General features: G+C 37.0%; 1 protein-coding gene across 8 annotated transcripts; it reads left to right on the top strand.

Annotated features, from left to right (window-relative positions):
- The first annotated feature begins 26746 nt into the window (after positions 1 to 26746).
- LOC131075973 (protein VAPYRIN) lies at positions 26747 to 31566 on the top strand. 8 transcript variants are annotated; one of them, XM_059210971.1, is made up of 3 exons: positions 26747 to 27954; positions 28096 to 30031; positions 31084 to 31566. In XM_059210971.1, exons 2-3 carry the CDS (start codon positions 28663 to 28665, stop codon positions 31302 to 31304), a joined length of 1590 nt encoding a protein of 529 aa, XP_059066954.1. In that variant the 5' UTR covers positions 26747 to 27954; positions 28096 to 28662; the 3' UTR covers positions 31305 to 31566. The 8 variants fall into 8 exon arrangements, 4 of the variants coding, with proteins under 4 accessions (XP_059066954.1, XP_059066953.1, XP_057868966.2 ...); XR_009113292.2 differs by adding an exon at positions 30859 to 30955 and having other exon boundaries at positions 26756 to 29989; positions 31045 to 31226; XR_009113291.2 differs by adding an exon at positions 30859 to 30955 and having other exon boundaries at positions 26756 to 30031; positions 31045 to 31226.
- Positions 31567 to 72089: the final 40523 nt, after the last annotated feature.

Below are 72089 nucleotides of genomic sequence, written 5' to 3'. Positions count from 1 at the left end.
TCAAGCAAGTCTCCACAATCCCTGAGGTCTTTAGGGAGATTGGTCTCAATTTTGAAATCTCTTATCTATGGCATAGATAACCTATTATATTTTTTCTCTCTGACCTCAAAACTATCCTGGAGGTTGGCCCAAAAATCCTCTAGTCTCGACCTATGTCCCTCATATGCCTTGGGCATAGCTTGTTTGAGCTTCCCGTAGGGATCATAAAATTCCCTAGCATAATCATACTCTTTTAAGCTCAAATCTTGAAGCTCTGGCTCTACTAGCTTTGTAACCTGTATCTTCGAACATGAGAAGTATCCAATAGATACTAAAAAATCAATGTCTATTTTATGTTTTGAAGATAAGAGAGATTGGAGGCCCAATAGCTACCTTACATATTCCAACAAAATTACTCTATCATTGCAGTATCCTGGGAAGCAACATTGGGTTCCTTGTGAATCCACTGACCCTAATGTAAGTAGAGTGTGGGTTTTGGATAAACCAACATGCCCACTCTCGGATAATAGCCATGGCCTCTAGGCTAATTCAACATCCTGTGTCTCCTATTAATTTAATTATTACCAGAAAAATGAAGGCATGATTAATTCTTTTGAAATGATCCTTTGCATTGACTAGGGGGAGTTGGGAATAATATTCCCATACCTTCTTTTGTCCTTCCTCATCCCCTAACTGACCCTCTACTTGTAGTCCCAGAAACTTTCCAGCTCTGGCAGCCACCCAGATGACATAAGATGTGAAAAATAATTTTTGGGTCTGGTGAGCTTTCTTCATTTGTTTGCAAATGTTGTCAGAGAGGATCTACGGCCAATCAAATTATTATTTTCCAATTAGGGTAGTGATCATAAACTGGAACATCCATGGATGGAAATGCTTACAATCAGGCTTGCCAAAGGCCTACTCAACATAATAATCAAGTCTCTTTGGGGCTCCTTGAAGTCTTCCCTCGGGATCTCTGTTGCCTTGAGACCTATTTTTCTCTCTTCTTCCAACCAGTTTTCATTCATGTGCCTTTTATTTGCTGCTACTTTGTCATTCCATACCTTTAAGGCCTCCTCTTCAATTGAGAGGAATATCTCTTCTCTGGTTGGGATACCAAACACGAATCCCAACATGTCAGGAGACAAGTCTATAATTGTCCTTCCATGTGCGTCAATGCACTTTCTAGTATCGAGGTTGTAGAACTAAGCAATTGTCATTATAAATTCTAGTGCTTGCACTAATTGTGGAAAAATAGTTATCTCCACTAAGCTTGATCTTTTGATTCTCTTGTGTAGGGCCTCCAGTCTGGGCTTATCTAGCTGGGTTCTGATATCTTCAATCTCGATATGTCCAATTTTTGTGTCAGTGACCCATTTGACTTGATCATCCAACTTTGGGGAGTAGACATGTCCTTGATAGTGGTATTTCATGGTAGCTAGAAGTTTGTCAATATATTTGCTTCTTTTGCTAGAAGATGAGTCCATCTAACTACCTGAACCTGTAAGAAGAAAAACGAGGATCAATTCTTTATCAAAAACATAAAAATTTTATTAACTTCGGAACTTCGCAACTTCGGGTTTTCGAAGTAGGGAGTTTTTCTTTTTAAAACAGGGTCCGTAACTCCGGGGTTCTAGGGTAGGTACTCATGGATGCAGTCCGGAAATCCGAGGTTCCGGGGTGGGTAGATAACACTTGATTCTGGAACTCCAGGGTTCCGGGCTGGGTAGATAACACTTGATTTCGGAACTCCAGGGTTTCGGGGTAGGAACTAGGACACACAAGCACACATGAGAAAACATACACACAAAAAAAATGAAAATAAGAGAAAACAAAAACAAAAACCCCGACAAAGAAGAGAAAAATAAGAAATCTAACCTACAAACGACCAAAAGGGCAAGAAAAATTACCTACCTAGTGGATCAAAATGCCCAAGAACGCAAAAGGAAGCTTGGTAGTTTGGAGGCTTGCGGTTAGGAGGCAAGGAAGAAGGAACTCTGAATGCACAAATGAACTTTAAAAGTTCATCATTCCTATTTATACCCCCTCCCAAACCTATCTGTATGAGCACTTTAAACAGGACCTTGGGACTCCGGGGTCCTGAGGTTCCAAGCTCGACAACGAGACACAAAACTAAACATCATACCTCGAGACTCTGGGGGTCCAGGGTTCCGGGCTAGGAAGGCAAGCAAGCAAGGATCCACCTTGGGACTCCGAGAATCCAGGGTTCTGAGGTGGATCAAACACACACCTCGAGACTCCGGAGTTTCGAGGTAAAGGACTCAAACACATACCTCGGGACTCCAGGACTCTGGAGTTCTGAGGTAAAGAACAAGAAAACAAAAGACACACCTCGGGACTCTGAAACACTGAAGTTCTGAGGTAAAGAGAAAGAAAACAAAAGACAAAAAGAAGGAGACCAACCTCAGGAATCTGGGGGTCCGAAGTTCCGACGTTGGTGAAAACTGTATACGGTGAAAATGGATAACAACAATGTTGAAAGACTAAATGAATTCAACCACAAAACCCTAGCCTAACAACAACAAAGATCCACCATAACATATGAAGATTACCTAAGACAATGCAGATCAAATGAAATCACAAAGATTATACCATCACATGTCCAATAGGGTTTGGATTTCCATTCTTCTTATCTCCATTGATCTTGCTTGATATATTTGCTCTCAGATTTTATGTATGCACAAGAGCTCAACAAAGAATGGAAATGTGGTTGCAAGTAGGATCGCATATGAAAGTGCAAAAGGCGTAGTGTAGTCGAGTGCGCAATTGAGTTAGGGTCTGATAATGAAGGAAGCATCTCCTTATATAGAAGACACTATATGAAATGGAGGGATAAGATTGAGAGGTGTAAAAGATAAATGGTCGGCTATGATTAGAGGGTAGGTAAAGAAAATAAGAAAATAATGAAAGGGTAGGTAGTGTAGGAATTAAGAGATGAATGACATGTGTCATGGGTGGAAAAGGTTAATGAATTAATTAAATAAATAAAGATTTATTTAATTAATAGAGGAAGTGGGATCACTTAAATAAATAAGATATTTATTTAATTTAGAAAAAAGGATAATTTAAATAAATAAAGGTATTTATTTAAATGAGAAATAAGGGTAGAAGAGGATAAATGAATTAATTAAACAAATAAAGATTTATTTAATTAATAGAAGAATTAGGCTTAGATAATTAAATAAATAAAAATATTTATTTAATTAGACATGACAATTTTAGGTGTCTACATTTTTCCCCTCTTTGAGACAATGCAGCTTGTTGCGTTGTTTCAAAGAAGATAAGATGAACTGATACAAAGTTGCCCCAAGATGGGAATGATATGCCCCCTCGAGAGATTGGATGAAAATGTCTAAGAAGATCATAGACAATCTCTCGATAAGAAAGAAAGGCTAGAATGGACTGGCTAGATAGGATAGAGTGACAGAGTCACATGATAAAGAAGACTGACTTGGGAAACGAGGGCTAGGGCTAGGGCTAGGGCAGTCTATAAAATAGACCACGAGAGGAAAACATCCTCATTGTCATCCACACATCCAAGAGATTAGAGTGCAGAGAGAGAATAGAGCAGCAGCAGTCAGTAGCAATGGCATTGGTGCATAGATTTGATTGCATTCGCTAATTTCAGAGGCCAGCAAACGCAGGAGAGCCGGTGAGTACCACAAAACCTCTTTGTACTTTGTCACATTAATTATTGTCATTAATGCATCTTAGGTAGTGCAATAAATGCGCTTTAGGATAATGTCAAAAATGTGTAGGTGTGTCTACATTGGTGCCAGGCACATCTATGCTGGGAAAAGCGTTTGTGCCAGATGCGAGCACATCTGCATTATGCAGGCGCGTTTGTGCTATGTGGGCACGTCTATGCAGAGTAGGCGCGCCTGTGTAGAACAGAGGCACATCTGCGTATTTCAGGCGCATATGTGCAGAGTAGGTGCGTTTGTGCAGTCTGTAAGTGTGTTTATGTCATGAAGGTCGAATCGGTAGTTATGTGATGAACATACGCTGTCGATTGGATAAGCTGCTGAAAGGATACACTCAAGTAGGTCCTCTAGGGAAGACTAGGATAGCAGATAGGGCTAGGATTGACAATTCTATGATAGAACATACGTTGCCAATTAGGAAACTACTCAAGAGGATACACTCAAGTATAGCCCTAGGATAGGATAGATCGAGGCACTTTGTGATGAACAGTGAGTACCAAGACATAGTACTTTGTGATGAACAGTGAGTACTAAAAGAGTAGCACTTTGTGATGAACAGGGAGTGCAAATATGAGCAACACTTTGTGATGAACAGGGAGTGCAAAAACACGTAGTACTTTGTGATGAATAGGGAGTACCACTAGGATAAATAGCAACACTTTGTGATGAATAGGGAGTGTCACTTTGACTGACATGATTGATTTGCTTGACTGCAGGAGTATTTGCCTATGCTGGAGTCACGAGAGAGATTCCCGTCGACTCAGAGATTACGACCAGAGCTGACATTTGAGGACAGAGCAGCTATTGAGGTTATGGGTCTGCGATTTATTATGTGTGCCTGAGTTTCAGGCGAACATGGGATTGCTGACTGCATTGGCTGAGAGGTGGCATTCTGAGACATGCACATTCCATTTGCTGATGGGTGAGATGACAGTCACCTTAGAGGATGTATACAGGATACTAAGGATACCGATCGATGGGGAGCTAATACCCTACAATTAAGATGGAGACAGGGAGGCTCTGAGACGAGTGTTCTGGGATCCGGGACTGGAGATGAGGGCTGGACACGTGGCATGGGACACGATGACAGCGATAGGACTGGCACTACCAGCAGTGCTAGGAGGAGTGATCAGTGGGTTCCTATGTCCAGACAGGGTGACACGAGGGTTGGCTGTGGGCTAGGGGAGCACCTTGGAGACACTGGTTACACAGCATACCAGATATGCCTAGGGACCGTGCATGCTGGCACACTTATACTATGAGCTACATCAGTTTGTTTATCATGGATCCATAGGATTGGGCTGCGGAGTTACATTGTTACAGGTATGGGCATATGAGCATCTGCTAGTCACACGACTGATACATTTCAGAGGTCGGGGTCATGGATGCAGTTTTGTTCATTTATATGATATGATTACCTCACAGCCACGGATTGGCAGGTTGGAGCACTGGCGTCGAGTGATCGATGAGATTGACACTGTGATATGGAGGTCATACCGCGAGTGCAAGCAGTGGGAGGATGATGCAGTGGAGCTACCCTATACCTTCAGGGGTAGATATCAAATTGGGCAGATGCCCTATATACTAGAGAGGCAGTTAGTGGATAGGGTATGCAGGCAGTTTGGCAGGATCCAACGGATGCCATAGGGTTCCGGTATGTATGCGCGGATAGTGCGAGACTAGGCACACTTTGGGCCACTGTTATCATATGATCAGGTCGTGATGCAGCTGGTAGAGATGGTGCCCATGCCATGGGATATGTGGCCTAAGATTGAGGATGCAGGTATGGATGCAGAGTACACTACATATTGGGCAGAGCATCCATTTCCATGCCTAACAGACCCAGGTGAGCAGATAGATGGAGATGGTAGAGGGGATGAGGATGATGATGGAGATGGTGGAGGTAGAGGTCGATGAAGGAGGTGGGGTGCAGTTGGAGAGAGGAGAGTGGCTCCACAGAGAGAGGGTGGGGAGGAGAGATAGGCTCGAGTGGTGAGGGGTCGCGGTGGATTGCCATTACAGGTGTCAGCAACACAGGGTCCTAGATAGGTGCAGGGACAGGGACAGGCACAACCACCAGTACAGGGGGAGCCACAGGCACAGGGGGCGAGGAGGAGGAGGATGAGCTATTAGAGCTGAGGGAGATTTGCTAGGGATAGGAAAATGAGATCCAGGAGCTGGAGAGGGAGAGGGACCGACTCAGGAGACAACTCAGGGACATTGAGCGGGAGCGAGATCAGGCTATTCAATGTTACACTGAGGCTGAGACAGCACTGAGGGCTAGAGGCAGGTGACAAAGGACACGGGGGCTAGATATGCCTATGTTCTGCGGGCAGGGGAGGAGATAGGCTATTGGCAAGACCTATACTACGGGGCAGTGCCACCAGAGCAGCGGGCGAGGAGCTTCCGCAGACCATCATGGACAATGACAGCTACTGGAGGGAGTCAGAGGAGACAGGCGTCCAGCGGTGGGGTTATGGGTCCACCACCACCACCAGATAGAGGGGGCAGGAGAGATGATCCTGGGGTGAGTCCTTCTAGGGCTTAGACTCTATCGAGGCCAGATAGCTCCAAGGGAGGGAGTTCATCATAGCCATAGAGGACTCCCTATATATCCGTTTTGTACCATTTTGTATTATGATGTAGACACCTTCGGGTGATTGTAGCCATATGATTTTGACATCATTGTATCATGACACTTATGATTTTTGAGATATATATATGAGATGATTCATCTTTGTGGCAGCTATATGCATGTGTACCTATGTGATGAGATGTTTCATGATGTATGTTTCTATGTGATGCTTATGTTATGGATGCAAATATGTACATGATGAAATGCAATATTTTTGTTCTTTTATGTTTTTATATGTTATGTATGATGCAAATGTGAATGTATGAAATGCAGATGAATATGAGAATGCAAATGACTATTTACATGATGAGAATGTAAGATGTGCTAACATGTGTTGTGTTCAGGATGTGATGCAATTGTGATATATATATATATATATATATGTATGTATGAACTTTTAACATGTGGTAATGCAGGTACAACTACATGAGATGCAAATGCTTTTTGGTGTGTCATTATACTCAGTCATGTGATAGCGAGCTACATGGACTCAAGAAGGATGATGGAAGTTAATCAAGAAAGAGGGATGGAAGATAGAAGATATGAAAGTGAAAGAGCTTCTTGTGCGTTATCATCATTGAGCTTTATTATGGCAAAATAGGTTATGACCATCTAGGCATATGTGCGACCCAGAAAGTCATTGTACCTGTTTGCATGGAGATAAGACAGTCACAAACAAGAAATGCCCCAGTTCATACTAGACTCACAGTGTCCTCATATCCTTGGACAAGTCATAACATTACTAAGAGACAATCCACAGACAACAAAGAAAAATAGGTGACGATACCCCATCCTTGCCTTTCTAGTCAAAGACATCCTGGAGATAGAATCTCTAGTCAGAGACATCCCAAAAAAGCTAAAAGACATGTCACTAAAAAGATAAAATCAAAAGAAAACCAAGACTCGACACCAACATCCACTGTAGTCCTCAAGTTTAGTGTCTCTTATCACTTGTATAAGTCTATTTGATTGTGGTCACAATGTTTACTTTCACAAAAAGGATAGATAGCACTGAACCATATGTTGTCTGAGTCTGTTGAAAGGTTTGTTTTGTTGAAGCCCATTGCTACTGCTGTGTCTCATCTAAAATTGATTGAATCCATGCAACTGATACTTTATTGCGGAGAAGATGGAACTTTATTACGGATTGGCAATGCAAATGTTTCTTTATTGTGGATTGTGCGCGGATAGACTGAAGAAAACTGGAAGAAAATGTACTCCTCGAAACATGTGATGTTCTCAGTTCCACACCCATCACTAGACGTAGGATTTGCCTTAGCCACAGATAGGAGCTGATTTATTATGGATAGAAAGGGTGAAAAGGGGGTTATTATGAATGGCGAACCAATCTTAGGTAGATCAATAACAAGCCATGATGGGAATGGGTAAGTTTATTATGAATGGATAGGTTGTGAGTGTGTGCAAAAGTGAAAGATGAGATGGAATCCTAAAGGAGGGAGGAGCAATGTCTCTACACATGGTGCCGGTGACCTGGTTTTCACCATGGTACTTTCCCAGGGCACCACCAAAGTGGTTTTCACCATTGGACGAAATGTTTTTTTTGTTTTCCAATTTTTTTGTGTCACAAGGCGCTTGTTTGCCAGGTTTTCACCAAGTAACGATTTTTTATGTTTTATGAATTTTTTGTATTTTTGAATTTTTTGTATTTATTTATTTTTGTATTTTGAATTAGGATACTCTGAAGAGCTATGTGTAAAACCTACGAAGGTGCATGCTATTGATAGGATCCTCCAAAGGTTCACCCTCTGTAGTTGAGAGCTGATATGCACCAGATCCATATGTTGTTGTGATGATGTAAGGACCAAGCTAGTTCGGTTCGAACTTGCCCTTCTTCTCTCTGTCTTGCTGATTTTTAGGATTTTCTTTGAGAACCAAATCGCCTACCTCAAATGTGTGAGGCTTGACTTTATGATTGTAGCTGCGACTCATTCGTTGTTGATAAGCCTTGAGATGATTAAAAGCAGTTTGTCTTCGTTCATCCAATAGTTCAAGTTCTTGTAAGCGAGAGACCCTGTAGTCTTCATCACTGATAATGTTTTGCAAATAGACTCGTAAAGAGGCTAACTTGACCTCAATAGGCAAGATAGCTTCAGTGCAGTAGAGAAGTGAATAGGGTGTAGCTCTTGTAGGTGTGTGGACGCTTTTGTGGTAGGCCCAAAGTGCAGGATTAAGTTGGATATGCCAATTACGGCCAGCGTCGTCGACTGTCTTTTTTTAGATTTTAAGGATTGTTTTATTAGATGCCTCAGCTTGACCATTACCTTGGGCGTAATATGGTGTGGAGAAACGATGGGTAATATGGAAGCTGTCACAGAGTTCACGAATATCCTGATTTTTGAAGGGATGCCCGTTATTGGTGATGATGGAAATAGGAATATCGTATCGACAAATGATATAGTTGAGAATGAATGTAGCAATTTGTTTTCCAGTAACTTGTGTGAGAGGCATGGCTTTGATCCATTTTCTAAAATACTTTGTGGCAGTGATAATGAATTTATGACCGTTTTTGGAAGGAGGGTGAATCTTGCCTATGAGATCGAGTCCCCACTGACAAAAGGGCCAAGGAATCGCAATTGGTTGAAGTTCCTACGCTGGCGCATGGATGAGGTCTCCATGAAGTTGACACTACTTACATTTCTTAACAAACTGATATGAATCTTTTTCCATATTGGGCTAGTAATATCCAGTCCTGATGAGTTTCTTGGCTAAGGTAGGACCACTAGAATGTGGACCACATATCCCTTCATGTACTTCACGTAACGCAATTTGAGCTTCGTCGCTTTCTAAACATCTAAGAAGAGTGCCATGTAGACCTTGATAGTATAGGATATCGGCTAAAATGACATATCGAGAAGATTGGCGAATGAAAGTGAGACGTTGGTTATTGGATAGGTCAAGAGGAAGGATATTGTCACGAAGGTATGTGAAAATGTAACCATATAACTGAGACTCAGGACCGACAACACATATCATCTCAGTAGGAGTGATTTCATATAAAGGAACCAAAAGGTTATCTACCAAGAACTCATATCGGGTCTCATTCGATGGTAGATCAATTAGTGAAGCAATTGTAGCCATGGCATCTGCGACTCGATTCTGCTCTCTTGGTATCTGCTCAAAGTCTATCTTCGTGAAATGTTGTTTTAGAACATCCACCATTCTTTTGTAAGGCATTAATTTCTCATCCTTTGTTTGGTAGTCATCAGTTGCTTGACGAATTACAAGTTGAGAGTCCCCATAAACATGAAGTTCCTGGATCTTCCACTGAACTGCAATCCGTAATCCAGTTGTTAATGCCTCATATTCCGCTATGTTATTAGTGCAGAGAAAGGATAATCGATATGATTTCGGTATAGAATCCCCTTGAGGAGTTATGAAGAGGATGCCAGCTCTTGCCCCATGCTGTGTGTATGAGCCGTCAAAGTATAGCTACCAAGGTTTTGCATGTGACACTGTTAAAATCGATTCATCTGGAAATTCTGAAATTAGAGGAACATCATCTATCATGGGAGCATCTGCTAACTAATCTGTGATATCTTGTCCTTTTATTGCTTTTCTATCCACATATTCAATGTCGAATTCACTCAAGAGCATCACCCATTTGGCTAATCGCCCAGTAAGCGTTGCTTTATTGAGAAGGTATTTCAATGGATCGATTCTTGCAACCAACTTAGTTTTATTAGTTAGCATGTAATGTCATAATTTTTGCGAAGCAAAGACCACAGTGAGACACACACGCTCAATTGGTGTGTAGTTTAGCTCATATCCCACCAATGTGCAACTGATATAGTATACTACCTTTTCTTTGCCCTCGACAACTTGTTGTGCTAAGAGTGCCCCCAGTGTTGTTGAAGTAGTTGATATGTAGAGTAATAAAGGTTGATCTGGAACTGGTGGCATCAATACTGGTGGATTCAGAAGATAATCTTTAAGTGCCTGGAAAGCTTGTTGACAATTATCATCCCATTTGAATTTGATGTTTTTATGTAGCAAGTGCTGAAAAGGATTACATTTATCTGCAAGTTGTGCTATGAATCTTCGTATGGACTGAAGTCTCCCTTGCAAAGATCAAAGTTGACTGATATTTCTTGGTGGTTGCATCTCTAGGATGGCCTTGACTTTTGCTGGATCGGCTTCGATTCCTCTTTTTGAGACAATGAATCCCAGGAGCTTCCCGAAGGTTACTCCAAAGACACATTTCTTGGGATTTAATCTTACTTTATACTTTTCCAACCGATCAAAGATGACTGAAAGTATGTCCAAATGTGTATCTTTGTCTATTAATTTACCCAAGAGGTTGTCAACATAATCTTCCACAGTAACGTGCATGAGATCATGAAAGATAGTAGTCATGGCTCTTTGATATGTAGCGCCTGCATTTTTTAGCCCAAAGGGCATGACATTCCAGCAGAAGGTCCCCAAGGACAAGTAAATGTCATTTTGTGTTGATCCTCGGATGCGATTTTTATTTGATTGTAACCAGAGAATCCATCCATCAAAGATAACATCGGATGACCTACTGTGAGATCGACAATCAAGTCAGTATTTGGTAATGGAAAATCATCCTTAGGACGAGCTTTGTTGATGTCTCTGAAATCTATACATATTCTAATACTACTATCTAGTTTACTGACAGGCACTAAGTTGGAGATCCATTCGGGATAATCAATTGGGCGTATGAATCTGACATCCAATAATTTCTCAAGCTCTGCTTTGACTAATAATGCCACTTGTGGATGCATCTTTCTTAATTTTTGTTTCACTGGTTTTGCCCCCGGTTTAACTGTCAAATGATGCATTACCAAATCCGGATCCAATCCAGTCATATCAGCGTATGACCATGCAAAGTTGATTTGTCGTTCTGGTGCAGAAACTTATGAACTTTGACCTTTCTGACTCTATCAAAGATTGAGCCAGGAATATGTTGTGTGGAACTTCTTCTGTGCCAATGTTTGTTTTGATAGTCTCCTCTACCAACATGGATGACTTTTCCTCATATGATGCTGGGAGAATGTCGAGCCTTCCATCTTCGAGTGCCTCAGAGAGGTTTTCACCCTCAGATACGTCCTTTCTTTTTACTTTTTTGGGGTCAGACAGCGCCACAATGTGGTTTTCGCCATAAGACCCTTGATTTGTTTTTATTTTTATATTTTTGCGACTGGAAGGCCTGACACCCTCACCAAATATGTCATGCTGTTGAGTTCTATAATGTATCCCGCTTTATGGTCCCCAGGGGGAAGATCATCTCGTATGCCAAGATAGTCAATAAAAGCTTCATCATTTTGGAATGTGTCAAACTATGCAGGTCCTTCATGGTCCTAGTCAATAAGTTGGTGGTGAACAAGGGGAAGGCCTTTGATGTCTTCAAAGTTAGTGGGGCTAAGAGTGAAGATGCAGTTATATTCAGGTATGTCGAGATAGTTATCAAGGTCATCATTGGCACTCTCCTCATCAGTCTCGATCGTGAACGAATCCAAATTATCATTACTAGTAGTGCATTCTGGGACAGGTGTTCTCATTCTATGTGATTTTGACCTAGAACCTAGAGGCAAGGACTGTATGGGATCCTCTGGGGTTGTTTCTTGACCAACTTTGAATTTTCTATAAAATTCCTCTTCTTCTATGGGTTCACCTGGTTCTCGAAATGTCTCGGTGAGCTCATAGTCACTGGCAGATTTGTCTGAACCCCATTCCCATTCATTGGAGTCTGTGGAATAGTGATTTTCTTGTTGAATTTTGGCATCTTTGATTTGTAATGCTTCTTATGTCTTTTGAGTGTGGACCTTGGAAGTCACAAAACCAAGTCCCTTTGAGCGCTCCTTTTTGAATGTCAATTCAGGTTGTAAAGGTTCAATGATGCCTTCCTTTCTTAAGCCAAAAGGGCTTTTGCCATCATACCCAAATTTTTGTAGGATCTTGAACCCTTTGCCATACTTTTCACATGGTATGCTGATGTGATCTTGTATATCATTTTCAGGGTCTTTGTAAAGCATTTTGTATAAGTCTTCCTCTTCCATCTCACCCCATTTTTGGAAGATTGTAGGATCCCATTTAAGTGTAATGATAGCTACCCGCTTAGTAGGATGTGGTCGTCCATATTCTTTTGGTGAACTCATGACTTGTTGTAAGTACATCGTTTGATTCAAAGTGTATTCACCCATGCCCTTGTCCTAGAATTTGCCTTTAAGCTCACCTTGTTTTGATGTCGAAGGTTTTAATGATTTAGGATCAACATATGCAGAAGAAGGAACAACTTCCCTATTAATTGGAATGATCGTCTCAATTTTCGATCTCAAGTTATTGCAGTATATGAATGGATTAGGATCACCATTAACTGTTATTTCAACTCCATTGTGAGGAAACTTAATGCATTGGTGATATGTAGATGGGACTGCTCTCATTTCATGAATCCAAGGATGTCCTAGTAAGATATTGTATGTAAGATCAAGGTCTAGGACTTGAAAAACCACATCCTTTGTAACTACCCCAACTCTGAGAGGCAAGGTGACTATGCCCTTGGATGAACGCTCTTCATCATCATATGCCTTGATGGTAATTTTGTTTGTAGAATTCATAGCTTTATCAGAATATCCCAATTGTTTAATAGTGCTCAATGTACAAATGTTGAGACCAGCTCCTCCATCTATCAGGAATCGTTTTATTCGATGTTTGTGTATGAAGGCTTCAATGTGTAGAGGTGCATTATGTGGCTAACTTACAGAGGCATCGTCAGCTTCTGTGAATGTAAGAGAGTGTGGAATGGAAAGGTATCCCACCATGGCTTCAAACTGGTCCACATTCAAATCAGTAGGAACAGTAGTGTCTCTCAAGATTTTATCAAGAATGGCTTTATGTGCGGGGGATATGCGTAAGAGCTCAAGGATGGAGATAAGCGTGGGTGTCTTCCCTAATTGTTCTACAAGGTCATACTCAGGCTTGGTTGATGAGGAAGCGATGTTTTTAGCTGGAGCACCTTGAAAAGTGAATTTACCTCGACGAGTAGTGACATTACATTCAAAGGTAGGTTCAGAAGAAGATCCAATGCCTTTTAGGACAATCTTGGGTCTTTGGGTAGAATTCTCAGGTGTTTTGTCCTTGATGATAATGGTAGAGACATAATTATCCATTGAAATGTGATTGATAGTTGAATCATAGTTATAAGACGCTTTGGTATAGTTGGTTTGGTCGTCTATGGCTTTAGGTTTTCCCTTGTCATGCTTTGGGAATGGTTCCTTAAACATTTCATGCTCTTGATTGGATGAGTGTCCTTCAATTTCAATTTCACCTCTATCAATGAGATCTTGTATGATGTTTTTCAGTCGATGACAATTTCCTGTTTTATGTCCTTTGCTCTTGTGAAATTCGCAATACTCATCATCATTCCACCAATTTGGTTTGACCTTTGGTTCATATGGAGGAAAATCTGAAACTGTGATTACCTTGTTTGCCACTAGCTTCTTGAAAACTGACTCAAGTGGTTCTCCCAATGGAGTGTACTTCCTTCGTGACTTTGAAGTTGTTTGAGTATTCACTTGATTGTTTGTAGAGCTTGATCTAGAAAAAATGATTTTAGGTCACACTGTATCGACATCCACAACACCATCATTGACTGTGTTCTTGTTTTTATTCCAAAATCTTGGCTTATCTTTTCCTTTATAGTCATCTTTGTTTTCCTTGAATATCTTAATGACTCCTTGTTCAGTTAGGACCTTCTCTATTGCTAAGCCTTTTTCAATGACGTCCTTAAAAGTGGACAAACAAGCTTTTCTTAGGTCATAACCAATGTCTTTGTTAACATTTTGGGTGAACATCTCTACCATTTGTTTTTGTGGAATTTCACAAGAGCATCTGCTGGCTAGATTCCTCCATCTTTGTAAAAATGATGAAAAAGACTTTCCATCCCTTTGCTTGGTGTTGCACAAAGTAGTGACTGATATGTCTGTCTCTATGTTGTATGAGAAATGTTGGATAAATTCCTCTGCTAAGTCACCCCATGACTTAATTCCAGGTGGAACTTGGGAGAACCATTCCATAGCTTGATCACCTAAGCTTTGTGGGAATAATCTCATCAAATATGTCTCTTCTGCTGCTACTTCAATGCAAGCTACGAAAAACTGTCTTATGTGTGCCTTAGGATCCCCTTTTCCTCTGTACTTATCAAACTTAGGTGTCACAAAGTGTGTAGGAAATGGAGGCATTGGAATGCCTTTGTCAAACGGATAGGGACATATGTCTCTCATTGTGTACATTGGCTTCGGTGTATTTATGTCCTCCATTTTCTTTTGTAAATCCTTGATTTGCTATTCCAAATTGCTCTTAGGTGGAGATCGACTTCTTGGACCATACCCCATGCCTGAACCACCTAGTGGAGGAGCATGTTGCATATACGGATGATATTGATCATACACATGTTCATATGGAGGAGGTCTATACTAATGCTGCATATATGGACCACTTGGTATAGAGTCATGTTAAGGAATGGAATATCTGCTTTGTCCATGTATACCATACTCTATAGGAATGTCATGAGTTTGTTCTAGTGTGTCACCCCCAAATTTGACGTGGGGTTTCCTTGTGTCCAAATTTGGAGCATGCCTATGGATATCCAATTGCTTTGGTAGTTGATCCTTAGAATTGGCATGTGATTGAGTGTATTTTTCTGTATAAGACTTCCATGATGGTCTGCGAAGATGAGTATCATATGCTTGACCATGTGTGTATGGGACCTCTGGTTTTTGAAACAAAGATGATGGTGATTCAGGCATCATATGTGGTCCTTTATTGCCTCCACTATTAGGCCTCCTTTGATCCATGTTGGAGTGAGATTGTTGCAAAGGTCGATTTTCCATTATTTGTGACATGTCAAAATCATGAGGGATGTTGGCTCCACTATGTGCCATCACTTGTAAGAAATATTGTCTATCTCTCTTCATTATTTCCTCAACCAATCTATTGAAACGAGGATCCATAATGGTGTCTTCCACTTCTGCTTAATGTATGAAAAAGTTGTCCATACTGTCATTGTGTGTATCATTTTTGTTTATAGTGTCCATGTTCTCAACATTTGGAATGTTTCTATAGGCATCCATGTCAAGTAATGTAGTATGATCAGAATTGAAAAAGATATCATTGTCATATTCATAGGAACTCATGTTTGCGGACTATTGAGCCTCTTTAGTTTCTCTCCTAGATTTTTGGGAAGGGGTTTCAACCATGAACTAGGTATTGACCAAGAGGTGTGAGACTAGATGGAAAATGGAAAGAGTATGGAAGACCAAGAGTTGGATGGAATGTAAATGAATCTGAGGTTTACTTGCAATGTCCAAAGTGTAAGACCAAGTATGTATGTAGTAGAGTAGGCGTGACTTCCAAAGAGATGATAGTTTCTCTTGATGAGGTAAGTTGACCTTGACTCTAAGTAAGACCAAATGAGACCCAAAGGTGATAGACCTTGATGAGGGACCACTTAGCAAAATGTTGTTGTATGTAGTGTGTTGACAAAATATGATGAGGACAAGCAAGTGACCTTTTGACTCAATTTAGACAAATGTGAATGTAATGTAAGGTGTAAAGCAATGATGGACTTTGTGAGACCCAAAGACAGGTTGAATGCTAGATGAAAAACCCCAGAGAGATAACCTAAGAAGCTCAATAAGTCTGAAACTGACTGTTCTTGTTTGCTGAATTATGAAAGTATTCAATCTTGAACACAGACGTGCCTGTATACTTCACAGACATGCTTAAAGGACATAGCTGCTATTCTGTCAGACACAGACACGCTTAAATGATACAGACGTGGTTCTGTCAGACACAGATGCATTTTTGAGATGTTGTAAATGCAATGCTGCTCAAAAGACACAGACACGTTTTTGCCCTTCACAGACGCGGTTATATGACACAGACGCGTTTCTGCAAACTTTGTGCAATTTTTCCAATCTGTGAAGTTGCTTGTTGTGACCAAATCTGAATGTTTGACTATTTTTCATGACAAGAGGATACAGTGTTGATGAGGACTTAATGTTTGCAAGTGTTTAGACTCCAAAATGACTCCAAAAAAGTGTGTTGTTTGATGTAAAATTGTTTCGCATACACTTGAAGACACAAAAGATACAATGTTTTGATGTTTGGTCTTGAATGTTTGATTGTTCAAAATAAGTCAAACACAATTCTTATGGCTGGCCAAGACAATAGTTGTTGATCCCACATGGAGTTTCCCCCGAGACTACGTTATTCAGAGTGGATACTTAGATGCTTGACCCCACTGGCTCCACCCTCGACACTCACTTCTTAGGGAAGCCAAGCATCAGTCCCCACGAAAACTCCTCGTGGTGAACTTTGTATCTCTACTAAGAACCGTATGTGTGTGGGCCGCTACTAGAGGTCCGACCTCCTGCCCCAACAACTAGAAGGATTTTGGCTTCTAAAACAAAAAGGTTCTAGTAAGGGCATCTGCTCGTGTGGCCATACATGCGGCACTTTCAGCTCTGTAAATACAGAAGACTCCCAGCCGGTAGGGGTTACACCCTACAACTGATCAAATAAATTTGATCAAACGGGTTTATGGGGAGACATAGTGTCGGTATGAACTAATCAACACACGTTATCCATAGTTTTCACCATGAATACAGTTATTTATAGTGGTTTGGAAGAAGATGGCTTTTCTTTTGCTACCACTTGGGTCGTTCTCTCCTCACTAGTAGTCCTAATGACCACACCGGGAGACAAGCCCTCTAAAGATTAAACAAAAAGAGCCTATTGCTCAAGACACAAAAGACAATGGTTCAATTTTAGTGCACCAATTGAAGTGTTTGCTAATCTATGAAAACAAGGCACACAATGAAAGATCAAAAACCTTTGCCAAGGTCCTGCAACAAAGATCTATTAGTAGTTTGGATTGTTTGAAATAATCACCCCTTCCTGCAAGCACACAAGTTAGGTAAATTTTAGATCCAAAAGACTTTGTGAAATAGGGGCCTTCAACAAAATGATTTTACTTTCAAGACAAGCTGCACCAATTTTGTTAGCTAGATTAAAAGATGTTAGCTCAAAATAAACCAAATCTGAAATCTGAATGACGCAAAACCAAATCAAAGAAACCCAAAATGTAACAAATTGACACAGACGCTATTATCAGAAACACAAACGCTATACAATTTCGCAGACGCGCTTAAAGCCGACACAGACGTGGTTCCAGAACATAGACGCGGCTCCTGGACGCAGACGCGCCTGAAAACTCCACAGACGCGACTAGGGAACACAGACGCGACTTTCAGAATTTGCAGAAAAATAAAATACTATCGAAGACGCAGACGCAATTCCAAATGTCACAGACGCAACAAAAAATAAAAAATGTGATCCAAAAGTACGCAGACGCGAAAATATCAAAATGTTCTCGGAAATGTCAAATCTGCAACTTCAAAACACAAAATCTACAACAAAAGATGTTAAATGCAAAAGGGACAAGAGTCCCACCGGGCGTGCCAAAATGTATACGGTGAAAATGGATAACAACAATTTTGAAAGACTAAATGAATTCAACCACAAAACCCTAGCCTAACAACAACAAAGATCCACCATAACATATGAAGATTACCTAAGACAATGCAGATCAAATGAAATCACAAAGATTATACCATCACATGTCCAATAGGGTTTGGATTTCCATTCTTCTTATCTCCATTGATCTTGCTTGATATATTTGCTCTCAGATTTTATGTATGCACAAGAGCTCAACAAAGAATGGAAATGTGGTTGCAAGTAGGATCGCATATGAAAGTGCAAAAGGCGTAGTGTAGTCGAGTGCGCAATTGAGTTAGGGTCTGATAATGAAGGAAGCATCTCCTTATATAGAAGACACTATATGAAATGGAGGGATAAGATTGAGAGGTGTAAAAGATAAATGGTCGGCTATGATTAGAGGGTAGGTAAAGAAAATAAGAAAATAATGAAAGGGTAGGTAGTGTAGGAATTAAGAGATGAATGACATGTGTCATGGGTGGAAAAGGTTAATGAATTAATTAAATAAATAAAGATTTATTTAATTAATAGAGGAAGTGGGATCACTTAAATAAATAAGATATTTATTTAATTTAGAAAAAAGGATAATTTAAATAAATAAAGGTATTTATTTAAATGAGAAATAAGGGTAGAAGAGGATAAATGAATTAATTAAATAAATAAAGATTTATTTAATTAATATAAGAATTAGGCTTAGATAATTAAATAAATAAAAATATTTATTTAATTAGACATGACAATTTTAGGTGTCTACAAAAACAAAAGGACAAAAAGAGACCTCGGGACTCCGGAGTTCCGAGGTAAAGGAACAAAAAAAAGAAAAAGGACAAAGCAAAAGCGAGCAAAAATAGGGGACCCATATTGTAACACAAGGAAACTAATGGGGAATGGATATGCAAGGCATAACAATACCTTCAACTTGAGATGTGAAAGATAAAATGCCTCCAACTTCAATACTTGCTTGTCTCATTGCAGAAATTTTATGCATTTGTTACCTTTGTGCCACCAAATCCTTCTCTCTTACCTTGAGTGGATGTTTCATGTTCATTTTCAATTGGAAACAATGATGTCTTCTTCTATGGTGTTCGATTTCCTACTTTCATGGAGTAGCCTCGTTCCTTCTCTTTTCTTCATATTCTTATCTTCAAAATCATCAAATGTTTAATTCTTTGGTCATTTCCTTATAGTAATGATGAATTCTATATGTATCATGAATAAGACAGATATTAGTTTTTTCATGTTACAATAGAGGAAAGTAATCTTATACACAAATCCAAGACTAATCCTAAAACTGTCATTATAGCCTTCAAAACTACTTTTGACACCTTTTTAAAATCATTAAAATTACTTATACTTTGACTATCATATGTTAAAACATGTTTAATAGCCATGGGACAATCATAATAACCAATGATTGAAGTGACTAAATGATTATGAAACTAATTTTTTTTAGTTTTTTATGGTAGTCCAACCTAAATATAGAGAGGTGGTGTCATTAGGACATAAAAAATGAGAAAAATGAAGCAAAAAGGACTACCATAGGTCTCTTAGGACTATCATAAGCCTCTTAGGACTATCTAAATATGTCTTGTAGAAATGTCATAGGTCTCTTAGGATTGCCATACATTTCTTAGGAATATCATAGGTCTCTTAAGACTATCATAGGTCTCTTTGGATAGCCATAGGTCTCTTAAGATCGTCATAGGTCTCTTAGAATTGCCACAAGTCTCTTAGGACTATCAGAGGTCTCTTAGGACTGGTATAAGTCTCCTAGGCTATCATAAGATGCAAGAAATTATAGGAGACACTTTTTAATCTAAGCATGCAAGAATAGAATCATGTAACAATATTACTATAAAGAATGCATTGTGTAACAATCATGTGAATATAGCAAAAGATAAACATGATATGCACGTGAACTTCATATAGCATCAATGGTTGCAATATCATCCCCGACATGGGAAAATAATGGTTATGTGGCCTTCAATACTCATGAACACTCATGTTAGTATAATTGCATAGCAATGTATGACAATGTGTAAAAGTAAACATGATACTATTGGCAGCAGGGCAACAACAATGCAAGAAAACTGAGGGGCGGGGGGGGGGGGGTTGAATCAATTTTCACCAAACTCAAACAAATTAACCTCAACTTTAGATCTAATCAAGAACAAAAATAGTAAAGATAAGCACCACATCAACAACACACAACACATGGATTTTTGAAGTGGAAAACCCGATCAAGGGAAAAACCACGATGGGAACCTACCCACAATATGATGATACTCTACGAATGCACATGCATTCAGACACACTTCTTAGAGCTCACTACTCAAAAATAAGAAGGGCTACAACCTTGGGAAGACTCATTTCCTTACAAAGATCGGACAACAATCCAGATTACATGACTAAAAGAATAGCATATCCAAATGCCTGATTACAGTTCTGGATAAGCACACTGTCTGCACAACAACACTTCTATGCTCTTCTCCACTATCAAAAGATAAATTCTCTTGTTCGCACATACAATACCCTTACATATCATAGATCCAGCCTCAGACACTCGCATACACTCAACTAACATGATTACAATACTTATTTATACAAATCATCAACCTTAACCTTAAGGTCGGCTCAACAAATAAGACCTAATTACAAAATTACATCATACAATACATATATCCATAACTAGACCAATAAAATGCTGGCAAGGACATAGCATGGATCCAAATAAAATCCCCGAACATGCAACACCATCGAATAATTCACCAAGATCATCCACAACATGCTAAACCATCAAATATGTCGCATAACACAAAGAATACCACCAAACCAATAAAATATTCAATAATGTGCACTGCGATCAACACAGACCACCAAAACTTGTAGAACATGATCAGATAACATCAACAAGCAACATAAATTCCATCGCAATAACCGCAACAACTCAGATAACAAGATTCATCATTATTCCATCACCGAAGCTCAAGAACACTGACTTACAAACTAAAAGATACGCTTGTGAAGTTACAAATTATCATGAACCATCCGATCAAAGGACACACATGAACATCTCAAACACTCTCCAAAATCCAAAAGTCAAGATATAATCATTTTGGATAAATACAATCCAAAAATCACAACTCTGCAACACTGAACCAACAGAAAAACCAACCATCACACCAGATCACATAACTCAGCCAAATTATCACATAGCATCATGAAACTCATACTGAGTCAACTAGAGATAAGTATCTCAAAACCCATTACTCTGCATTAGCACGTCTGCAACAAATCACCCAAACAACTCTCTGCAACAAACCAATTCTCTGCAACATAGGAATATGTTGACATCAATGACAACAACACATTCCAACAACTCTAATATCCAACAGATACTTAAAAAATAGAATAACATGTCTATGAAGCTGCAATTAGTAAAGAGGATGCATGATTATTTTGAATGGTAAGTATTGATGCCCCCCATTGTGATAAAGAGAGAATACATTATGCCCCCATTTTGATAAAAGGGAAGGCATGATCTCCCTAATGCGATAAAATGAAATATGTGACATCCCAATGTGATAAAATAGATGGTGTGATGCTTCCCAATATGTTAACGTGGTCACTTAGGACATGAATGAATTGGGTGAATGCAACAATATAAGAAGTAATTATGAAAGATTAGATCAAATAAGAGACCTTATTTGGGTAAAGATAATCTAGTAAGTTTCAAACGTGTGTAAAAATCAAGTATTCATGATGCCCCTAATGTGAAGATATGGAAATGTTGTCTCAAATGTAAAAAGTGGAATGCATGATGCCCCATAATGCAACTCAAAATATGTGTTGATGTAATTTCATATTCAATGTGTAATGATGTCCATATAGATAAGAAAGAATTTAGACAGAAGTAATATGAGTCGATTTGATACCAAAGCAAATGTATAGTTGAATATTGCTAGGGGGAATAATAGTACAATGAAGAGCTCATGAGTGGCAGGGAAGGCATGATGCACCAAATATAAAGATATAGCATTAAAGGCCTAGGTTGTGACTAGAAATAAAATATGACACCCTTGATACATATATGAGCATAATATGTGAGAAGGTAAGGAATACTATCTCCAACCTAATGTGGGAGCTTTTGAAGTGTGATTTATCAATGCGGGCTTGATATGTAAGATTTAAAATCATGGTATGGCAATATAGGATCATATGCACACTAAAAAGAACAAAGTAAGATTAATAAGTGACTTTAGGAATATGAGATAGCAATGTGACATATTTTCACTTGTGTCAACATGGACCAATTAAGGTGTCTTCGTATCATTCACATATTAGCTAGTAACATGGCTACATAAACACAAAGGCAAGAAAAAGAATGCAAAAAGAATTAAAAACTGAAAAGGACTACAATTAAACAATGGTTATGTGTTTTAGCTTAACAATTGGGTTGCAATGAAGTGGATTAATACTATGATATGTAGCATATGAACTATGTTGACAATGTGGTATGCAAAAAAGGTAGAAAGATAAAAAGAACATACCTTAAACTTTAATATTTGATTTCACTAATTGCACAATTATGTCTAGTTTATTTTTGACTTCACAACACTCCAAAATTTGAGATTTTGTGAACTTCCTATGTATTCAATGTTTAGTTCTATATCGATCTAATACAATTAGTAAAACTTATAAAAACTACAATTTTATATTATCAAATTCAAACAAAAAACATGATAATTAACATTATAATGCTAGGAACATGAAAATATGGTTCATAAAATCAAATTCGGCCTAAAAACATGCAATTTACTTCTACATTGACAAAACAAAAAAGGTGGTGGAATATGTAAACAATGATTGATATTTTGTCAACACAATGAAAAAACACTTATTTATCAAATAAAGCTCAAATTGGAAAAAAAATAATAAGAGCATGCAAGTCCTAATCACGAGGTCCACAAGCTATTTTATTATTTTTTGTGATTCCAAGAAATGAGAGCACATTATAATGTGGTCTTGTAATGATACCCATTAACAATTCTAATAGGGAGAGAAGGAAGAGTTAGAGATTGAGACAAAGAGAGATAGAGAGGAAGGGAGGGAAGGAGGGAGGAGGGAGGGAGGGAGAGAGAGAGAAAGAGGAAAATACATTGAGAGAAACAAAGATAAAGAGTGAATGAGATAGTAAGGTAGGTAGAGAAAATTAGAGACATAGAGAAAGGAGGGAGACAAAGAGTGTAAGTGTGTGTGTGTGTGTGTGTGTGTGAGAGAGAGAGAGAGAGAGAGAGAGAGAGAGAGAGAGAGAGAGAGAGAGAGAGAGAGAGAGAGAGAGAGAGAGAGAGAGAGAACTACAAAGGGAATGAGGGAGGGAGAGGTAGGTAAAGAGAGAGAGAGAGAGAGAGAGAGAGAGAGAGAGAGAGAGAGAGAGAGAGAGAGAGAGAGAGAGAGAGAGAGAGTTACTTGATAGATATAAGTAGAGAGATATGTGATGTAGAAAGTAGAGAGAGAGAGAGAGAGAGAGAGATTGGATAATTCACATAATTATGAGTATATTATAGCACAAGTGCACTATATATGTGTTCATGTTATTGTCTACTTAAAATTTCCAACCCTTAGGGTTGGATTTTCTTTGGGCATCCAACCAAAGGGTTGGACTGACATTTCAATGCCCACATGCATGTTTTTTGCAATTTCTCAAAAAATGATGTAATCTTAAGCATGTTATCCATCAAGTTTGCACATATTTCAATGTCGAGTTAAAATATACCATAATAACATTAAGTTATCTCTTAGCTTTTTAAGCATGTTTTTCTTTTCACATTTTGAATATGTTAAGGCTTTGATCTTTAATTTTGTTTTCTAGTGTCTCCATTTTTTGTCAAAAACTTACTTATGATATTTTTCACTTCGATTTTTACTTGTTCCAAAAAATCTAAAATAAGTTTTAATCTTAGAAACTACATTCAATTCTATACACAATTTTAAAAAATAATTTTTGATTAGTTTTTAAAAAATAAGGGTTTGCACACTCAATTTTTTGGTTTTTAGGATGTGTCCACTTTGAAAATTGGTAAAAAATCATATATTCATTAAAAAGTAACAGAAAAATCAAGCCTAAACTACATGGTGTCAGCTAATTTTTCATAGAAGTGATTTTTTAAATATTAAAAAACTAGCATTTTAGGGGGACCACACTAAAGACTATGTTATTCTTTTTTGACAAAAAATAAGACCACTTTGTGTGTTCCCCTATTTGAACCTCGTAATCTCCACCATTTAAAAAATAGTACTTTATAAAGTAAATTTAAAGCACTACGACTCTTGTTCTTGTTGGGTCTTAAAATTTTGGGCATAACTATCTTCAATTTTTCATTCAAGATCAACCTTGTTTTATTTAAAGAAAAGTGGCAACTTAAGACCCCTTTTTAGTTCCCCATTTCTATGCACTTACCCAAAAAAGCACGTAAGTTAAGGAGATAGACGATAAGTTAAGTAGATGAGTGTTAGAAATAACAAAATAACAAATGTGTTCAAACTCTAGATAAGTTAAGGAGATTAGTGTGATAAATTAATTGAGACAAATTAACTAAGATTGTAAATAAACTTGTGCTAAAATGAAATTGAGAGGGACTAAGGCTAGTTATTTTGAACATAAATTTTTTAATTGTGGCTCATAATCACTTAAAAAGCAATGTATTAGAAGTAAATCAGTAAAATTTAAACAAGGTGATGAGAGCTATTTATGTCCCAAGCTATGCCACATTTTAGCCTTTCCCATATGGCTTCAGTAATATTTTAATATTCTATTTTTATATCATTCCATACCATTTTACGCTACATGTGAATAAATATATAGAAGTAGTAGTTAATATAGTTTTGGGATAAAAATATGAAAATTAATTATTGATTGTCTTTACTAATAAGCATCGTTATTTTAAGCCTTGCCAAATATATTTTGTAATATACCAATCATAGAAGAAGAAGAATGCAAACATCCTGTTGCCTTTTATGCAGAAACCTTCATGTCACCTTCTTCAAAAAAGTACGACTTGTGGCTAACTCTAGTTTTCATGGTTGGACACATGCATTCTATTGACTGTTTAGGTGGTCTTTTCATTCCTCTTTCTACTTGCATTCTTCATTCATGTGGATTCATTTCATGTTTCTAACACTCCATGCTAAGTTCTTTTCACATTCCATCATCATCATTCCATTTATGCAACCCGATATTTCATATATGTTCAACCAAGTTGCCACCTCATAGTGGGCATTTCAGCACATAGACATGCCTACCAATTGTTTCATTACTGCCACATCAAATATGATTTGCAGGATCTAATTGAGAAGAAGACCCATGATTTGTGTGCTAGTTGTAGAGGAGAATAATCTATGATAAATATGTGTTTATTATTAGTTTGGAGAAAACATAAATTCTTCATTTCCTATTTTTCACTATTGTTGCCACAAACATATATATAAGTAGCATAATATAAGCTATGAGACAAACTTGGATGTGAGCAGATTTCTATATGTGGACCTTGATGTTGAGTTGCATTATTTTTTATAAATAAAAGAATGTTTTGCATGATTGAACCGGGTAGAAAGATTTCCGTTCCTTCCACTGTGCGAACCAGAAGCAAGGGCCTAGCCCATGGGGAATCTTGGTGATGTTTTCTATATTTATTGCTTCGGTAATGTGTGTATATTTTTGTGGTGATGCTTTAGATTGTGTTATGAATTATTTTTGCATTGATCACAAGTGTGATTTGATGTTTACTATTCGGATTTTCATTTAAGTAGATTTCATGTTTTCTAGTTGCATTTTCATCCCCACTTAGCTTGCTACCTACAACACTTGTGCAGATTGCCACGACACCTTTTTCAAGCTTACGATCCCCATACTGACATTTAGACCAAGCTAAACTTAGTTTATTATTTACCCCAGTGTTGGACTATCACTAAGCCTCCCTCAATATTTTATTTTGGAATGTTGTTGCATCTACAATATGGTTCAAATGACAAGATTTTGTCCTAACGACGTGATTCTCTTTTAAATGGAATTTTACCTAAGTACCTACATAAGATGTTCACTAATTTGTATTTATGTCAGTAGTCCTTTTTTTAGGTTGGTGCAACATTTGACAAAGACAAAAAAAATTCGAAAGTGTTGGACATTGATGTAAATGTAATCGTCAATTGTTTTAACTTCAAGCGTTATTGACAATATGAAAATGTTTTGCCTTATTTTTATGTGATAGTAAAAATAAATTGAGACAATTTCTTTGAATACATAACTTTAAAGACAACTCAAAATCATTTATAAAAATAAACTTATTTTTTTAACAAAATATATACTTTGTATATACCTAAATATTGATATTTCCAATCCATAATAATACTTAAAAAAAAATCTATAATCAGTTACACCAAGAAACAACTCTAACACATACCTATATATAATAATAGATATGATATTTCCAATCCATAATAATACTTTTTAAAAAATTACACCAACACATACCTATATATAATAATAGATATGATATTTCCAATCCATAATAATACTTTTTAAAAAATTACACCAAGAAACAACTCCTAACACTTTTGTATACATGCTCACATATCCATAAATGGATGCATACAAAAAAGAATAATCTATTACAGAGAATATCTGTAGAGAATAAGTATCTACATAGGAATTGCAGTCCAACTCCATCTTAAAAACAAAAAATTGTATTAATCATTGCAGAGGTTCTCCAACTACACCAAGAAAGGATCTCCAAATCAATCCATAAAATTCTTTTTTTTTACTACTATGCAAAATTACATTGTAAGAGTTTGAACAGGGCGAAAGTTGTAGCTGTTCATGTGGGGGCGCCTCCCAATCTGGATCACAAGATGACAACATAGTCCATTCAACCACACTACAGTTAAATTTGCATATGTAAAATTGTTCCCACAATCTCAGTTTTGCATCAATTTAATCAACGTTTGTCAACTTGATGGGGAAACTGTTCCTCATCTGAAAGTGAACCAAAATATATAAAAACTTTGGTGTCGGTGAGCGACCGGGATGATTCCTTTTCGTGTTGAGGTGGTAAACATGACTTATTCAAAGCTAATCAGGTCCTGCACGGAAACGCGGGTTGAATGTTTTTGGCGTAGGAGACACTGTATACTTTTGCGTGGTCTTTACATGACATGAAAGATTATTCCTATTTCATTGTCTCTGTGTGCTTATAAATCTTATTTCATAATACCGGGGTAGTTGTGAGTGTGATTGGTAATGGTGATCCGAGGAAGATTTATTGGTGGGGGAAATTGATCCGAGGTGGATTTAATCAAGTGGGGTAGTTGTTGGAGGCACTGTAAAAAGACTAACAATAGGATCTCTATTGTGGGCCTTTGGCCCTTTTTGCTGGGTTATTTCATTGGTTTGATCCTCGTCCAGTCCACGTTTTCTTCCTCTAGCTTGACTTTTTATGATATAAGATAAGCAGGTTGTTAAACAAGCAAATAATGTAGATGCCTTTGTGGTTTCTTGATGGGGTTCTACATTCCAGAGAGATTTTTATTTGGAAGGTCAATGAATTGTTTGGGTTAGGCACATTCATTTAGGAGGATTTTGGTTTTTTCAACTGAAAATCAATTTCAGCAATAAGGAATAACTGCTGTTTGAGATGCTCAATTGATTAGGGGCAAAAGGGGCACATGGCTCAAATACCAATCTATGCTTATTAAGATGTCTGAGTTCAATGGATGGCTGCAGAGAAATTCCTTATAAACGGGTACCCAGCAGTAATTACTGGCAGGCAATCACGATCACTCCAGAATTACATCTAGTTTCAAGCTTGGTTGCAGAAAAACTCTTCAACAAATACAAGAGATATTAGTCCTCAGGGTTCAGCGATCTTGATAACCTGGGGCTCAGCTGGTCAGAAATTCGCCAGGAAGGGAAACTCGGTAGTAGTAGTTTGCTTGATATCTTGATGACCCAGGGATTACTCTGAGTTTAAAGCTTGACTGCAGAGAAATTTTGCAGCAGTGGATAGGCGCCGGTTTCAGACGGTAAGCAATTCCAATGACCTGTTCATTACACCTTATATGAATCACTTTTACCCTGCAAATGATACAAGTCCAATAGTCTCAACTTTGCATAACTTGTAAGAGGGTTTGCCCTTATTCAATTGGATATGTAATTAAAAGCAGGATTTGTTCATAGCTCAGCAGCAAAGAAATTCTTCAGCGGGTGATCAACACTATTCGAGGACAGTAGTCAACTGGGATGACCTATGTGTTACACCTTATTGCAAAAAGATTTGCCCCAGCTCTGCAAACGATAGAAGTCTAGTAGCCTCTTCTTTGCATACCTTGCAAGAGGGTCTTCCCTATCAATTTAGGTGTGGGATCGGGAATAATATATCAATCTGAACATTCTCTGTAAAATTAGGAATCAACTCAGCTCTGCAAATCGTGAAAGTCCCAACTTTCCATGCCCTGACCTAATATATGTCCTGTCCAACTGGGTTTGTATTAAAAATAAGAGTTGTATCAAAAGTTGTCTCTGTAAATATAAGAATCACACCCATCTCTGAAAATTGAAAATGTCCAGTAATCTCGCATTTACATGCCCAAAAAGAGGGTTTGTCCTATCCAATTATGTGTGAATAAAAAATAGGATTTGAATCTTTGAACCAGAACATCCTCTCTGAAATCTTTGTGATTATTTAGTTTCTCAAAGAAAAGGGTACAAGTATCATTTTATTTCTAGGGGACATGGATAGGCTAGTAGCAGTTGACCCAGTGGAGATTACGATTGATTTTAAGAGAGGCCAAAAGGCCCAGAATACCTTCCGGGTGCGAAATCTGATGCACACAATGTCAGTAGCATTTAAGATTTCGACAACAGAACCAAAGAAATATGCGGTGAGACCTGGCCTGGCCATTATATCTCCACTGTGTGAGATTTTAGTTGAAGTGACAACGGCAGCACAGGCAGAATTGCCTTCATCAATCCCTGTAAGTGAAGACAAGTTCGTTGTGAAGAGCTTAATGCTGCCTACAGGGAAAGCTACTGATTCTGAGTTGAATGAATTATTTTCAAAGAATAATCACATCTTTACTGATGCAACTTTAAAGGTTGTATACACGGGGAACCTGATCCTAAGAAGTTTGGTTGAAAGTGGCTCCTCAAATGATGTTAAAGAGGTACTTTTACGATGCAAGGATGTGAACAGCAAATATGAACATGATCTTACTCCTCTTCACATTGCAGCCATCAGGGGAAACAGTGAAATTGTGCAAGATCTTCTTGATTCTGGAGCAATAGTGGATGCAAAGAATTCGACCCAAAAATCACCATTGTTAGAAGCAGCATTTCATGGACATGTTGAGACAGTCAAAACTCTTCTTTCATCTGGAGCAAACACAGAGATTGCAGATGCCAGAGGTCACACAGCCTTACATGTTGCAGCTTCTGGCAATTATGTACAGATTTTAAATTTCATACTATTTTCAGGAGCTAATATCAATGCGCAGGATATTGAGGGCAAAACTCCATTATATTTATCTGTTATTGATAGGCATCTTGAGTCAGTCCAGCTCTTGGTTGGTGCAGGTGCCAATGTAGATGCTAAAGATAAAGATGGATGGACTGTAATACACTGTGCTGCAGCTTGCGGCTACCTAGATATTATCAAAGTTCTTCTTGTAAGTGGCAATAAATATGCCAGAACTAATGATGGGAAAACTGCTCTTGGACTAGCCCTTGACAAAGGGCATAAGCATCTATTGGATGCCCTGCATTTGGGTGATATGCTGCAAAAGACATCAAGGGAGGGTGATGTAATTACATTGAAAAGCTGCCTTGCACAAGGAGCCATGGTAAATGGAAAAGATCAACATGGATGGTCTGCTCTGCACAGGGCTGCATTCAAGGGCCATCTTGACACTGTGAAGTTTTTGCACCAAGAGGGAGCTGAAATCAATAGTTTGGATGATAATGGATTTACACCTTTGCATTGTGCATCAGAGACTGGACGCAAAGATGTTGTGGAGTATTTGATAAAACATGGTGCTGATGTAAATGCAACGAGCATTAAAGGTGAAACTCCTTTACAGTTAGCCTCTTCCATGGGGTATTCAGGTATTGTTAGACTGTTACAAGAGAAACAGCTTGTTGAAAACATGCATGGAAATTGCTTCTCAGCTGATCTCTTTTTTAATATACACACTAAGACTAGTTCTCGGTTAAAGAGTAAATTGGTAAGATGTATGGCCAAATGTCCCTGACCTATCCTCTTTATTTGGCATTTCTATGTATGCGATATTGCAATTGTTCATGTTCCATGGTTGTTCTTGCAATATTGACAGGGGGCGGTGTGACCAAACCCTTCAATTTGTTTCATGAAAGATGCCAATTTTTGCATGTATTTTTAGTATGTACCTGGTTGTATTTTCCATTTTGGAAGATCATATAAAGTGCAATTCTTTTTAATTGCATCAATGCAAGGCCTATTTAAAAGTCAGCTGAGAAAACATTTATTTGCACTTGCTGTTCAACAATATTTAACGAAACCATGATCTGTACATATTTTCTTTACAGTTGCCTCTTCTGTGTTAGTGCCAAATGTTAGACCAACAAGACATTAATTTTACTAATGGGGGATAGTAATAAAAATGTGATTAATAAAAGTTAATGATAGGAGTTTCTGCTCTTTAAAAATCTATTGGCACTTACATTGGCATCTGAAATGCTTGATGTTAAACTCTTTGAGAAAGGTGGAAAGCTGATCTTTTCTAAATTTTAAATTTATCATTGAAATAAAAGCATACTGTACAAGAATATCCTGAGGAAAATGAGTATTGATAAATATTTTCCAGTTAGACAACTTAAGAATGATGTACCATCAGATGAATTGATTATTTAAGATACAAAATGCCCTGACAACGGATTTTTTTCCTGGATTTCAGATTATATTATCTAGGGTTTTATTTTTGGCTTGAGGCGTGGGATTATCCATTTCAAGAATTCTGGGATTTTTGTATACAGCACGATGAGACAATGGATGTATAAATTAAATTTGGGCCCTATATTTCTGTATTTCTGTTCTCCTTTGCAACGCAGTTATTGATTCTTTATTGTTTCCATACTTGCAGAAGAACAAACATAATATATTAATTATACACTTAACACAGGATATTCTCCAAAGAAAGTGACAGACCCAAGGGATGCAACGCTAAAACTATGGAAACATAGGACAAACTTGACACCAACAAAGCCAATCTCCAGAGTCAAAGGGTCCAACAATCTTGGCCAAATAATCAGAAAGTTGATTCTTCACAATGCAAAGTTCTTGCTAGAGTTCCGGCATTGGAGAAGGATCACAAAGAGATCACTGTTGTATTCAAGGAGCTAACATCTCAATATTTTTTGAAGATGTCCCAGCTGAAGTATGAGCACCGAATAAGGAACCTGCAAATGGCACAATACATGCATGTGTAATAATCCTTCCATAAAACATTGCAATTAAATAAATTGCTTGTGATTCTATCTTAGCTTCCAGAAATCACAATTATTATAAGATCTTTTATGTTGGGTTCAGTTGGCTTTGGCCAAATTTCCCTTTTAAATTGTTCTTCTTGACCCTTGTACACAATGGGCATTTGATTAACCTTCAACAGGAAGCGCAATTGCAGTTACAATAGCTTAAATGTATTAGCCTTTTGGAGTGATCTTGATCTTGAACTTCAGTTTGGCTATTGAGTTCTGCTAATAAACGATCCCACTTGCTTGCTTCTCCTAGACAGTGTTTTGGTTTGCTATTTCACATTTTCCTCCTGATTTATATCCTTTAAAAAATTGTTGTCTTATTCTAATGGAACATTGAAGACTGGGCTTTTTTGATCTCTCTAGGATTGCAATACTATCATTTTGTGATATATATCACATTGCTTGAGCAAAGCAAAATTATGATGTCTGAATGTATGCCGATTGATTGTAAACACTAGCACCGCTCAACATGGTAGAGTAAAGTTCAGAATCGTCCTGTTCCCTCAAAGGGTTTTTACTATCCATGAACTAGTATTTTGTCACCCTCACATGCACTTTAGTTTATTCACCAAACATTTTCAATGATATTCTACACTTTTCCAGTTGGTTATCTATGGATGGTTTATGTTAGGCTGTCATCAATCAAGGGGCTTCATCTATTGTGGGTTGCCACCTGTATCTGTTTGATTCTGTGTGCATATCTAATTGGTCAATTTGAGGTTGCATAGACGATATCACTCTTGAGCTTTATGAGAGCCCTCATGTGGAAACAAGGTTTTTATTTCACCTAGCTTCTTGATATCATTGAAAGTATTAACACCGACCTCTAAATAAACAATACCCTGCCAAGATAGTAAAGCTCAATATGTCTCTCACAAACGGATTGGTTCCCGCTCATGGGACAATTTTGAAAGCTCCTGCAATGTCTCCCACTCCTGCCTCTGGTTCTCTGCGCCTTCTCCAGCGTGTGTGGTTGTTGTTGTGCCTTTGTCTGGGCTCTCTGGCGTGGATGCTGCTGGGCCCTTGGTGGGGTCTGGGCTGCCGATTCCTGGGTTTTGAGGGCGGCCCTTCCTGGTGGGGCTTCTGCACTAGTTCTCATTGTTTCTTGTGAGAAGGTTTTGCCCTCTGTGCATTCTCCTCGTAGACCTTCTCGTGTCTTATGGTGGTGTGGGTGTTAAGTTCCCCCCGCCCCCAAAGCCTCTTTCTACTGCTGATGGACAGAGCTTTGCTCGTGTTGTTAAACCTGCTGCTGCCCTTCCTCCCAAGGAGAAATCTTTTCCTCTTGTTTATGCCAAGACTTCCCCCATTTGTTGTTTGTTGTTTGTTGGTGTGTCGATTTGTCAGTCTTTTGACTTCTCGCCCAGATCTTCATCGATGGGTGACGGATTCTTGAAAGCCCTCGGTTGTTGGTAACATTGAGTTTTTTCCTTGTGCTAAGGGTTTTTTTATTGCTTCTTTTGTTTCATCTGATGACCGTGATTTGGTGTTGAGCAAGATGTGGGCTTGGGGTGCTCACTCTTTCTTGGTCAAACCCTAGACACCCTTTAAGCTTCTTACTGAACCACTCAGTGTGGGTTCATCTTCACAATCTTCACCTTCATTTTTGGGAGAATTCTTGTTTTGAGGCCATTGGCAACTCTATCGGCAACTTCTTGAAGGTTGATGATACCACTTCCTTCATGGGTCTTTATATATTTGCACGCATTATGATCAATATTGACATCTCCATGCCTCTTCCTAGAGGTGTGGTTCTTATGGTTGGGGATAGGCCATGGACTTAGTCATTGGATTATAAGGGCCTCCCCTTTCAATGTCATTGTTGCTTCTCTACTGGTCACTTTGTCATAGATTGTTCTCTCTTGTGTTGTAAAGGCACTGCCACTTGGTGGAAAGATGTTGATGGTGATCAGTTGATTGTCTTGGCTTCCAATTCTTTCTGTAATGACTCTTCACAGGTTGATGATGACTCCTTCCAAGATGATGTTTTACCTCCCGTTGTTGGTTTAGCCTCCTCAAGCCCCGTGGATTCTTTTCCGCCTCTTCTTGTTGGTGTGGCCCCCTCTAGCCTTGTGAACCCTTCTCCACCTGTTGCTCTTGTTCTGCTCCAACCTTTGGTAGTTGATGTGTCGCTTAGTTAGCACTATGCTCCTTGTGCTGACAGTCTAACTGAGGGGATTTCCACTCTTGCTCCCCATGCATTGATGTTCCAAATGATAGTATTGCTTGGATTGTTGTTCATCGACGAAAGAGAAACCGTTCTTCCTCTTCTTCCCAAACTCTTCCCCAAGTTGTGGGTGAAATTTCTCTCCACCCTTGATGTGGGTTACTAGTTGTTTAGCTAGAGTGCTGAAGTGATCTATTCTTGACCAGCTATAAGTGGCATGTGTGGCTTGTCTTTGTATAGGGTCAACGTCCTTGTTTTGATGCTTTAATAATAAAAAACAATTCCCTGCCAACCCATCTACTGAAGGAGCATCAATCCATTTGATGGATCATCTTGAGTTGCACTCATTGTTATTCATTCTTCTTTTGATAAAATATAAAAACTACATTAAGATGTGGAAAGAAAATGCAAAATAGAACCTTTATCTTATGCTTGAATTTGAAATTTGGATATCAAGGAGATTTGGAAATTTATAAATTATTATTCTATACAAAAGGATCTTTGGAGATCATTTGGGAGATGAGAGGAGATTTATCTTCAAGGTCATTTGTCTAGTTTTGATAGGCAATCAAGTAAGTTATCTAATATATAATGTTTTTGTGGGGCTTTCACTTTATGGTTCTTCTCACATTAATTTTGTGTTTGTGATTCTATGTTCATAATTAATTATTTATTATTGATCATCATTTATATCTATTAATAGATTTACTTTATGTTATTATAAATAACAATTAACTCATCTAAAATACTGAAATCCTAATAATAATCAATAGAACACATAGTACTAATTTTATGTGGGAGAAACTCTTTTAAGAGAGAAAATCCACATTCCAAAGCTTGCTCAATGAATTATATTGGAGATGTGAATTATATTGAAAAAGCAAGGTGCTTATTATTCCTCAATTTACCTTATGGCACCAATTGTTAGATTTGAGTCTATACACTATTATGTGACCACTTCCATTACTATTAAGAATCATCATTATAGTACAAACATGAATAGTTATGATCTTAATTTATAAATAACTTGAGGATATAAGCTTTAATATGCGTGAAAAACTTAGAATTGATTATATGTCATATGTTGAATGAGCTATCTTTTGCATCATACCAAGATGCAAGTGTGTTCCATTTAGACAATTATATGGATGTAGATGCATTCTATAGGGAAAAAAATGGATGGTAGATTGAGAAATAATACATAAGAGGGAATTAATGAAAGAAATATGCATGTAACATGTACCTAACCATGAAGAATGTCATTGGTGTATTATGCTTCATTGCTCTGCAAGGATTAATAAGAAAATGTGTGTACCATGTGATATAAGAAAATCAACACATACATTGAAAAAATAGATGCCCGAATCAGTGGAAAGGCTACATATGAGTGTAGTTTTTGTATATGTACATATTTAATCTTAGAATATTGTCCAAATTAGTCAAATTAAAAAAGAAAGAAACCACTTCAAAGTGATGAGATTGGATTAAAAATAAATAATTTGGCCAATAACCCTACATTAAAAATAAATTTATACATAAAACTCATATATTAGTACCCAAATAAGTTGAAACATGACAAAAGAAAAACAATAAATTATTTAAATATAGATATTTACAAAGGAAAATAGCAATGAAAGCTTCTAATAAGCCAAGCCAACTTAATGGCAAAAGGGGAGACTAACACATTACACAAAGAAGCCTAATTTCAATAAGTTGTGGACAATTCCAAAATAAAAATTGAGGAAGTAGGATTGCGTTAACATTTTGTTGTAATTTGCCTAGTGATATCATGATGTTGATGTGCATCTAATAAGCATCTGAATAGCAAAATTAAGCTTGCACTATTTTTAAGTGAACATCATATTTAGGTTTGAAGCTTGACCAAATTGTATTTACATGTTAACAATGATAATATTTGATTGATAAGACTAGGAAGTCATGTTATCCTATACACTCATTTTAATAATAAAATAAGTTTTAATAAAAGCCATATCAATCATACAATTTTAATCTTAAATGTCATATTATAAAAGAAATATGCATTTCTATATATACACTTTACTTGTAAACCTAACCTATTAACATCCATATGATATGGATGGGAGATGGGATGAGGAATAAAAAATAAAAGAGACATTTTAGTCAAAATTCAAGGGTAGAAAAACAATACATTCAGTTTACTTATAAACCTAACCTATTAACATCCATATGATATGGATTGTATGAGAAATAAAAAAAAATAGAGATCGATGAAATAATTTTTCTTGAAAAATAATGGCGTTGCAAAGGAGACTAGGCTTGCAACCTAGGGAATTCAGGGATTTCAGACAAAATGGCAGGCCACGATTCTTCACGAATCCAAGCTTCAGAGCTTGGTCGAAACCTAAGTGGGCCTGGGAGGATCAGAACAGATTGTCAGGGTTTGGCCCCGATGCCAGAAATCATGGTTGGTGGAGAAGAGATTTCCCTCGACCCAAAGGGGAACACTCCCTAACCTTAGCGAACGTAGTACCATCACAGTCGGTGCCAAGACAGATTGACAGAGGGTCTGTGACAAAGTGTGGAGACCTAAGAAGATTCCAAGATTTGAACCGTCTGAAAAGTTCAAACCCAAACCTGTCGACACCCACAAGTTGTCGTTCTTCATGGATTGTAAAAAATGGAGTGATGTTTTGGGGATTGGTTAGTTGTCTGTCATGTTAAGAAGTGGCGTGTAGGAGATGTGGCCCTTTAGCGTGGATATTAAGACTATGCCAAATGGTTTTTTTCTTGTCATAACATAAAACAATAAAGACAAGAACTGGGTTTTACACAATGGGACCTTTTTCTTGGGAGATAGAGGGATCTACATCAAAGATTGGGATCCAAATTTTAACCCTATTAAAGCTTCTATGGATGAGGTTCTGGTTTGGCTGTGCCTCTATAACCTCCCTAGGGAATACTGGAATGAGGAAGTTTCCCAGATGATTAGAAACAAATTAGGGTTTTACCTCAAATCGGATGAAACCATTGCAAACGAATACTTTAGCTCATATGCAAGGATTTGTGTTAGCTGGAAACCCCTTTTCCATCTTCCGGCATGAATTGAGATTAATACAAACGCGGAGAGATGGCTGCAATAGATTGAAGTTGAGGAGAACTTGGAGAAATTCTCGGTTTGTAACAAGGATGATCATTCGAAGGAGGTTTGCTTGATCGGCCCTAAAGGCAAGCTAGTTGAGGACTCACTGGAAGCTAGAGTGGAACTCTTTGCCGAGTTACAGATGGTGGCTGGACAATCACACTCTCAAAATGTTAGGGTTTTTCCCTCTTTGGGGCCCGATTTGATGAATGTTGGACCTTCTGTAGAGGAATCAAAATTGGATGAAAAGTATGGAGGGACAACCTTAACAACCCATTTGGATGCCACATAGCTTGTGGAGGAAGCGCTCAATAAGGTGGAAGCTGCCATGAATGTAATTGATGCGAGTATTGTGGGCTCCCAGATGGTTTGTCCTTTAGATAGTGAGGAGACACACGTTCAAGAGCACCATAACAACTTGGACATTAACACAAGGGAGAGGTTTGGGGATGGTGGTGATGATAGCCCTTGGGAGGAAGAGGAGGAAGATTGGGGTGCTTTTGATGAAGAGGACATTTTGGAGTGTCGAACTCTTCAGTAGTTTGACTCTCAAACTGGCAAAGCTGCTATTGGAGAAAAGAAATCCAGAGGTCGTAAACCCAATAGAATTCGGGTGATGGCAGGGAATGCCAAAGGTCAGTCTAAATTATTAGTAGGGAAGGGAGGCCCCCTTCTTGAAGGAAAATTAAACTCCTTAGTTGGAATGTCAGGGGTTGTAATGCCCTTGACAAGCGTCGTTTGATCAAGCGAGGGCTGGATCAGATGAAGCCAGATATTGTTTATTTGCAAGAAACTAAACTCAGTTTGGAGGAGGCGGCGGGTTGGCTGGGAGGTTGGAGGGATTTTTTCAAGTGCAGTGGGATCTTCAGGTGGGCTGGGGATAATCTAGAACCCCACTCTCATCAAGGTTGAAGAAATTATCAATTCGCAATCATGGCAGGTGTGTAAGGTTCACTCTTTTGGTATTAATTGTGATTTCTTTTTTATCAATGTTTATGGACCCACGAGAGGCAACTTACAATTGGAAACTTGGAAACAACTCTCGATGATTTTGAGTAATCTCATCTAGGACTTGGTTGTGCTTGGGGGGGATTTTAAGGCCATTTTGGACTCTGGAGATAAGAAAGGTGGTAAAGTTGGTGTCACTATATCCCAACTGGGCTTCCAAAACTTTATCTCTGATAATGGTTTGCGGGAAGTCAAGACCAACAAAGGGACTTTCACTTGGTCAAATCAGAGGACTGGTAGGGAGCACATTGCAGAGAAGTTGGACAGATTCTTCTTGGGGGGTAATTGGGCTTCTAAACCCCTTTTGTTTGAAGCTGGGGTCTTATCGTTGGTGGCTTCTGACCATTTTCCCATTGAGCTCCTGATATGTTTGGATAGTGCTCCGATCCGATGCCCTTTTAAATTTGAAAAAATGTGGCTGTGAGACCCATCTTTGAAGGAGCTTGTTTCTTCTACGTGGCAGGAGGCTCCTGTGAAAACTAGTTCGTGGGCCTTTAAATTTTTCAAAAAACTGCAGTATCTCAAAGGTAAACTAAAGGAATGGAATAAGGTCAAGTTTGGAAACATTTTTGTGAATAGAAGCATGGTTGAAGCTGAACTCAAGGATCTGGAGTCGTCTATTTTGGACCATGGTATGACTTTGGATGCCTATAACAAGGAGAAGGCTCTTAAATCTAGACTTAATGAAATTTTGGCAAGAGAAGAAGTTTACTGGAAACAAAAATCAAGAAAAGGCTGGCTAAAGGAAGGTGATAGGAACACAAAGTTTTTTCATAATTCACTTAAGGTCAGGCGGTCTTGGAATAAGGTGATGGTCATCAATAACAAAATTAATGTTGTCCTAGATAAGTTAGAGGATATCAACAAAGAAGTTGTGGATTTCTTCATAGAGTTGCTTTCCAAGAGGTAAAGTTTAGATTCTCTACATCAGGATACACTTTTGAGCAATATTCCGAAGGTAATTTCGGAAAATCATAATCATGTGTTGTGTAAACCTATTTCAGTGGATGAAGTGAAGCAAGTTGTTTTCTCGATGGTGGGTGACAAGGCTTCGGGACTAGATGGTTTTTCGACCCTTTTCTACTAGCAGTTCTGGGACATTACGGGTCCTGAGGTCTGGCAGGTGGTGGAAGAAGTGAGATTCAATCTCAAGGTGGAGAAAGAACTAAATTGCACATTTCTTACATTAATTCCTAAAGTGGAGAATCCATCTTCTTTTGGGGATTTTAGACCCTTTTCTTTGTGTAATGTGCTATACAAGGTGATTACCAAAGTTATTATGAATAGATTGAAACCTCTGCTCAAACTAATAATCTCAGAGGAACAAAGTGGCTTTGTGCCAGGTAGATCAATTATTGAAGGAGTTATTATAGCTCATGAAGTTATTCACTCTATCAGGAAAGCAAAGGTTGAACAGATTTTCATCAAACTGGACATCAGGAAAGCATATGACATGGTGGACTGGGAGTTTTTGTTTTGTGTCCTTGGAAAATTTGGGTTTTCAACCCATTGGATTAATTGGGTGAAAGCGTGCATATATGGGCTGTGGTTCTCTATGTTAGTCAATGGAAGACCACAAGGAGTTTTCCAAGCTTCTCGTGGTCTGAGATAGGGGGACCCTCTTTCCCCTTTTCTCTTTATCATTTTGGCGGAGGTTATGGGAAGATACATTCAGAAGTTGAAAGGTGCAGGCAGATGGAAAGGTGTTCTAGTTGCATATGGTGTGGATGCAGTTACACATCAAGAATTTGCAGATGACATGCTCTTGTTTGGGGATGCCTCTCTAAAGGAAGATCGACTCATAAAAAGAACCCTCAATATTTTATGCGAAGCATCTGGGCAATAGGTTAATTGGAAGAAATCAAACATTTTCTTCTTCAATACTAACATTAGAAAGCAAAGAGAAATTGTTAGGATACTGGGTGTCAAATCTGGCTCTCTCCCAGGAAGATTTTTGGGAACACCTTTGTTTGGGGGGCCTAATAGGACACAATCGTGGTATAGATTATTTGACAATTGTGTGAATAAGTTAGAAGGTTGGAAATGCAATTGGCTCACCTTTGTTGGTAGGTGGTTATTGCTGAAATCAGTATTGGCGATGCCAATTTATTCCATGATGTGTTTTAAAGTTCTAGATAAGATCTCTAGAAGTATCAACCAGTTTATGAGGAATTGTTTTTGGAGTGGAAAGGGTGATCATGATAAAATTCCACTGGTTGCATGGGATAAGGTGTTTCAAACTCGCCTGGCGGGAGGGGCTGGGCTGAGGAAGTGGTGCTTTCTGAATGAAGCAATGGGAGAGAAACTTATATGGTAGATGTATGTAAAGCCCAAACACAAATGGGATCAGATTTTGATACACAAATATCTGGTTTCGTTAGATGATGAGAGGATTTTTACTGTTCGTGAACCTCCTAGAGGATCTGCAGTTTGGAATTTGTTATTGTCTTACAGAAAAGTGAACACAAAGCACATTACTTGGAAGCTGGAGAATGGGGAGAAAACCAATTTTTGGATAGATTCTTGGGATGGTAAACCGACCCTATATTTGAGGGAGAATATATATTTTATTAAACAAGATTCTGAGGGTACTTTGGGAACAAAAGTTAAAGATTACTTATATGTAGAGCATTCCAATGGAGTTGATGTTTGGAAATGGAAAGATATTGATGAGCTGCCATTATCTCCACAACAAAAGAGGTGTTTTAGAAATATTTTGGAAGAGTACTCCCTAGTTCTTAGTCCGAAGGAGGATGTTATCAAATGGTGTGGTTCAAAATCAGCTTCTTATTTAGTTAAAATCAACTACAATATTATTGAGAATGCAGATCTCCAACCGGATTGGCCTTCTAAATTATGCTAGAGCTCTAAGTGTCTTCCAAAGGTGGGAGTTTTTACCTGGTTGGTATTAAATAGGAGGATTCTGACGGGAGATAGAATGTTGCGTTTGGGATTCAATGGTCCTTTCCAATGTGTTATGTGTAAAGAACAAGAGGAATCATTAGATCATTTACTTTTTAAATTGTGATTTGGCTCAGGGTGCTTGGAGGTTTGTCTTGGGTAAGCTAGGACGATCATTTACCCTCCCAAATAATATTACTGATCTTCTTAAGAGTTGGTTTTCGGAGAAGAGAAAATCAGTTATGTCGAGTGTATGGACGGTCTCACCTTGTATTGTTATCTGGGAGCTATGGAAAGAAAGGAATAGGATAATCTTTCAAGATAAATGGGAAGAGCTTGACAAAGTGTGTGGTAGGGTGGAGTGGGCTATCTCTAAAGTAGTCTCTTCAGTGATGGTTAATCATAATTATGTGAAATACCCATACAGTTTGGTCGACGGTTGCATTCTTGCAAAGTGGCCCTTCATTAAACTTAGACCCGTTCATGGGTTCCCCGGGGTTAATCCTTTGTGTGCTTCTCTTGAGGAGGAGGTTGTGAAGTGGTCAAAGTTGGAGAGCAGGTGGGTGAAAATAAATTCCGATGGGGCCTCAAAAGGTAATCCGGGCACTTCAGGTGCGGGATGCGTGGTCTGTGACGATGAAGGGAAGATCCTCTTCACAGGAGCAGGCTTCAAGATGGAACCAATAATGAGGCGGAGGCTCAAGCAGCCTTACTTGTGCCTGATTTGGCAGTAAACATGAAGGCAACAAAGGTACACCTGGAGGGAGATTCCCAGGTGGTGGTCAATGCCTTGATCAAAGGTGACACCCCGTGTTGGAAGTTGAATAAATTTATACACATAATTAGTGAAAAGCTAAAATCCATTCAAGATTTTTGTATCTCCCATGTGAAAAGAGGAGGAAATGCCATTGCTGACAACCTTTCAAATGTGGCATGTGAGCTTGTTATAGGGGAAGTGACATGGCATGATTGTAAAGATGGTATCTCTACCAAGATTGTACACCTGCAAATTTGAATTACATGTCTTTCGACCAACTTTTCAAAGTTGTAAGTCTGGCATGCTAATGCACATTTATTGTGAAATATCCTTTGAAATGACGACGGTGGTGGAGCGTGCCATCTTTACTTCTAATTTTGGTATTCTCATGCATTTAATGAGATTGGTTTGTGAGTTGGTGAAGGAAACTAGTTTTTGGCAGACTCCATCAGGTTTTCTTTTGTAGTGTATACTTCTTGTGAATGCCCAGAATGGAAGAAAATTTTACCTTGCAGTCTTCCAAGTTGATGCCATCTTTTTGGGGTCCCGTCCCATAGAAAAAGCTTGAGAAAATGTTTCTAGCAAAAGACCCGTTGTTTTTAAGGTGGTTCAACTGGTCTTGGGGGAGGAGGTGGCAGTTATCGGCCACAAGTATAGATGCAGATCTGGTATCTACTCCCTAATCACGGCTTGGGGACTGGAATTTGGATATACATGCGCGGAGGTGAGGAAGGTTTTGAAGAAGATTATTCCATAGGAATACCTATTATATTTGGAGTCTCTTCTAGAATGGGCCATGCCGAGTTGGGGCTTCAACCTCTCTGAAGGAATCCCAGAGAAAAATGTTGAAATCCAGGCGAGGCATTCCCGAATTCAATTTCTTCACCCTCGAGAGGAAGTTTGAGCTCGTTTCAGGTACGATGCGAGATGAGGTTGGGAAGGTTTGGTGGTTTACGTCCAAATAATGGAACTTGAAGATGCAATTCGACAGGCGAGTGTGGAGGAGAGGATGGTGGATGAGATGAGAAGTAAGAGGTCGATTACAAGACGACTATCAGCAGAATTGGCAAGGCAGGTTGAACTGGGTTGTGTGGTCAGTAGTGTTGGTGGAATGTTGGAAGGACCGAATTCTCGAGGGGTTGTTGTTGAAGGTACAGGGAGGACCAATGGAGATTCAAACGCCTCAGCTGGAGGAGCTATGAAGAAAGAGAGATGAGGTGTTCTCCGGGCCAGGGTACTTCTGGGTGCCATTTTTTGTTTAGTTAAAATTTTATTTGCAAAACTTGAATTTTTTGTTTCTGTTTTAAACTATTTGAACAGTTTCGGCCAAAATTTTGATTAGTATGATGTAATATGTGAACTTTCGTCCTTGAAGCTGTGGGTGTGGGGTAGTGTTTGAGCAGGCCACTAGTTTTGGAAATCATGGTTTTAGATGGGTGATTTGGATGGTTTTTGTGGATGGTCTGGGGAAGTGGTTTAATAAATTGGAAAATTTTGATGAAGTTGTATGGTTTAGCTTCAAATAATAAAATATAAATACTACTGATAAAAAAAATAAAATAATAGAGATCTTTCAATCAAAAGTTGAAGGGGGGAAAATAATAAGAAAGGTGGCTAAAAAAACAAGGTAAGGTGTCGAGAGGAAATAATGTTTGCAAACATTATAAAAAATTGGTATGACCTATAGTTGTGGCTATTAAAATGGATGAGACAAGGGTAATATAGATAGAAAAAATCATGGTGAAGAAGGTAAGAAAATGTAATGGGAGGAAAGTTTCTTCTTCTTTTTTAAAGAATTGAAGAATTTGTATAAGAAGAAAAGAGGAAGGGCAAGCTCACAATTTCGTTAAATCTAGATTCCATGAGGAGAGGGTAAAGACTTTGCATGGCAAGGAGAAAATGAGACATCTTTAAGGTTCAATAAGGTTGAAATCAAGCTAGACTAATGAAAAAAATGGGTGAAAGAAAATATTTCAACATTTATCCTTAGAAATATCTTTAACAGTGTTCTTTGAGTTAAAAACATTTCTTCATACTTATTTTTCAAAAAAATATTATTGGATTCAAAATAATTCACTCCTACAACTAAAAGTAGTTAAATTGGTTTATTTATAATTATGTGAATGCATCTCACTGGATTAGGTAAAATTGAACTTGAGAGATTTTGGGTGGTGGTGTTGCTAGTTGATACTCACAATATACTTCTTCTTTCCATTATTTTCATATTCTTTATTATTATAAACTCCACTGGAATTACACACAAATTTAAATGATTTTTTTAACATTCTTGTTTAATTTGATTTTCTTCTTGATTAAATGAAAAAAAAAATTATTATTTAAAATAAGACTAAATGCCAAAATCCTTATTGAATATCCTAGAATACCGCATCCAACTACTTACTCCCTTTTCAGTGAAAGCATTCACTAATCCTTCCTTTCCCTCCATTGCATTGTTGTGACAATTGTATGGGAGATAGGTATTTCAATTATAATTAATGCTTGAGTATTTCAATTATAATTAATGAAATAAGAGAGACACATGTGTTGATGGCTATACTTTCAAGCTAGCAAAACCTTTCAATAGATTGTTAATTTCAAGGGCATGTTTGCTAATGATTTAGTTGGAATTTTATGTTTTCTCATTATAATGACAACCTAAATGTCATACCATAATTAATTTTTTATTGATAGAGTATAGCTATTGGGTGAAGATTTTGTCCCCCATTGGGAAAATATCAATTTTTAATTTTAAGAGCTGAAACTAATCAGGGTTGGTTGAGTTTAATGATCTCTTGATTAGAATTATCATTTTGTGTATTGCAACAATATCATGGCATATATCATTACATAGTAAGACAACATATGACAATGCTTATGTAATGTTAAGTGAAAAATATTTAATATTCATTGAATTTACAATTCAGTTGTAATATAGTGGAAATATTTTTATTTGAGATGAAGTTACTTCAATTAATAATTGTATAGACTCATTATTCTTGGCAAAATAACTTGATTGTACTAAAACATTTACAAATGAAAGATTTGCAAGAAAGTAGTTGCTTCGAAATCACTAACTTTGTATAACTATATTAAGGAGTAAGTTTACATAAATTTTTGTATGTTGTTATCTTTTTTTTTTCTTCTATTTAGAAGTATTTTTGCAAAAAAATATAAAATAAATTTTTTTCTTCTATTTAGAAGTATTTTTGCATAAAAATATAAAATAAAAAGTATGTTAATAATGTTACTATTTTATGTCAAGGACATATCTTTTGTCCTACTTTTAAGATATGATGGTTCAATATCTATCAACATGGTATGCCGTTTGTAAACATAATTTTTTGATGGAGATCTCTACATTTGTGTCATGTTATCATATTAAATCTTGTTCATAACTTATTGACTTGGGATCTCCATTCATGAAATTTGTTGACATTCAATGAATAATTTAATAGCATATTATGATTGTAATAGTTAATATCATTGAATCTTGCTATGACATGACATTAATCTAGAAGTAGGAATATATTTCACAATGATGGCAAGAAAACTCAGAAGCACCTCTGGATTTTGGATTTTGAATTGTAAGAATAGTTGTTATATTGTGTGACTTTTACTTGTTGAAATGAAATGTAGGCTTCAGTTTCCTAATATTACTTAGCTTGATAGTTGAAGTATGAACATAAATACTTATTCAAGGTGTTATGTCACACTTTTCATCATATGTTGAAATTTAAGGTGCCACAAAGCCCATGAGAGAAGGATGCATAGCAATATCATAAGATAGTGGTGCATGTTGAGAATCCTTGAATTCCTTACTATCATTCCATTGGTTTAGCATCTACTCTCTTTTCTATTGATCTATCTTATGGATTAGTACATCTAGGGTCAAAGAAAAAAGGGTAACACGTGGCATTTAAGAACACTATGGTGTGTATAGGAATATGTGGGGGAGGTAAGGGATGGATGAAGTGCTAGCTTGGGATAAGGGAATAGAAGAAGCTAGATACTTGAGGGTTTTTAGGGTATAAGATGAAATATTATATGTGGAAGTCATATGGTTAAGTTGGGTTGTGGTAAACCTAGTAGTGGTAGCAAAAATAGACATAGAGGTTTAATGCATCATTGAGGTAATGGGTATCTTAGAGGGGTATAGAAGGATGAAATTTGTGGGGCACTAGTAGCAATAGTGATATGAAGGTGAGTGGTGATAGTAGGAGCGAGTTAGAAGTAGATGGAATAGTCACAATAAATGAAGTCATCTTAGCATGCAAGGTTTGTAAAGTGTCCAATCTAAATAGTCATGTAAGGTTTTCTCTAGTTACCAAACTAGCATGTTCATTGGCAAAGTATTGGTTGCTTACATGAGCATAATGGTCATCATTTTTATTGATATTAGTACAAGCATCAAAATCAATTGCAATATTAATGGATGGATCAACCATGGTAAGGTTTAGACAAGAACTACTTTGTAATTAAAATTTAAGACCTTGAGTAGCTTATGGCATAAATAGAAGGCAAGGATAAGAAACATAAAGTGTTCTATCAAATTGAAAAATTAAAAAATATCAATTGTATATCAAATCTAAAAGTGAAACACCAATATGGTAGCCAAGGATGAGTAGGGTGGTTAAAAGAGATTTCACAATAAACGTCAATACACCTAATAGAAAAAGGACAAAACAACCTAAATGCAATGAAGTATAAAAGTGAAAATGCAAATAAAGCCTAAAACTAAAATATAACTTTAGAAAACTATAGACCTGAAAACACTAATAACTATGAAATCTCTAGGAAGCAATAGAGTTTTGAATAAATATATGAGGATGCCTATAATATAGAAGAATGAGCTTAACTTCACACAAGATTGTGTTGTTTGTCTTTTTATTAAAAAGAGTAAAACCAAGTTGGAAGAGACCTAAAACCCTAAAATACCCAATAAAACTTATACTGAACATCAATTGAACAACAATGTAATAGTAGTAAATCATAAACAATAAAACAAAACACAAACAAAATAACAAACTAAAGATTAAAGTTTCATAACAACAAGAAGGAAATTAATTTTTTTCCGAAGTTTTTTCAGCCTCCAATTCATCTTTATAGAAGCCCCCTTGAAGGTCTAGAAACTCTTGTATCTCTTTTTTCTTCTATACACATGCTTTCTTTCTACAACTTGATCATGTGCTTGGACCAATTCCAATCTCTTTACCATTTACCTTGGCTTGAGTGGTAGGGATCCCAAACTCCTTTATTAAAATCTTCAATTTATCAATAAGAATCATGAGGCCCATAGCACTATATTTTAGTGGGTGTTTACTAACCACAATGACCAAAGATTAATATTGTCTTCGATAAATTTCATGTCATTTTACAAGGTTGTAGTTCTAGTGGTTGTATTCAATTATTATGTTTTGATAATATTGGTTATCCAACTATGTATTAAGTATTTGTTGGCTTTAGGTAGTTATAAGCATTGAGTAGTTATAAGTGTTAAATGGGTGATGGTTGTGTTCCTCTTGGTAATCGTCAGATCTTTTAAATAGATTGCGTATCATCAAGGAAAGTAGCATGATCTAGTCAAATTTATTCTAGTTCTTGTCTAACCATCTCTAATCTTCCTCTATAATATTTTCATGTGCAAATAAAGATATATTTTACCCTTGTATCTGATATGCATCACCATCTCTATTATTATTTCATATATATATAATCAATGTTACCCACCCTTTGCAATCAACCCATTGACATGTTTATTATCGTGAAGTTCACTCCATCATGTAAACCTTCCATGTTCTATAGTTCTTGAAAACCCCCAATTGACTGATAAAGCCTTTAGGTGTCAAGTCATGTCTTTGTTCGAAAAGGGGCCCAACCTTACTTATCGGTCTATTGCTTCCCAATGGAAGTTAAACTTGGCTATTTCATACCATCACTCATTCCTTTTCTACCCCATACCCCGATCCTCGATAACACATAATGATGGGTCTCTCACGAGTCTTGTATCGATCGATCGCATAATAGGGCTCTTTTTGCACACACTTTTCTTATTGTTTGACATTTCCTAAAAGGCGCGATCACCCAATGCTCTGATGGTAGTGGCTCAAAACCAGTGACCTGTATGATGATGTCAGCTAAATACTTTACGTAATGGGTAATAAATGAGACAATCAATAAAAGGCTTGTTACAAATCCCGAACTAGTATTGCAGTCGTAAAAGCAAAGAAGTTAATTACTCCAATTTTTTTGTACATTTGCCAACTTTGTTCATGCATTCATATTCAAAGCTTTCAAATAATTGAAGGGGCATTCAAGGCGGAAATTGCAAAACCAGGTTTGAAACTATAAACCCACTGTGTCTAAAATTGTTGAAGTTTCTTATTTTTCTGTTGGCAAAATAAGTAGAGCTTATAGTTTGACATTCATGAACACTTGTTTTCATCATATCTCTTTCTTATTTTATCTCAATTCAAGTTTTCATCCTCTTTAGGAAACCCTAGCATTTCTCTGCTTAGCTTCTATGGCGCCCAAAACCCCCTAGCCCATAGAAAATAAATTAGATGCTATTAAAGACACATAGATTGGTCCTTTCACAATGCATGACCTCCAAATAAGGTTGTACAACTCAGAAAAATCTCCCATTACACTGAAAATATTGAGTGTGCATTATCTCAGGTTGACGACTACCCTTTTGTTATTGCATGTCTCGAGTTGGTCTTTTCATGCGTGCAACATTATCATCCCGACTCTTGAGAAATCTGAGATGCCAACCAAAATATAGTTGCTAAGATAGATATAGGTACCATCTCCCTAGCTCTACACATTCCCAAGAAAGAAGGGTAGCTGGATATATCTTTTCAGACAGGATGAGAATATTTTCATAATCGGGTAGATTGGTGCTTGGATACAATTGCCAGAGGATGGCTAAGTCTGACCTCGAAAGTATAAATTACCCTCTCGGATTAAAATTGAGCTTTTTAGGGATGATATTGTCGACATCATTGTACTGTTATGCCGAGTGGTGGGTAGGCTTGGTGTAGAATTCTTTTAAGAATGGATGTGTTACTTTATTCTTGTTGTTTGCGATGACGAAAATCAGATTTATTGGAAAAAGTTAATGTGTGATTCTCTTCATAAAAAGCTTATCAACATTAGTACAAAAACAAAAATATATGACTAAAAAAACTACCAAAAATTGTAGATAAATGAGTAAATTTGATCACATGACCATTGGTAGTTTATTGCCAGTCATAAATCAATTTGGTCACGTGACCATTAGTTGTTTTGATTGATCAATCTGGTCATTGATTTAGTCATATATTTAGTCACTAATTTATTCATATATTTAATCATTAATTTAGTCATTGATTGTTGTTATCTAGTCATTTATTTAGTCATGATAGTCATATATGTAGTCACTAATTTAGTCATATATTTAACCATTAATTTAGTCATTGATTGTTGTTCTCTGGTCATTTATTTAGTCATATTAGTGATATATTTAGTCATTAATTTAGTTATATATTGAGTCATTAATTTAGTTATATATTGAGTCATTAATTTAATCATTGATTGTTGTTAAATGGTCATTTATTTAGTCATCATAATCATTATTTTAGTCATATATTTACATCCATTGGTAGTATATTTAATCATTTTTATTTATTGGTAGTATATTTAATAATTTTATAATGCAAAAATAATATAACATTAAACTCAAATTAGATCATAAAAGCAAATAAAAACATTACATATACGAACAAGCTACATGTTACAATTAAAAGATTGATTGAACATCATGACAAACAAGGTAATCTACAATTAAAAAAATATAATGTAAATATGTATATATAAATCAAGTTATAACATGTCAAATATGTCTAAGGGTATATATGCAAATATAATAAAAAATGTCAAAGTTGTCTAAGAGTTTCCAACTCTTTCAAAATATTTAAAGTACTGCATAAAACAATAAGAAACATGATAAACATATTCAACTATATAATTTTCTGCAAATATTTTAATGGCCACCTTGCAAAGGTTCCCTCTTTCTCTTTTAGATGGATGACTCCATCTATTTTGTCTTCATAAGGAAGAGATATGTTACTTGTGATCGTTAAAATGTTCACATTTGTGTCGCCCGTTCCTTTTAAGTTTACTCCATGTAGAATATATAAGGAGTGAATCCTCCCAATGCCAACAACAACACTATCAAATGGATCCAACAACCTAACTTTATCACCTTCATTGAATTTATCGACATGTTTCTACAAAAAGAAAAAATAACACGTTATATTAATACATATGTAATGATTACCCTTATTTGCATAATAAAACAACCATTAATTTAATAGTACGTGTGTTAAAATAACTACAAAAAGAAATTTTCAAAAAATGTAATGATTCTACAGCTGAAAAAAAGACATCTAGTAGACCAAAGTTAATAGTCATACAATTATAAGAAATACTGCAATGTCAGTAAAAGTAGTTTTCTGCACACATTTTCTTATATTATTCTACATAACAGTCTGATTACATACGTTATTTCGTGTCATAGACTTAGTGTCAGGTTTTGAAAACCTATTGGGTTGGATGGAGGCATGAATCCACTTCATTTTGGCTTTCGAATCACCTGATTCCATTAAGTATTGGCTGATATATTCACATTTTACTAGAATGTTGTCAAAACCCTCATTAGAGTAACCCGAGAGGCATTAAAATGTAACTAGAAAAGCCTTTCGGTGAAAGAGCGATGTCGAGGAAATAAAAAAAGCACCTAGCAACACTAAAGTTTTATCGAAAACCCAACATCGATGAAAATAACAACGGTCTTGCCGAAGCAAACTTTTTCGATGAAAGGATGATGTCGGAAGAATCGAATGAACTCTTGGTGAAGGCAAAGTTTCATCGAAATATGTATTGCGATGGAATCATGCCAAATTTCAGCAAAAGGAACTCGTTGATAAAACAAGGGTTTTGATGAATGGGATAAACAACTTATCGAAGCAGTATGCTCCATCGAAATGAAAAGAAAGTGAGACAAGCACATTAACTTGACCCTCAAAGTATCTATCGAAAGACAAAGTTCCATCGAAGTATCAAGTTCGATGAAAATGGGAACGGTCTCATAGAGATTGTCTCATCGATGAAAAGGACATGTCGGTGAAATCCCAAAAGCATCTGCCGAAGCACGAGACTCATCGAAGTGGATATGAAGTGGGGCCTTCTCGCCGAAGTCACAGATTGATGAAATGGAATGAGATCTCATCGAAGTAAAAGGGGTTTCGATGAAAACAAGTTACCAAGTAAAGTATTATAGTGCATGGCAAAATGGGACCTTTCATAAAAAATCCAATATCGATGAATTCAATGGATAACTCATCGAAATATGGTTGTTGATAGAAAATGCATATCGATAAAAGGTGAAAACACTTGAGCGAAGAGAGAGTTTCATCGAAACAAAATAAATAGTGTTGGGTCTATACTGAAGATGGGCATCAATTAAACTAGGGTGTTGAAGAACATGAAAAGAAAGTCATCGAAGGGGTATGTTTCATCGTAATAAGAGTTGCCTTTGGGAAATGTGTCACCCTCATGCATTGAAAGGCATAAATCAGCAAAAAAGCACAATCAATCCACCATGAAATATTACACGAATTCAAACGAGTCACATCATCATAAATTCAAAATGCATTTCTTAATGACCATTGTAGTACTAGAAGTAATCAAACTACATGGATACCATAATTATCTAGGTGGATAAATTCGTCAAGGAAAGAAGGAACTGGTGGAACAGGGTCACATAATTCTTCACGGAAAGAAGTAAAAACTATATGTGCTTCTCAGAATTTCTTGTCTTATTTTGAATTGAACATAAAGATGGAAGTGTCGTCGTCTAGGAAAGCTAAAACAAAGAAGAACAAAGAGCCTCACCCTCCTGAAACCAAAGAAGAAAAGCCAAAACGATAGAAAAAGGAAGGCCGACCCTTAGACCAAGACCTAATAGACCAATTCCCTCTCTCAAGTCACCAGTCTAGAAAGATTAAGAACGATGATGAGGGATTGGAAGATAGATTTGAAAACATAGGGGACATTTGGACAGAGGTTCGAGGGCATGAAATGTTCATTTTCAACTATGCTAGAAGGTTTGCAATAGAACCAGTGTGCAATATTTGGAAGCTGAATCTAAGGAGACTTATCGTTCCCAACGTTTTTTTGAATGTAGAATTGATAACAACAATGGTAGATAGGTATGACCCACAAACACAAACCATCTGCGACTATAAAGGGAACCTCCTGTTTCCGATTAGTAAAAGAGTACATTGAGAAAGTTTTCAGTCTGGAATGGGGGCATGAGGATGAAGTTGATGCCAAAAATTTGGTGGATGAGTATTTAAACATGGAGAGAATGTATAAACGATGGAGACTCCCACCACACAGACCGAATACCAAAGGAGCTGTGACTTTGTTTGGAGATACTGACAAAGCCCCATTTGATGTTAACTTATTTTCTCCCTACTTTAAGTTCACCTATTATTATACTGCACAAGTGTTGGGCATGGAAGCCTCCCTATTAATGGACATTGCTTCTATGGTGATTTGTGTCGACATGCAATCAAAGGACCCAAGCACCTTTGATTATGCTTCTTACTTAGCTCGTGCCATCAACCAATGGTTAGAAAAATTAAAGGGAGACAGGGTTAATGTGAATTTTAGATACTACTCTCATCTTATGCATATGTTGCTATACGTTGGTCAAGATATAGGGTTTTGGACTCAAGATTTGTCCATTAGGGAGCATGATAGAGAGGGAATCTGCAAGCCAGTGCAATTAAGGTTATCAGCTTGGGACCAAAGATACATTAAAAACTAGTACATGCCCTTTGAAGAACATTTTGTGAAACTGTTATACAAATTGCTTGGACATCCATGTGATTTTTCACTTTCCCCTCAGGTTAATAAATTCCATTAACCTAAATATTTTGATGAAGAAAGCCAAATTACACATAACTGGGGGGATTGGTATTGTTTCTTGGATTACAAACAGATTAGGTTGTATGGGTTCGAGGGAGAGCCTTACTTATTGCTTAAGATTGTCTTGGACATAATTTCTTATTTGGAAATCATTAGGCAATTGTCTATAGCTAGTGCCAAAAATCTTACAGATCATGGGAAGCAGTCAATTGTGCCTAGCTTGTTGCCTTTTTCTGATTTTCTTGTTAAGAGTTCAAAAAGTTATGGTTTACTGCAAAATAAGTTAGAATATTTCCACCTCGTGGAAGGAGACCCCAGACCCAACTTTGACCCAGGAGGATATATACTGGGGCTAGAATGTCACAAAGATTGAAAGCCATAGAACATGTGCCATTAATGATTGATGACTTCATCAGGAATGTGGAAAGGGAAGAAGCAATCAAGAAGAGGTTGATGCATGATAATGTAGCTAAAGCATATGAATGGAAATTGGGAAAGATCAACGAAGAAATACTGGAAGGAATTGATAGCCCCATGGCCAAAGCGAACAAACTAATGTCTCATGAATTGGAGATTCTAGATAATGCAGTGCTATTATATGTCCTTAGAGAAAGGATTAAAGATCCTAGAGAGACTACTATCATTTCTCTCTTATCCCCTAAATCCACTGCTGAATTTGTTAACATAGAAGAAGATGTGCCACCCATTGGGTTTGGACTTGATCACCACATGGATCTAGCACTATGACAGCCTTATGAGATGGAAATTGATAATGTCAGAATCCTCGAGCATGAGGAATTTGTTTCAGATCAGGAGTTTGTTAACACTCTTGAGTTTGAAACCTTCTTATATCAATACAAAGGTAGGATGATCGGGTAGCAGATGAGAAACATGATAGAGGAAGATACTCTATGAATGCTACAGGAGGAAATCAATGCTGAGAAAAGAGAAATGACCCCTGAAAGAAGAACCTGGGTGGGAAATGAAAGTTGCTATTATGTTTGACAGCTTCAGGAGAAAGCAACAGAATGACAAGCGGTTGCTACCAGAGGAGGTTGATAGGATCTTTATAGGTTCAAGGTATGATCCAAAGCAGGAGGTCTTGTTGCTATGGGCTCTATATCCAAGAGACAAGAGACCCCTGTTGGTAGACATAGATGAAGTATTTGTCCACCTCATGATCCATCAAGTTGGAAAAAAAGACCTTAGGATCACTGCCCAGTTAAACCTCAATGTTGTGAAGATAAACAAAGAACAAGTTGAGTTCTTCATGAGGGAAAACCAAACTGTCAAAGGCCTTTATGAGAAAGCACAAGAAGAGAAACAATATTGGCAGGATAAGGCATTATAGTTGGAATCGGCCCCAAGGATTATAGAGGTTGAACTTGCTACTTATGAAACTGATAAAGATATACTTGAAACAATCCAGGATGCTTCATATTAGAGGTATAAGAGCAAGAAGGGGAATAGATTTTTCAAAGCTGCATAGGCTCACACTGTCAAGTTTGTTGATGACATAGTTGATGCTCGTTTTAAGGTTATGCTAAAGTATTTTGAAGACTTCTATAAGATGCACACGAGTACCATCAAATCATACACAAAGCATATGAGTTTGCACGAATGGATCTAGGAGATCATGACCACTCATGACTCTATGACTCCAGAGGATAAGAATGAAGCAAATACCCTGCTGAAGGAACACAATGAATTTGGGGACAAGTTGAAAAATGCCATCCAATTGCTGGAGAATGAAAAATCGATCCAATTTCCAGCCATGTTTCGTGATGGAGAACTCATGTCATTGGGAAACTGGTGGCTTCAATTGATAGGTTTCATGAGTAGAGTCAGAGGACAAGTAGATGAGGATGGGGATCTAGCTTCATATGTGATTCAGATGATAGAGAAATTCTATACCATGGAGAGCACAATGAAGAAATGGACCTCAAAATTCCATGTTACCAAGATGATGATTATATCAATCATATTGGCATACTTAATTTCTTTATGTCTAAGTTTAACTAATGATAGCTATTTAGTTCAAAAGGGGTGCACCCCTTCATTTCAAAAGACTCGCGATTCTCATATATATGAGAAGGTTTTGTAATAATAGTCATCATCAGATAGTTTTAGATCTCTGCAAGAATTTATCAAGACTTTGTTAATGCAATACAATAGACTTTGCTTTCTTTTGTGCAAGATGTAGAACATATTGTTGTGGATATGAATTCCTTGTGATATTATCTACAATAGATAAGGTTGCTTGAATTTCTTGGTGTGGAATGCTGGTGAATGTAATGTCCCTTCTTATGAATTCTTAAGATCAAGGAATTATTTAATCACAAATGAATTCTTTTTGTAAGTAATTAACTCAAAACCTTCATGAGAGCTGATATATACAATAGTAGTTACCACTTACACTAAGAATCATGGTTATAATATGCTATATTGATATATTTATCCCTCTAATTGGTACAGTTGATATCTGAAGCGATATATGATCTGCAACTATTATTGGGTTACGATGAAAGTGATACTTAGAACTCATAATGTATGGTCCCTATCAAACTGATAACATATAATATCTTTTCTATGTCTGAAATAACCGTGGGGGTTATGTAATGACAATGTTCTGGTTAATATTATGGAAATACTGTTCTGTTGTCCCTAATACAACTATAAACTTATGTTATCAATCTTCTCTATGTCTCCTATGGGGATGATGATTAATTGTTGTGTCTAATTATTCCTTCGAAGTATGCAAATAATGGTGTTGTTTCTAATCGTTGACTTCTAATCGTGCCACCTGAATATGCAAATGGCAGTTACTTGCTCTGGGCTGATTTAACCACAGATACCAGTAAAAATAATCAGAAAAACCTTATGTGTACTACACAAATAAGTTATATGTGATCAACCTCATGTCTAGAAGCTTATCTAATAGTCAAAAAAAGTATAAAAAATATTGTTTATTAAATGGTTCATATAGATTGTCTTTGTTATATGTCAAATGATCAAACTTAAATACAACATGCCCATTAATTTCCCAATCATCATGCTCTAGGACTGAGTTGCAAACTTGTGTTGTGCATAGAGGCAGGAGATTTTGTAATGTTCCCTATTCAATGATTTCATAGTTCAAATTATTTATCAATCATTAAAGAATAAATTATCAATTTATCATACTAGATAATTAATTCTTTCATCCCTAATCCCTAATTTTTAATTCAATGTACCAACCTTTGTTACTACTTCATCTTTAAGGAAGGAGGAGGATATGTATGTTACCAAAGCGCTTAGAGAGAAAATACAATAGGTTCCCTCAAAGTTTATAGATCCAAGCCCTTACCTAGCTTGGGTCTATACCCTCAAGGCTTATGGGTCACTGATCCCCACTCTCTCTTGGGACTTAACCTATTGCTTGGATTTAGACTGCCCCTCTTTGGAACATCTCATTCCCATCTTCTTAAGTACTGTCAGTAATAACATGGTTTAGACTATAAGCATACTAATTTCTTATGTATTATGAATATATATTATTAAATTATATTTTAATGTAGGGACATTACAGTGAATGTTATCTTTAATTTGATTAAGTATTCAATTTGATCATCATAAGTATGTTGGTACAAAAGAAAAAACAAGTACTAAAAGACAAAAGAAAAGTAAAGGTTTCATAGCACCGACCTCAAGTTGAGCACAACTACTACTATGAATATCATTCACATACTGCTTGAATTCATCATCATCACTATCAATATCGACAGCTTTATTGGCATCAAGATATTTTTGTTTTTTTGTTCCTTTGATAAAATTTCTTTGCATGTAGTTTAAAAAATTATCCATATGAGGAGAAATTCATTTAAAAAATAGTCAACAAAAGGAAAAATTTCATAGATTCACTGTTCTATACATGATCAAAATACATTTGCATTCATATTCAAAATACAATATAAAGATGATATAGGTGAGAATCAAAATATTGAGGGATAGACTCTTACATGATCCGAATCCATGGAATCATGGTCATTCTATGCATAAATTATAGGCTTAACAGAAGCAGCCAACTGCGAAACTTTCTCAGTGAGACTGTAGTACCCCTACTCGTTTGAACTCATTAGACTCATATTTTATTATTGTTTACTTTCAGTGGATACATTACCATGATGTGTTATTCAGACTTATATGACATTATTTCATGCTTTGTGTTGGATATGAGATACATAATTTATTTGCAGTATTTCAGTACTTATGATTTATGGCTTTTTATGGATTATTGTTATGTACTAACACTTTACTTTATCTATGCAATGTGAAACTATATAATGTGTGTCCGCGAGTGTATTGGATGCAAGGGGATGATTTTACTTCACTCATTTCAGTGAGACAGGGAATGTCACGATTCTCCTTCATCGGTGTGTATGTCGTGTTTTCTATATTGTATATATGCATGTGTGGTTCAATGATGTAGGATTTTGCAGGTACAAGTACCGAGTAGGTACGGGGTATCATCTCCACCTGGCTTCACAGGTCTGAGCGTGCCTTATATTGTCCAATGGAAGTGGAGGAGGTAGTAGTTGACCCTATTTTACTCAGTTACACTCGTGTGAGTGTTGTTAGTTGGTCATCCTATCAGTTGTTCGACCTTCGTGTATTGTCGTTTTACTTTTTTCTGAGTCTTTGCTTGGGGTTTGCTCAGTTTGTGTGTTTAGTGGTTTTAAGTAATTAATTAAATTTATGGAGTTATCGCATAGTTGGTATTTTTTAATTATGTATTTTATGCATTGAGATTATAAATTTAATTAATTAAAAAGAATTATTAAATTAAGTTGCAAGCTGCGTGATATTGGAAATATATTTTATTTAAATTTTAGTGAAAAATAAATTAGATTAATTTCATTTATTGTTTCCTAAAATTTTAAATAAATAAAAGAATAAAAGAATAAATAAATAAATAAATGAATAAAAGAATAAATTAGAATTAAAAGTATTGCTTTAATTTCTTTATTTAGAAAATTAATTAATTTTCATGAGAAAAGAAAAGAAAGAAAAATGATTTTTAATTATTGCATGTTAACTTATCCTTTGTTAGAAAATTAGAAAAGAAAAGAAAATTGCTTTTATTACTAAAATTAAATATTAGGGTTTTGGGAAAAATATATGCAACCTAGAATTTTAGTTTAAAAGGGGAATATGTCTTTATTTTAGGGGGGACATAGGAAACAGGTTAGGGATTTAGGTGAAGAGAAATTTATTTGGAAGCTTGTTGAAGGATTGGTTCTCTTCTACAAATTTATTCCAGGAAAGCTATACTAGGTTGGGTAGCTTCGTTTGATTGTTTGTTTTAAAGAAAATATTTTAGTTCTTTCTTCTTTCTGAATGATGTGCGTGTTAAGATGTTTGTCAAATCTAAAATCCTGTCTGATTATTTCTTGTTCTTGCCTAAAGTCCATTCCTGGAGTTAATTTTTGGTTTATGGAAAGAAGTTATTTCCTGGGTGTTTTTAGATTAAAATTTTGAGAAGATTGGGAAAAGTTATTATGGCAAATTTTGCCAAGATTTTTATTGTGCATGAGAATTACAAGATTTGAGAGGAATGGGATTTACCAGAGAAAATATTTCTTCTTGTTTGATTTTTGTTTCGATATTTGGCTATGGCAGTCCTTTATAATATTTGTGTATCTTTGTGATATTATTAATTATTATCAAAATAAATTTAATCATTAATTAAATTTATTGTGTTATTAAAAGTTAAGGGAAATTATTTTATTATATTATTTTGGAGAAATTATGTATTAATTAATTTCCCTGTAAATAAATTGGATTGGAAATAAATTTTGGTTGAAAATCAATTTACTGGTTTTTTTTAGGTTATTGTATTTAACAAAAAAAAACCTTCGGTAGTTACTACCAATGGTAGTACAGCTACCGGCAGTAGCAGTACTACCGACGGTAGTACCTGCTACTGCAAGGTAGCAGTACTACTATGGTAGTACCTGCTACCGTGCGGTAGCATGGTTATATTAACTCATTGTTTCCTAGTTAAAATTTCGTGCAAACCGAAATTAGATATTTCGGATTTCCATGCAGGGTTATTAAATTTGATTTTTAAATTAAATTATTATATATATGATATATGTAAATATATATATATAGGTTTTTTTTTATGGGCATTATGTTATTTAATATTATTTTAGTACTGTGGAAATTAATTCATATGTTTATATATATATATATATATTTCAGTGTTTGGTTATTTCCAGAAAAACTTATATTTTAGATTCTATATTTATGCTTGGAAATACATTAGGAGATTAATTTTTATGTGATTTTATTTAACTGTATCGGACAAATGACAACATTGATTTCTTTGTATTAATATAGTTGTATTTTCTTATTTTCTGGAAAATCTTTAATTGCAAGTTATTTATGCTTTTGGCTGTTTTAAGAAAAGATTGCCTATATTAGGATCTTGTGTAAATGGTATTTGGAGTCAAGCTTAATTTCATTGCAATTCTAGTTGAGTTGTCATTATGTCATATGTTATTATATCTCCTTGGTCAGGTGTTATTGTGTAGCCTTGTTGATATGAGCCATTGTGTGTTTTGTTCCAAATGGTCAATCCTGGGTTAGTGATTGTGTATCCTTCACCTGTGGTTTGTCAGGATTAGATATGGTTGTCTGTTTCGCCATAGAGTTCTTGTACAGGGACCTTTTATGTTAGTGTCCTATGAGAGAGAGTGGCTTTCGAGTGGGGGCTACGCCCGAAGTGGATGGTAGGATAACGCCTCGAAAGTCAATTAAGAAGTGATAACCTAATAATTGATTAGGGGGTGGGTAGATTAAATATTAATTAAGATAATGTACCTCGTGCATAGGTGAGTGCTAGTACAAGGCTCATAATGTTGCGAGAAGGCCTAGAATGGCAAACTTACCACCTTGTCTTCACGAAAGGATTGGTAGGGTCCGCATGAGACTTAGATGGAGCCGAAGGTTATGGAGAGGTTACCAGGATAACCTAGGATGGGGGCCAGGACCTATGGAGGCCTACCAGGGTAACCACCATAAGCCATGCGATGACACTCTCTCCTTGGAGTCACTAGTGTTTGTGAGTTGAGTCACATGGATGTTTGCGGAGTTATGTAGTTCTTTCGTACTTGTCTTATTTTGTTTGCTTGAGGGTTTCCTACTATCTCCTAGCACGATGGGGAGGTTCCATTTCGGGATCACATGATCGGATGGGATAGTTCCACTTCCCATCGGATGTTCTAGATTGTATCTTCAGGCGAGGAAAGGCTTCGCTGGTGTTTCGTGGTTTGTGGTTCATGTACCAGCTCATGTTCGAGATCTTTGTTCAGTTGAGACCTTGTGGTCATTGTATCAGATTTTTATGTAACCTTGATATTGTAACTTTTGGATTCCGTGGTATTTTTGGAAGCCATGTATTTATGGATATTGTAATATTATATTAGTGGAATGTATGTTAATTCAATTGCTTTAATCTTTTGTATAAATGATCTATGGAAAAATAAATGCATTGAGATACTTAGATTCTTTCATTATGGGATATAGATGCATGAGTATGTTTAAAATTGAAGTATTTAATTTACCTAATTAAATGGACAATTGGATTAACCATGGTGTTAATATAATCTACGAATTAATCTTCGTTGGTAACCCTTAGGAAATCATGTGTTAGACTTCCGCTGTGTTATTAAACGTGCAATGGTTATAATTAATGCATTTAATCTTTTTTAAAAAAACATTTCACCCTTTAGTCGCCTAGTTGTGTTTTTTTCCTTTAGGGTTCCTGGTGAGGCATTACATTTGGCATCAGAGCCCAAGTTTCAACACTGGGTACTCTAGGTTTGTAGAGAGCCTTTCAGTTAACCTTTTTACTTAGATCTTAAAGTTTGTATTTCTCTTGTCTTATCCTTGCCATAGATCTGAATTGTTTTCTCTTTTGTTGTGCTAGGTCATGGCTAGGAAAGCTAGGGGAGGTGGTTGTACGGGTGGTTGCAAGGGAGGCAGAGGTGGAGGATGGGGCCGTGGTTTTGACCATCACAATCCTTCACCACCACCCACTCATGTGAGTGTTGAGCCGGAACAGTCAATTCATCAGGATCCTCAACATGCAGGAGAGCAAGCTCCCGAAAGGGAAGAGCTGAGACAGATGTTTCAAGATGTTCTAGCTAGGTTAGGCCACAGGCTTGAGTTTGAGCAGCCTATTCATGCTCAGGTTGAGGGGCCACATCAGCAGGTTCCAGAGGAGAGAGAGAGGGAGAGATCACCCAAGAGGAGGGAGATTCCAGCTGACCGAGATCCACCTTCTTTGGGTCACATAAAGGACTTGATGAGGTCCAACCCTCCTTACTTTGATGGTATGGGTACCGGTCTCGAGGTAGAGACCTAGCTCATCGATTTGGACCGATGTTTCACTATGTTTCCATATAGTAGCAACACCAAGGTGAGATGTGCTATTATGCGTCTCAATAGTTTTGCTTCGATCTGGTGGCAACTAGAGGAGGAGAAGACTGGTGTGTGCATTAATACTGTAACATGGGAGCTATTTCTAGAGAGATTTAGGGCATGATTTCTCTCACCGCAGTGGAGGCAGACTCAGGCAGATGATTTCTATGCCTTGCGTCAGTATGGTATGATAGTAGACCAGTATGAGCATAGGTTCTATGAGCTCAAATAGTATGTCGGGATTGGTAATGATGAGGCTATTCTTGTTCAACACTTCTTGAGAGGTTTGAATGACCACATCAGTGGAGGAGTGAGGGTGTTTGAGCCACCTTTAGTGGTGATAGCCATGGCGAAAGCCACATTGGTTGAGTTGAACCTTAGCCATGCACTTGGTGGTTAGTCAGGTGTACAGATAGGAAGTGCACCTTCCAGTGGGAATAGAGCTCGGGGAAATCAGTCCCAGTCAACTATACCATTTAGGACTTCTCAGACACTCGCTAAGGGTGGACAATAGTAACAACAACAACAGTCGAGACCAAAATAGTTCCAGGGCCAGCAAGGTGGCAACTCTTAGAATAAGAAGAACAGTAACTGGTAGAGGGGCAAATAGGGCCCTATAGGGCAGTCCTCGTAGAGTGCATCTCATGCCCCTAGCCAGGGAAGTTTCCAGCAGTCTAGTGGGCTGACAAGTAATAGAGGAGCTTTCTTCTCTTGTGGGCAGTTTGGTCACAGAGCCGCACAGTGCCCTCAACATTTCCACAATATAGGTAGTCAAAGGCCAGCAACATCAGAGCCTATAGTGGGAGATGCAGGGAGATCCCATAAAGTGTTTGCAGTGGTGGATGACCGCCAAGTTGATCATTAGGGTACAGTTATTGAGGCAGTAGGTATGTTGCATGGAATCCCTATCTCTGTACTTTTTGATTCTGGTGCTTCGGATTCTTTCATTTCTACATCCATTATGGAGCAGTGCAGACTCGCGTCTGCTAAGCAGACAGATAGGTGGCAAGTAGAGTTGGCTATAGGTGTCAGTGTCTCTATAGATGCCTTTATTCCTAGTTGTGAGTTGGACCTAGGAGCCATAGTTATCTTAGTTGACCTTCGAGTCATTCCTTCAGGTTCTTATGGAGTTGTGTTGGGGATGGATTGGCTATCATCTCATAGTGCTCTCATAGATTGTCGCAAGAAAATAGTGGAGTGTTTAGATGACTTTGGCAGAGAAGTGGAGATTGTTGGAGTTCAGAGATTGATATCCCTATGTATGATTTCCACTATGCAACTTAAGCAGTGCATGTGTAGAGGGTGTCAGCTTTTTGCAGTTACTCTTGAGGATTTGGATGAGTTAAAGAGTCAAGAAATCACTCTTGATAGTCACCCTATTCTTAGAGAGTATGCTAATGTGTTTCCATTGGATATTCCTCGTATGCATCCGAAGCGAGACATAGACTTTCGCATTGATTTGGTTCCTGGTGCATAACCTATTTTGAGAGCTCCATATCAAATGACTACTCAGGAGTTGAGTGAGTTGAAGTTGGAGATAGAAGAATTGTTGGCCAAGGGATTCATTCATCCTACTATTTCCCCTTGGGGTGCGCCTGTTATCTTCGTTAAGAAGAAAGATGGTTCTCTTCGGTTATGCATTGATTATCGACAGCTGAATAAGGTAACCATCCAGAATAGATATCCATTGCCTCATATAGATGACCTTTTTTATCAGGTTAAGGGAGCCAAGGTGTTCTCTACGATTGACCTGAAATCTGGATACCATCAGTTGCACATTCAGGATGCAGACATTCATAAGACAACATTTCATACTCGTTATGGTCACTACGAGTTCACAGTGGTGCCATTTGGGTTGACAAACACGCCTTCAATTTTCATGAGCCTCATGAATGGGGTTTTTTGCACCTACCTTGATCGTTTCATCATTGTATTCTTGGATGACATTCTGATTTATTCTAGATCTATGAAAGGGCATGAGGGTCACTTACGTCAGGTATTGCAGTGCTTGAGGGAGAATCAACTTTATGCCAATTTGGTGAAGTGTGACTTCTTCCAGTCTAAGGTGAACTATCTTGGTCACGTGGTTTCGGGAGAAGGTATATCCGTGGATCCTTCAAAGATCCAAACCATTGTTGATTGGCCAACACCGACCAATGTTTCAGAAGTTAGGAGTTTTATGGGTTTGGTCGGATATTACCGTCACTTTGTTGAAGGCTTTTCTCGGATAGGACACCCGATAACTTCTCTTTAGAGAAAAGGGAAGAAGTTTGTTTGGTCAGAACAGTGTGAGTCATCTTTTCGAACCTTGAAGGAACTCCTTGTCAATGCTCTGATTTTGGCAGTTCCTGATCCGCTAGAGATTTTATGGTATGCACAGATGCCTCTTTGGAAGGTATAGGTGTAGTGCTTATGCAAGATGGACGAGTGGTTGCTTATGAGTCATGCAAAATAAAGAACCACGAGTTGAACTATCCAGTTCACGATTTAGAGTTGGCAGCTGTAGTTCATGCTTTGGTTAGATGGCAACATTTCCTGTTAGGGCATCGATTTGCGCTGCATAGTGATCACCGTAGTCTGCAGTATATATTCATGCAGCCGAACTTGAATGCTCGACAGTGGAGATGGATGGAATTTTTCTGCGAGTATGATTTTGAGGTTCATTATATTCAGGGGAAAGAGAATGTAGTGGCAGATGCTTTGAGTCATAGGCGGCATGAAGTTTCAGCATTGTCCCTTGGAGTAGACTTGAGAGAGAGGATTCTTGGAGTTCTTCCTCAGGATACTTGGTATCAGGATGTTAGAGTCGTGATAGAGTCTGGAAGGCCTTTAGAGGTAGATTTTCTAGATATAACCTTGAGGTAGATGGACTTCTTCGTCACCTTGGACAGATTTATGTACCTCCTTTGGACGGTCTTCATGTTTTGATCATGACTGAGGCCCATCATGCACCTTATTCGGCGCATCTAGGTGTCAAGAAGATGCATGCATATCTTAGACAGATTTATCATTGGGCTGGTATGAAACACGACATTGCTGATTTTGTGTCGAAGTGTTTAGAGTGTTAGCAGGTGAAGGCAGAGCATCAGCACCCGACAAGGCTTTTACAACCTAATTTGGTACCGGATTGGAAATGGGATATCATTCCATGGATTTGATTGTTGGGTTTCCTGTCTCTTCGCGTCGTCATGATGCTATCATGGTCATAGTTGACAGATTGACTAAGGTTTCTCATTTTGTTCGTATTCGAACTTGCTATACGACAGCAGTGGTGGCATGAGTCTTCTTGGAAGTTGTAGTGAGATTGCATGGGATTATGAGGTGGATCATCTCTAATAGAGCTCCTATCTTTACCTCAGCATTGTGGACCTCACTTCAGCATGCTTTAGGGACTCAGTTGAGCTTTAGTTCAGCTTATCACCTAGAGACAGATGGTCAGACCAAGTGGGTGAATCAGGTTTTGGAGGACATGCTTCGCATGTATGTTATGGACCAGTAGTCGCACTGGGAGGATTATATCTATCTAGTGGAGTTTTCTTATAACAATGGATATCATAGCTCCATAGGTATGTCCCCCTTTCAGGCATTGTATGGTCATCCTTGCCGCACTCCTTTGAGTTGGGATCAGCTAGAGGATAGGGTGCTTATAGGACCAGATATTCTTTGGGAGATGGAGCAGCATGTTGAGCGGATTCGTGAGCATTTAGTAGCTACATAGGATAGGCATAAGAAGTATGCAGATGCTCATAGGATATATTGTCAGTTTTCTATTGGCGACCATGTGTTCTTGAGAGTGCATCCATGTAAGAGTTTGATCCGTTATGGAAAGGGTTCTAAGTTGGCCCCTCAGTTTGTTGGGCCTTTTGAGATCCTTGAGAGGATAGGACTTGTTGCCTATCGTCTTGCCTTGCCACCAAATTTATCCTACATTTGCGATGTCTTTCATGTTTTAGTTCTTCGACCTTATCATCCTAATGTGACATATGTTCTTGATTGGAACTCTTTGCAGGTCGAGGATGGGCAACTTTCCATGGAGCCCGTGCGCATTCTTCAGTGTCGGGATTTGATCCTCAGGAGTCACACCATCGACTAGGTAAGGGTCCTATGGGACCCAAATGATGAGACCTCGGCGACTTGGGAGGATGTAGCGAAGATGAGAGACCTGTATTCTTATTTGTTTTAGGCTTCCAGGAGTAAGCCTAGTTTTGGGAGGGGGGGAGAATGTAGTACCCCTACTCGTTTGAACTCATTAGACTCATATTTTATTATTGTTTACTTTCAGTGGATACATTACCATGATGTGTTATTCAGACTTATATGACATTATTTCATGCTTTGTCTGGATATGAGATGAATAATTTATTTGCAGTATTTCAGTACTTATGATATGTATGTGTGTGTGTGTGTGTGTGTGTGTGTGTGTGTGTGTGTGTGTGTCTATATATATTCATATATAGGTTTTTTTTTATGGGCATTATGTTATTTAATATTATTTTAGTACTGTGGAAATTAATTCATATGTTTATATATATATATATATATTTTGTAACATGATTATATATATATATATATATATATATTCATATAATTATGTTTTATTATATATATATAATTATTTCAGAGTTTGGTTATTTCCTGAAAAGCTTATATTTTAGATTCTATATTTATGCTTGGAAATACATTAGGAGATTAATTTTTATGTGATTTTATTTAACCGTATTGGACAAATGACAACATTGATTTCTTTGTATTAATATAGTTATATTTTCTTATTTTCTTGGAAAATATTTAATTGCAAGTTATTTATGCTTTTGGCTATTTTAAGAAAAGATTGCCTATATTAGGATCTTGTGTAAATGGTATTTGCAGTCAAGCTTAATTTCATTGCAATTCTGGTTGAGTTGTCATTATGTCATATGTTATTATATCTCCTTGGTCAGGTGTTGTTGTGTAACCTTGTTGATATGAGCCATTGTGTGTTTTGTTCCAAATGGTCAATCCTAGGTTAGTGATTGTGTATCCTTCACTTGTGATTTGTTAGGATTAGATATGGCTATCTATTTCGCCATAGAGTTCTCGTAGAGAGACCTTTCCTGTTAGTGTCATATGAGAGAGAGTGGCTTTCGAGTGGGGGTTGCACTCGAAGTGGATGGCAACATAACCCCTTGAAAGTCAATTAAGAAGTGATTACCTAATAATTGATTAGGGGGTGGGTAGATTAAATATCAATTAAGATAATGTACCTCGTGCATAGGTGAGTGCTAGTACAGGGCTCATAATGTTGCGAGAAGGCCTGGAATGGAAAAATTACCTCCTTGTCTTCACGAAAGGATTGGTAGGGTCCGCATGAGACTTAGATGTAGCCAGAGGTTCACGAGAGGTTACCAGGATAACCCAGGATGGGGGTCGGGACCTATGGAGGCCTACTAGGGTAACCACCATAAGCCATGCAATGACACTCTCTCCTTAGATTCACTAGTGTTTGTGAGTTGAGTCACATGGATGTTTGCGGAGTCATGTAGTTCTTTCGTACTGGTCTTATTTTGCTTGCTTGAGGGTTTCCTACTATCTCCTAGCATGGTGGGGTGGTTCCTTTTCGGGATCACATGGTCGGGTGGTCGTGCCACTTCCCATCGGATGTTCTAGATTGCATCTTTAGGTGAGGAAAGGCTTCGTTGGTGTTTTGTGGTTCATGGTTCATGTACCAGCTCATGTTCGAGATCTTTGTTCAGTTGAGACCTTGTGGTCATTGTATCAGACTTTTATGTAACCTTGATATTGTAACTTTTGGATTCTGTGGTATTTTTGGAAGCCATGTATTTATGGATATTGTAATATTATATCAGTGAAATGTATGTTAATTCAGTTGCTTTAATCTTTTGTATAAATGATCTATGGAAAGATAAATGCATTGGGATACTTAGATTCTTTCATTATGGGATATAGATGTATGAGTATGTTTAAAATTGAAGTATTTAATTTACCTAATTAAATGGACAATTGGATTAACCATGGTGTTAATATAATCTACGAATTGATCTTCATTGGTAACCCTTAGGAAATCATGTGTTAGACTTCCACTGTGTTATTAAACGTGCAATGGTTATAATGAATGCACTTAATCTTTTAAAATAAAATATTTCACCCTTTAGCTGCCTAGTTGTGTTGTTTTCCTTTAGGGTTCCTGACAGGGCATTACAGAGACTGTGTAAGCAACTCATTATATCTTGTAACCCTTTATTTGAGTTGACATGATTTTGTGAGGCTCTTATTGGGCGTTCAACAGATGGATGTGAAATCTTTGTGGATGAACTAGATTTGCACTTCATACTACCTGCTTCTGTATTACTGTTTTCCACCTAAAATACAATGTCAATTTTAACATATAGTCAGTCCAAAAATAAATAAATTAAATAACACAATGTAGATTGAACCAAAAAGCCATACACTTACTCCTAGTTTGTCCATTTTGGCTTGCAACCCACCTTAGGCAAATGACATATATTCAATGCTCACATTATCTCTTTCTCTCTTTGTGACTCATTGTCAAATATTCTTCAGAACACATGCTTTATTTCAATGTTTCCCACTATTTTGGAGATAGAGTGGAGTAGTCAGACCTCTCTTTTCCCTCCATGATTGTTTTTCTACAATTGTATCTAAAATTGTTCATCAAAAGTCTTATCTTGTTTTTATAATATTTTCTTGAGATTTGTCCACCAATAGTGTCAAAGGCATTTTCCTTTTTTTGAATAACATTTTCCACACTTTGTGGATCTTGGTCTGCAAAATTTGATTTACATATATCCAAATGGGCCCTACATCTTACGCCCAACTTAGTGCCCACCTTGCAGCATTTCGCCCAATGGGCTCACCATCTCTTGACACCTCAACCAAGAACACCTTCTTCCCTTCTAATTTTCTTTCTTTTGCATTCTTCTCAACAGATCTATATAAATCTTGACTCAATCTATTTATTTTAACAAAAGTGGCCACATCTTTTGTTAAACCACTACCAATATTTCTAGTTGATCCAGTACTTCCATCAAAAGTTGTAGATGCAACAACTTCACTTTGAGCCACTGGAACTTCATGCTCCTCTGCCACATTATGTGTGGTATGAGTAGATAGATCAGTAGTGGTCTCTACAAATTTCACTTCATACACATCCTTTAAACTTGAATAAATCATCTGCAAATTCATCATTCCTTTGCTCTCTTGATTTTCAATAATTTCTCTTAGACTTTGTGTCAAGAGATCACTATGTGATATATTAGGTTGCACATCACCATGTGGTATATCATGTTGCACATCATCATGTGCTTTGTTAGATTGCACATCACCATAACTATAGTTTTCACCAAGTACATTTGTTGAGTCACAAAATCATTGGCTTCTACGAGGTGGCCACATTGTATCTTTACTTTCTTTTTGTTTTTTCTCTTCTTTTTCTCTGCACTGTTTTTCTTGGCTGAAAAAAATATATCATATCATGTCTTATGTACATAAAACTCTTACCTATAGAATTTTATTAAACAATATTAAACAAATAATATAGTACTTAGTGGATTTACAACTTGCCTGTTTTTCAAACCTAGATGCAATAAAAAAACATTATTTTTGGCCACACGTTCTTCACAAGAGCGCTCATAATCTATGATTGGAACTTTAGAAATATGATCATTAACATCTAATTTGTGCCTTAAATTCTTTTTCCTCATTTCCTGATGTCCAAATAAACAATAATGTATAATTAGCTCATCAAACCGAAAAGATCTCATTACCAAAAAAAAGAGCTTCATTTAGACAGTCACTCAACCATACCAAAAAAAAAATCATGCCAAAAGAGGATCTTAGAGAATTATTTAAAAGTTAATACTTTTACTTCTAATTGGTAATTAAATATGACTTACCACTAGTTCTTTGCCAAATTTCCAGCTAAGAAAAGCTTCTCTTAGTAGAGGTGAACATCTAACAAGAGATAATAGAAATGGAATCTAGATACCTTTTTTTCCTCAAAACAAAAAATATTAGTCTACAAATAAGTTTGTGCAGATAAGTTTGTTCTATTCTGATATGTTGTTATGTTTCACACACCACAAACAATAATAGTCTGCAAGTAAGCTATTATAGTGATAATTAACTATCATAAAGACCAATATATTGTAAACCCAAAGCATATCACTATCATGAAATACAATCATCATGCTTATAAAGACTTCAATAACTTCATGAGAACAAAGCCAAAGAGGGATTATTATTGTCAAATATCTTCATTGAATAATGCGGCAGTGATAATACAAAGCAACAATAAAAATTTTTAGTTCACAAAGCATATCTCAGTGATCATAGTTTGATACATAGAATAGTGAATCATCTAGAGCAGGTACAAGGCAGTATCAAATGATACCATGACAGTCATAGAGCTAAAAGATTGTCATTATATAGCAGTCTTAATAGATGCAGAGCAGTCCATGATACAAAGACAAAGTAAAGTACAATCTAAGATAATGGCTATCTACAAAGACATTTCATCAAATGCTCGTCTTGTAGTCATTATTGTTATAAGGCACAACTGATAGTCACAATGTAGCATGATTACAAATATTAAAGCTAACATATTCATATAGCAACTTTTTTCAACATTAAATCTTTCAAACAAGTATTAATTAGAAGGTATGTGTCCTTACAACATAAAGCAGTCTTAAAACAACATAAAAGTCTTAAATAAAAAGTCACAAAATGGGGCTCATCAATAATCATCTGCATTGCCAGCGAGGTCAGAATCTTGATCACTACTTTTTGCATCTGCTTGATTTTCTTCCTCATCCTCATCTAATAAATGTAATACATTCTCTCTCCCAATTTCTTCATTTGTAATCAAAATTTCTTCTTCAAACAGTCCCTCATTGTCTTCATCCACTTCTTTGAATATTTCTTGTAAATTAGCATATTTCCCATCAGGCATTACATCGAAAACTTCCATGAATTTTCATTTCAAATGAATTTGTTTGAATGACATAAGACCATCACGAGCTTCTTACATCATCAATTAGAAATGACTGGTTAATTTGAAGAGGAGAAACATATGGCTCATCTGTCTTTGATAAAAATTGTCCTGTATTTGCACACACAAATCCATGCTCATCAAATTGTACCACGGATAGTCGGATCCACTTATATTTTAATAATATAGGACTATTTTCACCAAAATCCACTTGAATAATATCTTGGATGAATCCAACATAAAATTTCTTCTCATTTCCATGAAGAAATTCAGCACTAACAACACAATCACAATTAATCTTTCCTTTGTCTTTTTCTTCCACTCTTAAGTGACTACCATAGGCCCACATTCCACTAAAACACATAGCCCATAAATGTGGAGATTGTGAAAGTTCACTTTCCTCTGTTGTTATATCACGACCTCCTTCTTTTGCATCATTGATTGCACTAGCAATCCATTCTTCTAATTTTGAAAAAGAATCACCTCCAATCAAATCATGATGGTTGCACTTTTGAGGTCGATGTTGCATCCAAGTTTGATTTTTGTCTTCATATTTTTTACATAAAATAATGATGTAAAAATAGTAAGATTAATAATATAAATGTGTAAATGCAATTGAGTAAATAAATTAATGTGTAATTTTCTTTTTACCTATGCCACTTATCAAATGAAGATGTGTTTTGAAGAATAAAGGCATGTATTGAACTTCTTTCATGATATGATAGCTTGAACCAACGTCCATTGCCTTCTAATACTTCACCTACAACTCTATCATCTTTGTCATCATACCTTACACATCGATTGATAATTTTAAAATCCTTCATATATTCTGTACAAAATCTCATGGCCTCTTGCATTGAATATCCCTCAGACATGATGCCTTTTGGTTTTGCCCTAGCACAGACAATTTTTTTCAAAACCTTCATATATCGTTCTATAGGATACATCCATCTCATTCTTATTGGGCCACAATGATCTAGTTCATATTCTAAATGTATCAAAAGATGCATAGAAATGTTAAAGATTGCTAGTAGAAATTGTCGTTCCAATAGACAAAGGACTTCAACAAGCTCCCCCCTCAAACTATCAAAGTTTGAAGGATCTAATACATGTAAGCTCATTCTCTTTAATATTAGGCCCAACCTTATAATTGCCAATCTTGGCCCCTTTGCCAAACTTGATATATTTACCACAATAGGGAAGATATTATCAATAATGACATGATAGTCATGGGTCTTGAGGCCTCTTAAGATATTAATGTTAGTTTGGCTTCTGATGCTACTACTTACATATCCAGTGGGAAATCGAGTCCGAGACATCAACTGTAAGAATTGTGTACATTGTTCCTTTGTCCAGACATAAGGAGCACCAAATTTTTTATATTTTTCAACCCAAAGATTTCGATGAATCTTTATTTCTCGAAAGTCTTCACATGATGAAATGGTATCTAAGGCACCAAAAAGAGTTTCTATAATAGCATAGGCTATATTTTTCTCAGTATGCATAAAATGAATAGTATGCCTAATGGCTATATCCTTAAAGTATGACAACTTATACAATATGCACAACCATTTTACACTCCTTTCATTACATGGATCATTTCTACTACCCACAATCCCATCATTTTCAATAAATGACATTCTTTTCTGTCCATACTCGATAATGTAATCACCTCTTATTAGCAATGGTGCTTCATGATTCTCTTCTTGACCATTGAAACATTTTTTTTGCTGACAATATGGATGATCCATTTTAAGGTAAGAACGATGTCCGCAATAAATACACTTACACAAAATTCTTGAGTGCCTCACAAAATCCTTAAAGTTGCAAGCAAGACATCCATGGTATCCATGAACAGAGAGACTAAATAATGTGTCATACGCAAGAAGATCATGAATTATAAATAATAAAAAAAGCTCTTAAAGTGAATTTGATTGAATGACCATCCCTTAAAGATTGAATTTATTCAATTCCTTTTCACAATTACATTAGCTCATCATACAATGGCTCTAGATAAGCATCTATTGTTTTTGAAGTCACACTTATCTTTCCTGGTATAATCAATGATAACATTAAGAAAAATGTTTTAGTTGCTAACCATGAAGGCAAGTTATAATTTATTAGAAACATGGGCCAAGTTGACCATTTAGTACTTTGATCTGAGAATGGGTTCACCCCATCTAGAGCCAAACCCAACCTTATATTACAAGGATCTTGAGAAAAATTAGGCCATCTATTATCAAATTCCATCTA

This window comes from Cryptomeria japonica, chromosome 9 (assembly GCF_030272615.1).
Source record: "Cryptomeria japonica chromosome 9, Sugi_1.0, whole genome shotgun sequence".
In the NCBI taxonomy this organism is placed as follows: domain Eukaryota; kingdom Viridiplantae; phylum Streptophyta; class Pinopsida; order Cupressales; family Cupressaceae; genus Cryptomeria; species Cryptomeria japonica.
Note: the sequence above shows the minus strand (reverse complement) of the source record. Positions and strands in the feature narration are given on the sequence as shown.

Coding starts and splice junctions, on each gene's coding strand:
- LOC131075973 (XM_059210971.1), top strand. CDS start 28,663: ATGGATAGGCTAGTAGCAGTTGACCCAGTGGAGATTACGATTGATTTT. Junction 30,032..31,083: donor CTCTTCCATGGGGTATTCAG/GTATTGTTAGAC, acceptor CACTTAACACAG/GATATTCTCCAAAGAAAGTG.